The sequence below is a fragment of the Danio aesculapii genome, chromosome 25 (genome assembly GCF_903798145.1).
Source record: "Danio aesculapii chromosome 25, fDanAes4.1, whole genome shotgun sequence".
Taxonomy (NCBI): Eukaryota; Metazoa; Chordata; class Actinopteri; order Cypriniformes; family Danionidae; genus Danio; species Danio aesculapii.
The window spans coordinates 16,918,292-16,990,380 of NC_079459.1; the positions used below are offsets into that span (position 1 = coordinate 16,918,292).

General features: G+C 35.0%; 3 protein-coding genes and 2 pseudogenes across 4 annotated transcripts in view; 3 read left to right on the plus strand and 2 right to left on the minus strand.

The window, feature by feature from the left end:
- Positions 1-6,386, minus strand: part of LOC130219019 (monoacylglycerol lipase ABHD2-like) — a 13,520-nt pseudogene extending 7,134 nt beyond the window's left edge.
- A 666-nt stretch (positions 6,387-7,052) lies between these two features.
- Positions 7,053-13,817, plus strand: LOC130219020 (interferon-stimulated 20 kDa exonuclease-like 2; annotated as a pseudogene).
- Positions 13,818-23,571: 9,754 nt separating this feature from the next.
- LOC130219021 (retinaldehyde-binding protein 1-like) lies at positions 23,572-33,707 on the plus strand. Its single transcript, XM_056451292.1, is given in 7 exon segments — positions 23,572-23,748; positions 24,831-24,957; positions 24,960-25,034; positions 28,317-28,495; positions 28,569-28,727; positions 30,509-30,619; positions 33,579-33,707. Coding segments are annotated over 7 exon segments (957 nt in total).
- Positions 33,708-36,293: 2,586 nt separating this feature from the next.
- On the minus strand, positions 36,294-56,114 carry LOC130219566 (monoacylglycerol lipase ABHD2). Its single transcript, XM_056451998.1, has 11 exons — positions 56,058-56,114; positions 54,235-54,354; positions 52,512-52,749; positions 51,002-51,177; positions 50,070-50,237; positions 47,679-47,862; positions 47,319-47,411; positions 44,347-44,448; positions 44,153-44,222; positions 42,109-42,193; positions 36,294-37,139 (listed from the first exon to the last, which is right to left on the minus strand). Exons 3-11 carry the CDS (start codon positions 52,721-52,723, stop codon positions 36,967-36,969), a joined length of 1,263 nt encoding a protein of 420 aa, XP_056307973.1. The 5' UTR covers positions 52,724-52,749; positions 54,235-54,354; positions 56,058-56,114; the 3' UTR covers positions 36,294-36,966.
- Positions 56,115-62,060: 5,946 nt separating this feature from the next.
- The window catches only part of mfge8b (milk fat globule EGF and factor V/VIII domain containing b), a 48,351-nt gene continuing 38,322 nt past the window's right edge, over positions 62,061-72,089 (plus strand). For both annotated transcript variants that reach the window (XM_056451589.1, XM_056451590.1), the window contains exon 1: positions 62,061-62,256. In XM_056451589.1, coding sequence (XP_056307564.1) covers positions 62,175-62,256 — 82 coding nt within the window. In that variant the 5' untranslated portion in view covers positions 62,061-62,174. The remainder of the gene's footprint in view (positions 62,257-72,089) is intronic.

The following is a 72,089-nucleotide window of genomic DNA, read 5'->3' on the forward strand; positions in this document are numbered from 1 at the left end:
CATGAAATCATGTCGGACTTTTGAGCTGTTTTTCACTTACATTATGTATGTAATGCACGCAGCTTTCCTTCTCATAGTACTCCTTTAGAGAGTTGTGTCCATGAAACTTCCTAATAGAGACAAAATATGAACATGAGCTGTAGTCTATCACTGTCTTGGCCACTTATAGCAAATGAAAGCCAGAGCTAACTGACATCTAAAAGCAAAATAGTGTGATGAAGGTTTTTAAAGTACCTCATAATGTTGTCATCAATCTGCATGAGAGAGGTGGCTGTATAGAGACGGCTGAGGTCAGCAAATTCCATTCTGCTGGAGTTCATACCAAATAAACTTCCCCTACAAGACACATTCAGGTCAGTCATTACAAAAGCACTGGAAAATTTTGTAAGTCCTGCTTGCTCAAAATGTTTGTGGACATGTATTTCTGCAAAACATTTGAGTAAACTAACATTTTCTTTTTAGGTTAGTAAAATTTATTTAAATTCACTTCGATTTTCTATCATTAAAACTCAGTTACTTTAGTTCTAGGTTAATTACAATTGAATTAAAATATTATATAAACTTATAATGTATCGATGTACATTCGCTTGATTATAGTCGTGGATATTGCAGTGTATATACAGTTTTAAAGTACACATGAAATCAAAACTAACCATACTGATTTTGTTAGCTCACATTGTTAGTTGTGTGGTGAACAATACATATCTGCATGTTATTAAGAAAATAATCATCTAAAATTGAAATCAGAATTGCACTTCATGTTTGTTTTCAGTTAAATTGTCTGTCTGGGGGTTTGGGTGTGGTCAAAGAGCTTAGAATGACCAAGAGGCGACACTCAATAGAACGTTCCACTGCAACAGCAGCGCCCAGCAACAGCTCCGCGATTCCGCCATTTTGGAGTGAAAGTGATCGGCCGTCCATTGGATCTTTTTGCTGTCGCGATGACAAGCAGCTGCTTTGTTTTTTATTTATTTATTTAAAAAGCGCATTGAAGCTGAGATACAACCTAAAAGACGACAAGACAATCACAATCATCAGCACTTTTAATAGTTTATTTTACAGACCTGATGTTTATATTTTAACTTACTGTCTTGGAACTGTCCATTTTCGGTAACATTACTTTAAACTACTTTAATTTTATAGTTTACGCTCTGACATAATAAATGAATACTTCACATGTACACTTTTTGTTGCAGTATTATATGTTGTAATTTTTTTTCCAGTGTTGTCAGTTAAAGAAAGACTGATAAAGCTTTAATGTCAAAAGCCACTTTGTCCACACACACACACACACACACACACCCACCCACACACACACACACACACACATATCTATGAATCCATTTAAACACATATGGGAGGTTTTGAAGAGACATTAAGTTGAGCATCTCTTTGAGGAACTCTAAAAGAGGGTCATTTTTGAAGAACAGAAAAGATGGATGTTGTGCAATGAATTCATTTGTTTATTTCTTGCATGTCTTGGTGAAGTCATTAAAAAGGCCATTAAAAGTAGATAAACACTATACAAACTAGATAAAGTAGTTTTTGATGCGGGGTAGGCTCATTTTTGCTTCACCTAATTTAAGTAAAACTAAAAAAAGTTATCTTGTTAACCTTATTTGCATGTTATAGTAAAACAGAAATTATATTAAACTTAGTCTTGTTAACATTTTAAAAATTGTTTAGTTTTCATTGAGATATTATTTTAAATGTTGCTTCTTAATGGGGGTGTATGAATATATAAGATTTTAACTCATATTTAACTCAATATTTTAATTAATTCTGTCTAACGTTTGTTATCCGTGCTGTTGTTCTATTGGAATTTTCATTCCAAAATGGCTGCCGCGTGACACTAGTGGCTGTTTCCCAAACAGCAACAGAGTGTCACCTCTTGGTGATTCTATGCTCTTTCCTACATTACTACATCTAATCGGCTTTGCAGCCACGCCTACCGTTTCTCATTTAATATTGAGATTCTTTAGGAAATGCGTCACAATACAACAAAAAAATGATCTCAGCTTCTGGTTTATGCAGACTTTTTAAACGTTTTTAAACGTTTTTAAGTACATCATCAACCATAGGCTTTACTAATCACTACAATGGTAACCGAATGCATGTATGTTCTAGTTTCAGTCAGCTGTCGTCCATTTGATATGTTTATTGCAGGTTTTTGTCCCAAAAGGAACTAGATGGTTTCATCCCTGCTAGTTTTTTGACATCGACTTGTGTCCTGGGCTTTAAGGCCTTGATATACCTCAGACGAAGTTCTTTTTTCGTCCTTTGTCTGAGAGCAAACTTTAAAAAAGACTGAGTGACGGTATAATTTTTCAAACACTTCGACACTCCCATGCTGCAGTGGGCTGGGTTGTAAATATGTCATGCTGCTTGCATGCACCTCTAAACACAATGACAGCAGCTGAGAGAACAACAGTTACATAAACATCTGCCAAACAAGATTCTCCTACAGGAGAAGTGGAGAGGTACTGACTCCCTCTTTAAAAATCTCCTTTAGAGTCCTTAATATATTCTCTCCATGGGCGATTGTACAAGTGCAGATACATCTGTATCAGCTCTGCTACTCAACTCTTCTTCTTTTTGTAGCCATAGTCTAGTGTTGTTGTTTTGGATGTTGTTCTCCTGTCTGACCTCCGTGGAATAAGATACAATTCAGGGGAAGAACACACCCACTGATTGTGTAACACCATGGACTCCCCTTAAGGTTTTAATTTGGTGAGCTGTTTTGAAATGCCCACATGAACGCAAAACAAATTGTGTTTGAATTATGTGTTTTCAGTTCGTTTCTTTATTTTTGTTTTCGTTATGCTCTAAGATTTTTCAGTTAATGTCTGAATACATTTTCGTTAGAATTTATATCACATCTCCTGTGGATTAATTGCAAAATGTGCTGTTTATTTGATAAGAAAGAAATTCTCACCTTTCAAATTCTATTGATTTCATAATGGGATTCAAACCATAAATGTGGTTAATTTCACTGCTTCCTCTTTACTACTAGTTATAGCACCAAATAAACATGAACATAAACATCTTCATGACATCTCAGAATACAATACAAAATATTACGATTAACAAAACATTCATTTCAAGTTAACATTAGACAAAAATTCTAAAATACATTCAGGTGATTCTTTTGAATGAGAATCAAATCATCTGTATAGTGTAATAAATCGAATGACACAAACCTGTGGGACAGAATGATTTTTTTCATGTTGTCCGCCATTAGGAAGTTGTAGAGTCTTCTGCACTGATCCCACTGTAGAAATGTCTCCTGAGCTCTGATCACAAGCATAAAGAATAATAAAAAAAAACTTCTTTACCAAATAAAACAACTGTCCAAATAACTTAACTGTTTAGAGTTTCTGGGGTTATTCATGAGCAGCTCAAAGTAATGTGTTAATTCTATTAAGTTGCCTTTGAATGTTTAAAACGTTTCGATTGTTGTTTAAAGTTTATGCAAGTGTCACGGGACATATGAAAAAAAGGTGACTTTTATATTAGATGTATTAATAATGTATTAGAGTATTATTAGTTTATTTCTGACCTGAGAGCACTGTAGCCCTGGCAAAACTGACGCAGCACAGCACTCGCTCCTGATTGGCTGGATTTTCCCCCAGGTATTTGCAGGCGATGTTTCCTCCCAGACTGAACCCCACTACGATCAGCTGAGTCTGTGGAAATGTGCGCTTTATGAAGCCCACCATGGCCGAAAACTCCCCGTACAACCTTTAATTAACACAGACACAAGAGAAATTAATTTAGTGTTAACATATTTATATTGTATATTATAACATTACATTTAATATAATATTGTATCATTTACATATATTATATCGCGATATGAGAAAAAAGAGATAACCTGATACAGTACACACGGTTACAAGTAACAAAACACAACTAAATACATCATTTGCAAGCTAGAGTAAACAAGGCAACAATTTTAATCGCACGTACTTACACTTGTGAAATGGGGGAAGAAACTGATTCATGATGCACTGATCCATGTTCTGACAGTCTATACTGATCCTTCCTTTAACAAACTGATGAAGTCTTCTTTGTAAGCATGTAGTTTCCAGAAGCACTCGAACTGCTCAAGGCTGGGCTCAAGGCTCTGTTTGCTCTGCTCATACCATTTATAATATTCATCTTTCATCTTTGGGTGAACTGTCAATAATATCCATCTGCACAGCGTGACTTCATTCGACCGGTGTCTGTATGTGTCTCTGTGTGTGTGTGTGTGTGTGTGTCTGTTGCTTTTTTCTGTTAGTGGGCGGGGCCGCAGGTTTCAAATCTCTCGGGTTTGCGCGGCAACTACTTGTGTTTCGTAGCCGCGTCATCACGAAACACCTAATGACTCGTTATCAAGACGACTCGTTTGAAGCATTATGAGTCGACTCTTTTATAGATGAATCAATAGTTTTAAACACTGTACACTTACAGATTTAAGCCTTAGCTGGACATTTCACTTCACTGTGTTACACACTATATGGAAGAGCATTTTCAAAAACCCATAATATGGGCTCTTTAAAATATAATACATAATAATATGCTTTTAATGTGGACTGGTAATTCAAGAGAGCAATTTCATTGTTGAATTGTTGCAGTTATATAAATCCCAAAAATCTAAAAGAAAATGTAGGGATTAGGGTCAAAACAAAAAGAAACATGTTATTAGCAATAAATCTTGTGTGATGAAATATGCTTGCTGTTTCGTGCTGAGCTGGACTTTTACACATAATGTGATAAAAACTAAATGTATGAGATAATGTGAATAATGTGGTACTGCTTGTGATATTCCAGGGTGCTCTGAGTCTGGCCTGTGTGACCATCTGTGAACTAGCTTGTGTCTGGCTAGCATCCAGAAGGTATTATTAATGGTATGAGCAGAGCAAACAGAGCGACTTCAAGCCAGGATATTAACCTACTATTCGACAATGTCTGTATATTAAAAAAAGAAATCCATGGTAAATCTAACATAGTTGTTAAGCTACTTTTACAATTTGTGCGGACACGGTTAAAGCTAAAAAGGCCAAAAGGAGGCTATTAGCTAATATTCATATTAATACAAAGTTTCAATAAAATAGCTGTAAATATATAAATCTGACCGAAGATCAGGTAAAAACTCTATACGTGTCCAATTGCGCTGTCGAGGTGCGCTCTTGATAAATCCACATGATGGTTCACAGAGAACATCATGAATTTTCGAAACGTTATGACGTAACAAAGCATCATTTACTGAAATCATGGGAACTTGGCATTCGAAGTAAAAAATTCGTAAAGATGTCGTGTTTTAAAATAAGCCATCCCTATTGTTAACTACTCGTGACACACATAGTATATATGCATATTATACTAATAAGACTATGATTTTCAAAAATCTGCAATTTCAGGGTCCTCGAAACACCAAAAAAAATCTTTAAAACAAAATCCCTTTTCACATTTATTTGCAAAATCAACTAAAACCCTTCACACATGCCTATAAAATGAATATGTAATAAGCATGTGTAGTGTATGATGTCATCAATTTCACAAAACCATGTTTTTTTTATTTAGAGAGGCGATAATGGTGTAATTTTCAAAAACTTTTGCATTTTCAGGGCCCCAAAATTGCTGATGTTGTGCAAAAAAACACATTTAAAGATTTCAGTTTATCTGGTAGAATTTACTGTCATGTGAACACACTGTAAATGGACAGTTCACCCAAATTTAATCTCATGTTGTTCCTAATGTGTAACATATTTTAAGGAATATCTCAGATTTTATTTGTCCTAATTTCTCTTCCAAGTCCAAAACCCTTTCTTTAATATTCCACAAAAGAAAAACGTTATTTCAGAAGATTCATTTTGGTTAATTAATTATTATATTTCTAGTTAATAATTATACATATATTTTTATGCTAGCAATTGCTCATGAAATAATTATGCATTCTGTCTATCACCAAATTATCTTGCATCTTTACCTTTAAATATCATTGCTGCTTATACTGTACTGTATGTTGAAGATTGTCTGCCATCTGCTATTCCACTGAACGACTTCCAAGCCTCGTGAGAACTGAATTTTACACCTCAACAAACTCAGGGAATCAGGGAATTACTAAAATGATCACACAACTCTCAGAGCAATTTCTCTTCCTGTCTCATTTGAAATGCTAATGCGTATGGAACTGAAGACAGCACAGTGCTAAATTAGACCTGAAATAGTCTGTCTGGTCTTACAAGCAGCTACTAAACAATTAACGGAATGAAACAAAACAGTAACAAACTGAACACAAAACAGTATTATAATATTATGAATACAACTTTTAACCTGCAAACCCATCAATTGAATGCTTGTTTTAGATGCAGAACTTACGTTTCAGGTGGAATCTTCATTTGGGCATGAGTAAACATGCACATCCAGCCTGTGTAGACCATCAGAAATGTGACCCAGGAAGACCTTCTGATTTGACACATGATGCTGGCACCTACTGTATCCTTAAAGGCCACAAAAGTATAATGAAGTCATGAGAAGAAGTCTGAGAATCTACTACTCCAGTGCCTCAAATAAACACCAATTTTCAATCCAATGGCTTCCATTCATGTTGACCTAGATGGTCTTAAACGTCTCTTAGGACCCTTCTGAACTCCTCATCAATCAAAAAGTTGATCCCCGTCATGCTCAGATCTTCCAGAAACTTCTCAAACTCCCAGTGAGCTGCCTGAAGTAACAAACGCTTCTCATATTCAGGATGATACCGATAATCCAAGTAATCCACTTAATGTCATCGTTAGCTTGTTCTTCCTACTGGTCAAAATCATGATATCAATGTTTTAAGTTGCGCTCCATCATCTCATCTTCAAAGAATGGCTTCTAAAAAGTGTCTTCCCAAATCCCATGGTGAAAAGCCTTGGCTGTAATGTATAAATCAGACCAACGGCAAGCAAAACTGCTGCAACTGAAATTCACTTGCAGAGCATCCAATCCTCCATCACCCAATTTACAGCGTAATCCACTTGGATTACAATCTCTCCACGCAGTGGGTTCGATAAGTGAGGGGGATGGAGAGAGAGAAAAGGGTGGGCGCAGTGGAGGCACGCAGAGGATTGGGCGAGTAAGAGTTTTGTTGTCTCTAAGAGGATTAGTAGTGATTTCGGGAGGTTGGCCCTTGTCCATCCAATCAGTGTAAGTGAACAGCTGTGGTTTGTAGAAGGACAAGGCCACCTAGCGGGGATGTGATGGCCATTTGTTTTGCATGATGATTTGCAGGCTCCTGCATGCAACATAAAAAGTTCTAACTCCTGTTCGCAGATATTGTATGGAAAAATATGTTCTTTTGAGTCCTACGAAAGAGAAAGATGAAATGGATAGTTCATCAAAAATGGAAAATTTTGTCATCATTTACTTATTATTTACTTATTTTTGAAAAATGTTGGAAATCTGTAACCACTGAAATAACTTATTTTGTGTTCAATCGAAAAAGGAAAAGATAAGTTTAAAGATGATTCCTTAGATTTACTAAATATTAATAGTTATTATTATTAAGTTAATAGGTTTTAAACAATTTATTTGGGCTGAATTTAATTAAATAAAGTTAAACAATACTAAATTTAATTCGACGCGGTGGCGCAGTAGGTAGTGCTGTTGCCTCATAGCAAGAAGGTCGCTGGTTCGAGCCTCGGCTGGGTCATTTGGCATTTCTGTGTGGAGTTTGCATGTTCTCCCCGCATTTGCGTGGATTTCCTCCGGGTGCTCCGTTTCCCCTACAAGTCTAAAGACATGCAATACAGGTGAATCGGGTAAGCTAAATTGTCTGTAGTGTATGTGTGTGAATGAGTGTGTATGGTTGTTTCCCAGTGATGAGTTGCAGCTGGAAGGGCAATCCGCTGAGTAAAACATAGCTGGATAAGTTTGCAGTTCATTCTGCTGTGGCGACCCAGATTAATAAAAGGACTAAGCCTACAAGAAAATTAATGAATGAATAAATTAAACCCATATAAACTGTTGCAAAAGTTTTGCAGAACCCATTTTGTCATTTTATTCTCTTCAAATATGGTTTGAAATTTAATCAGGTTTTGATACAGTTCTACAGTTTTTTGTGAACAACTATAGTTTCAATCAAAACTGAAGAGTTTGCAAATCTTGAGACAGTGATTCGTTCTTAATGATTCAGCATGTTTGAATCGGATATCAATAATTTACTAACAATGTTATTCATGCAATAGTTTGTTGTAGTGAAATTCATTCATTTCTTTCTGGATTAGTTCCTTTATTAATCCGGGGTCGCCACAGCTAAATAAACCGCCAATTTATCGACCATATGTTTTACGCAGCAGATGCCCTTCCAGCTGCAAACCAACTCCTGGGAAACCACCATACACTCTCTTTCACACACATACACTTTGGCCAATTAGCTTATTCAACTCACCTGTACCACATGTTGTCTTAAAAAGGCTTAAAAGTCAAGTATCCTGGTTCTCCACCAGCTCCCGCTCCAAACTTTTCGTCTCCATCCCTTTTTTGTCTCTCCGGCGTCTCTTCAGGCAGCACAACAGCGCTGACGAGGCTCCCGTCGGTTGTTCCTGTTTCCTCCGCCGGATGTCACAGATGCAATAAAATAATAACGTTAAGCTTGTAATATAACAAATAAAAAAAAAAAAACAGAAAACTAGTCCTTGCACTTCAATGCCCTGAATTGATCCTGGGGTATTTATTACATTAAAAAAACTTAGACAACTTGTTCATGTCAAAGCAAGAAAAAATAACCACAATTACTTGGTATATATAATTAATAGAGCTCTATTTGAAAGAATATTTATAGCTTAAGTATATTATATAATATATATTAGGCCTTTACGTTTTAAATCTGAAATGTATCAATTTGTATTTATTTGTTTTAATCAACATGTTTTTTTTCGAAATCTTTTGTTTTATAATTATTATTATTAATAGATCAATCTAATTGTTTCTATATTTTCAAGATACGAAGAAGTGACTCGTCGTTGGTATTTGGTTTGTCCAATCAGATCTCAGAGCTGGCCAAGCGAGCCGGCCAATCAAATGGTGAGATTTGGGTCTTGTCTCGGCATGTTCCCAGAGCTCTGTCATTCAGCGGGTCCACGTGTACATTGAGGTACGTGAAATTGAGTAAAACGAATAAAGTACTACTTTCTTAACAACTGCTTTTCTGTCGGAAAGGTTTATAACGTAATCATAATTGGGTCAAGTATCGTTATCAAACGTAAAAAGAGGTAAAAACGTGTTGTTTATTTGCTAAATGGTAAGCTATGCTAGCTAATGCTAATGCAGAATCATTGTTCACGACATTATTGTTGAAAAATACATAACGATCTATTTTAGATCATTTTGATCGTGGATTTTCATATCGTCCAATGTATTAATACTGTATGTGTATAAGGTAATATCGGTATAGATGTTGTTAATGTATTTTAGCTTAGGACTTGGCAGCTGTATTATTTCCATACTGTTAAAAAATATGATATATTTTTATATAACGTTGTATGTATGTATTTATTTATGTGTATTTTCAAATACATTTGGACGTTTTAAGAATCGTTTTAAGAAAGTATTTGTCTAGTTATTTTCTAAAAAAAACATTACGTGTCATTGGAATAATAACTATACTATTACTGTAGAATTGCTTTCAATAAGGGATAACGTACTTTGACTTCGCTTTACAGTCTATTTTATGTTTGGAAGTGTGTTTTCCTGATTCTAAAAATGAAACCCCTTAAAATATATGAATTACAAATTAAATATTTTTCAGTTTCAAATTTATATAATAAAATATATTCAGGCTTTATTTAGCATGTATATTGTTAATTGCATTACTTTTACTGAATATTGTCTTCTATGACTCAAAACCAGAGCTGCTCAAAGTAGGGCCCGCGGGCCAAAGTTGGCCCATGGTAACTGTTGATTTGGCCCACCATCCATCTGAGAAGAGAGGGAGAACGATGAGCTGATTGACAACTTTTAGTTGTTCAAAAATGCCTTTGACAGAGATTGTCTTTTCAAATTTAACGTAATCTTTTGTTTCTTTGTTTTATTGCTGAGATATAAAAAAAGCCAACTGAAAATTAAATGTTTCAATTAAATGTTATAAATGAATCAGACTTCTAAAATGTAAATACTGTCACCTGACAGATAGAGGTAAATAAAGGTAAAGGAACTTCATTGTGTTATAATTGGATTATCTTTTTACTGTAATAAGTCACTGCAATAGTTAATATGATCTAGTTATTGGTTTAAACATTACAAAATAAATTAGGAAAACTTCCCATGTCAAAGTTAATATATACACTTTGGTATACCTTCTGCCCTCAGCCCTCAATTAAGTTTGCTTTTGGCCCTTTATAGGAAAAGTTTGTGCACCCCTGCTCAAAACAGATATTTTTTACAGCATCAACAACTGCCAGTTGACGACATTTGCTTTATTTTCTTTTGTCAACAGATGTAAACCTACTTGCCGACAACAGTCTAATTTACTCTGGAAACACCAAAATATCCACACACCAGCCCTGTCAAAGAAACATCCACTATTTCCCATCAGATAAAAGATGTAAACGAAAGAAAAAAAACAAAAAGAGAAATCATGCTATGGAAATCCAAGAGACATCCTGTGATCAGAAAAGAGGACAGAAACGAAAGCTTCTGGACAACAAGACGGAGTGTATTAAAAATTGGAAGTACTTCATGTTTGTATCTGAAGAGTCAAATAATATACAGTTCAAAAGGCCTAGAATAGCCCATCACGCACTGCCTGGAGAATCATGGGAGGTGGATAGTGGTTTTTCTTCTGAAAGTAGTCCGCCCACTAGTGGCAGGAGTTCACCGTGTTTGAGAATAGATCACTCCAAGATCGTAGCAATGGACTGGTGAGATGGTCGGCACTGGGCCCTGGAGGTCGGCATAGTGAAGTGGCACGCTGTAGTATTGTTGATTATTATGGCAGTGTGTTGTATGAATAGTTATATTTTACCTCAGAATCCAGTCACTGACTATCGCACAAGATGGGAGCGGCATTAGGAGCATCATTTAAGACAAGGCAGTGCCTTTTGAGCATGCTCAGAATGAGGTGAGGCCACTTCACTTTATTGCATTAAGTATTATTTTGGTTTCAGGTGATTCATGTAGTAGATTGAACATGTTTTAAGAAATACATTTGGTATAACACTGGATCCATTTATTTAACCTTGCTATTCCAATGTTTTTAGTGGTCCAACTATCAAATAATTGATGATTATTAGTGTAATTATTTAATAATTATAATTATCAATTATTTTATATATATTTATTTTTAATTGTACAAATAAAAGAAATATATATATTTTTTTATGTATATGTGTGTAGTTTTTAATATTTATTATTTATAATAACTCATTTTAATGGCTCTTCTTTTTGCCTGCTAGTTAGTGTTATGATTTATATAAATTTATTATTCACAGTAAATTAGTCAATTACTATTGTATTTATTTTGTGTATAATATATAATGTTTGTTTTTTATAAATGAAATGATACAATTGAAAAAAAAAAATTCCCAAAAGTAGTTTCTGTAAATTCAGAGGTGTTATTAGCTTATCTGTGTTATTTACTCTAGAGTTAATTTTAGAGTTGGATTTTATTAAAATTTTTGACAGTCTACTACAACAAGAACAAGCTTAGGAATATGGGAAGTATCATGGTCTAAACACAACTCAGGAAACACTCCTCTACCTGATTTAAACATACCCCCCCCCCCTTTTTTTTCCCCTCTTTTTTATTATATTTATTTATTTGTTTATTTATTTTATTTATTTATTATTATTATTAATTATTTTTAAGGGAATGGGTTGTTGGGAGGGAGAATGGGGGGTAAAAAGTTGCTGTGCCTTCAGATTATTATTCTGTAATTGTGTATAATCTGTTGTGATATGCAAATTGAAAAAAAGTAATAAATATATGTACAAAAAAGAATATTCACAATAAAAGTATTTTGTCTTTGAAAAAAAAAAGCTTTTGGGAATTCTGCTTTAAAAAATACAATTAGCATTATTTTTGTAATTATGCTTATGCCAAAGTATGTTTGATAAACTAATTAGTTGTCATTTAAAGTTTTAAAATGTAGTTGTTAATAAATTTAATCTGCTATTGTTCATTATACACATTTCTGAAATAACACCTTTTTTTTTTCACCGCCAGATTCTCAAGATCCTCAAAGGGAAGATTATTATTGGCCATGCCTTGTATCATGACTTAAATGTTCTCTACATCTCCATCCAGCCACATATGATCAGAGAATACCTGCTCTTGTGTCTTACTGCGACAGCTGTATGATGCTAACCAGAATTGTAACATCTCTCTGAAGAAGCTGGCACAGAAGCTTCTCAATAGGACCATACAGTATTATTGTCTGGCAGAACATCTAAGAAGCACATTCTGCTGACCAAGGCTCCATTTATTTGATCAAATACAGTAAAATTGTGAAATATTATTACATTAATTGGACTTAATTATAGAACTATTCGGTAAAGTCTGCTAGAAAAAACGTTTTAGAATTTCTATCATCTTATAATGTCAGAAGTCGAATGTAAATTAGTTGTTTGTTTATTGTGAGTGGTTCTGATTGTATTTATTCTATTAGTGTAATATATATTGATTAGTTTCAGTGTTATTTATTTTAAAGCTGAAAGATTCAGCATTGTGACTCAAGTCGTAGCGTCACATTATTTTATTTATTCAATATTAAAGTTATTTCTATTATAAGATTTATTTATTATAAAATGTATTTCTATATTATCAGTGTTGATGGGATGTTTCATATTTGTGTGGAAACTGATATGGTATCATTCAAAATGTTATTTACTTATTCATCAAGGTCATTCAAGTGTCATTTATTCAAATAAATGCTTTTTTAAACTTTCTTTTAAAATAGTAGTATGTATCACACATTCGAAAAAAAAACTGGGAAAAATAAAATGTTTTAATATAAAGCATTAATAACTGATCATAGTACACTAAAAAATATTTGGGAAATTTGTATTTTTTATGTTTTTATTTTTCTCTGCTTTATTTATGCTTTTGAACTGCATTGTGGGATCTTTATCTTCCAACGTCTTTTTAACCTTAAAAAAGGTTTGAAAAGTGACTTTTATCAACATTTTTAATAGTTTAAAGTAGATAATCTTCTGGTTGGTTTTATATATTACACTACAAAAACCTCGTAATAAGCTGCCAGAACATTTTCTGTAATTTTACAGACTAAGTTCTCTATATATTTCTTAACTTTTTCATTATTTCAAACTACTATATTAGTGGAATAGTGTTGCGGAAATTCAACCTTTCAATCCAAAGATAACAGTTTAATCTAAAACCGTTATTTAGATTGTAATTATTTACAATTTTAAAACAATTAAATTTTTGAATCAAGTAAATTCATTCTTTGTGAGCAAATAGGCTCTTCTCTTTTGTATGGTTTTAAAGAAGTCAAGCTCTTTTATCATTAATTTGATAATTCATGTGGACTATATGTTTTCTTCAGGTTGACAGACAGGGGCATTGTTCTGTTGAAGACGCTCTTTCTGCTCTAGACCTGTACAAACTGGTGGAGGACCAGTGGGAGAACAACATCCTGTGCCAGGATTCGAAAACGCTGATCAATCCCAACAGTTTCCCAACAACTCCCTCAAACACTATTTACAGGACCAGTACTGGCCAGAAAATATGATGGACTGCAGCCTGTAAAATCAAGGGTGAAAAGAGAATACTGCCAACCTCAATACCAGCAACCAACTTTATTATTTATACCTCAGATTTGACTGTAATGTTGCACTTGAAAAAACTTAGGTAACCCAAACTTAACATAATCATTAAGGATTTAAATATTAAAGTTAATAATAACTTAAATGAATTTACACATTGTAATTTTAGAGAATAGCTCAACTTTTTTTCACTTGTAAGATCAGTGTTGTCAAGGTGTAATGTTAATATGTCGTATGCTGCTTTCTGACAGTTTGTGAATGCCACTAAACATTCATATTGTTGGTCACTTGAAAGATTTAAATACAAAGCTATTTAATAAAGGTTATTGATACAGAATTATTCCTCAACTTGTATTAATTGAGAATTGTTTTCATGATGTGGGAAAAAATGTTGCCAAAAAGTTTAGTCCAATTTTATATATGCATTATCTAACTTAATATTTGGTTTATGTGATGTTCATATTAACTCGGTAACGATCGTACTTGTACTTGATTAGCAGCTTTTGGCCAGTCCATACCAAATTTGTCTGCCACCTTGGTCAAGATTATAGTAAAATTTTGTCAATTTAGCATCCGAGGTCGTATTTAACGCTTAGGAATCTTGTCACAGTTCGCAGTGTTTGTTCAGGTGATTTTAAATAAGGCGGCATGTGCCTTTTTCTATGTAAAATGCATTACAATTATTTAACTTCTATTACATTAATTTATTGGAATATGCATTGGTTAAAATTACAATAATGTATGAAACAATGGTATTTAGTGCCCTTAGTTTTATTGTAAATCCTAATTGAAGTAATTTTGTTAATTTAATTACACTTATTATTAATAAGGAACTCAAGAATATTGAAAAAAATGTAAGGCTTCTAAATGCACTTGGTTTGAGCACCAAATCTTTTTGAGTTTCTTCCTTTGAACTCAAAGGAAATTATAATATAGATTGTTGGAAAAAACAATCATTGACTTCAATAGAGTTTTTTTATGTTTCCTACTATTGATGTCAATGGCAGCTCTTCTCCAGCATTCTTCAAAATATCTTGTTTATGTTTAACAGAAGAAAGACATTCATAGAAGTTTAGAACCACTTGAATGTGTGTAGGATGTTTTAATTTTGGGTGAGCTATCTCTTAATGATTTGATAAAATCCAAAAAACCGCCAATCAGTATTTGATTTCGCTTAAAAGATTCTTGTTCTAAAGATGCGTAACAATATTATTGGGTGTGTAAAGTCATTCATCCTTTGCTCAGAGGGAAATATTCTAATGAACAAAATATTAAAGCTGTCTTTTATTGTTCTGCTTGAAAGCCCCCTTTTTCTTTGACCCGTGCAGCAGGTTTGTTGGTGAACATTGTGTTTTTGAGATCTTTATGACTTACACATTCAACATGAATAGCATAAACATTCCAGCTTAAGTTGAACTGTAAATCTATAATATCGCTGGCTCGTGATGTCAGCTCCAGTAGGATTATTATTTAATCAGCTGTGTTCAGAAGCTGCTGTTCATATTTGTCTCAAGAAGTTGATTAGAAGCTATAAGTTTAAGCAAGAGTTCACCCCCAATTTTTTATTCTGTCATTATTCACCTTTTAGTTGTTCCAAACCTGTTAAGGATTTTAAAGTCTTCTGTTAAAAAAAAAAACATGTTTTGAAGAAATGTTGGAAACCGGTTTCCATTTGATTTTAAAGAGGTTGTTTTTCCAATGGAGTCAATGGTTACCTTAGTTTCCAAACATATTTCAAAATATTTTTGTGTGCAAAACAGAATAAAGAAAAACATAAAGGTTTAGAACCACTTAAGTGAGAGTAAATAGACGAAAAATCATATTTGGATGAACTATCCCTTTAACCTTAACAAAAATACCTAATGTCAAGCAAAATACAGATTGCCAATTGAGATTCCCATATTTTCCTGCCTTTGTGGATGATCAGCTATTGGGGGCACTTTAATGAGTTTTTTGCAGAAATCAAAGATTTGGAGCTTTTCTTGCTGATGCTGAAGCCTCAACCTTTGCTCTTCATCTAGTCAACCTGCTGTCCGAATATTTCAGGCACAGGTTGAACATATCATTTAAGAAATTGTCTACAGATTAACAATAGTAATTATTTAAGAGTGATCTCTGATTTTGATGTGTTTGTTTTCAAATTTCAAATCTTGTTAATAGTTTTATACGTTTAAAATATATGCAACCCATGGGATGGGTTTGTTAAAGGGACAGTTCACGCCAAAAATGTTTTTGGGGACAATAAGGCTCTAAATGGAATTATGCAAATAACCTTTAAAGAACCATCTTTTTTAGATTGCAGGTTTGTGACAAGTGAAGGATGTCCAGTTAACCTAACAGGCCACCTAGAAGAGCCATTTTAAAGTGATTGTTTACACAAAAGTGAACATTCTGTCATCTCATTTTCAACACATCCCTTATTAGTTTCAAATCTTTGTCTGTAAACACAATAAATTAAGAAAAATGATGGAAACAAGTAAAACCATGTCCTAACTACATGTGACACCATGCTACGACGCAATATAACGTTCCATATTAAAAGTAGTCTTTGTTGTAACTGTCCGCGGCATGCAAAAATTGGCTGAACAACTGCACAAACTATGACAATGATCCCCTCAGGTGCTGATTATATGCTTGATACAGTGGTAAATGCTATTATATTAGTTTGTTTTAATACCATATGTGATATATGAAATATGTGACATTATATATGTGATTATGTGATATTTTATAGCCAAAGTGAAATGGCAGCAGATAGTTCACCTCAGGTCTTAAAATAAATAACATATATGGCAATATACTTTGAAAAAGAAAGTTGGAAGCGTTACTTCAATACAAACCAACAACAGTCACTCAGCAAATACTTTTAATAATGTTAAGAGTTCAATATATTAATTAGATTATAAACCATATTGTTGGTGTGCAATTCTTATCTGCACTTCTGAATTTCTGGTATTTAATGTTTGTCTTGACACATCTAGTGTGGAAACCGAATTGTTATTGCTGGGAATCCTGTTGCGTTGCATGTTGTTTGGACTTGGTGTAACCATTACTATAGTATTTGTTTTTCTACTATGGTAGTCAATATTTACAGGTTTTTCAGCCTTTTTCAGTGCATCTTTTGTTTCTACAGAAGAAGGAAACTGTTGAAACAAGCAAAGGTTTCACAAGCAAAAGTTTTGGTTGAGCTATCCCTTCAACAACAAACAGGACTAATCAGTGACAATCAAAATGTTAGAAATTGAACTGTAATTTTCACCTCAGATTAAACATTTTCCCCCTATGTTGACCATACTGTCTTGACCCAATGACCCATGAAACTCCTTTCTTTGCTCTAACAATAGCTGTATTGTCATGATTGCATTTCAAAACAGTGAATCTGGTATTTTGGTATTAATAGTGTAAAGTCTACAGTGTGACATCAATTTGAACTAGGCGGCACATGACCGAGGCAGGATAAAAACTGATGTAATGGTGGAATGTCTCCAAAACATAAGTTTTTTGGTCTAGAAATTCCCTTTGGTTGAAATAGTTCTAACTTGTCGAATGGATCATTTCTGTTTGCAGTGAATTGTGTCTTTGCTCAAGAGCACAGAGATGGCCATTGTGCTGCAATCCCACTGCTTTAGTAACACAGACCCTCACATTCAAAGGCTAAATCCTACTTTACAGGATTAAAGCGCCCCATCCATCCGTGTATGAGTGGGAAACAGTGTAGTGATGGGAAGCTGCATGATGAGAAACCACTGTTTACTTAAAAAACAAAGCTGATTTCAGTGTTTTATATGCAGGAAAAAAGGTTATGCAAGTGACATTTGGCCGTAAAAACTTGATGCGTAAATTCAATAGAATGTATATGTTAAGTGTATATTGAAAACATTGGTTTATATTTTCCAAAACAGCTAACCAGAGTTAAGGGATCAGAAAACCTAATAATCTGTAAATGTGTTTAGATTCAATCCAACTCGCTCTTTAAGGTCTCAAAACTCAGGGCTTCTGGTAGTACCTAGAATAGCAAAGTCGAGTAAAGGAGGTCGAGCCTTCTCATTTATAGCTCCTAAACTCTGGAATAGCCTTCCTGATAACGTCCGAGGCTCAGACACACTCTCCCAATTCAAAACTAGATTAAAGACCTATCTGTTCAGTAAAGCATACACTTAGTGCACCACTTGGGGGCTTCCACACAGGTTATGCATCTTGTTGATATACACTGTGAACATCAGCTACGCTAATTATTTTCTTTATTCTCCATTCCACCTGGGGATACTCTTCCCGAGGCCCTCAGACTATGCAGAGTCACTGATTCGATCCAGACCAACGACGAGATGATCCCAAGGTTTTTTATATCCTGGACCTGGGCCGAATCCTGAGCAGCTACTGTGATGGTCATGGAGGAGTGGAGAACATGAGACTGTTTCCTGTGACGCTCCAGAGACAGACGAGTCTTCGCTGAGGCCAGCTTCCAGCCTCCGCCACTGAGACTGCAGCTCTGCACAAAAGTTTGGCCAGCGGAGAAATTAAAATGGTCGTGCCCAACTGAGCCTGGTTTCTCTCAAGGTTTTTTTTCTTCACTTCCGCCTTAGTGAAGTTTTTTTCCCTCTCCGCTGTCGCCACTAGCGTGCATGTTTCGGGATCTATAGAGCTGCGCATCGTTGGATTTGCCTCTTCAGTATTTGGACTCTCAGTAGTGATTATTAAACCACACTGATCTGAGCTAAACTGCACTGAACTCAACACTATAAACTGAACTACACTGTTCCTATTACTGTGACCTTTTATGTGAAGCTGCTTTGACACAATCTACATTGTATAAGCGCTATACAAATAAAGGTGAATTGAATGAATTGAATTGAATAGATTTATTTATATTTGTTATGGATGTGAGCAAAAAAAATCGAGTTTTACAGTACTTGTACAAAATTAAGTGATCCCTAAAGAAATAATACTTAACAAAGGAAGAAGAGTTGGCTCTTTATAAAACAAAAAACATTTATAATATTATAATTTATTCAACTTTTTGCATTTATGAGATAAAAAAAAAACGTTATGAATGTGACAGATGTGAAATTGGCACTTGTGTGACTTTGGTAAATCAAATCAAATTGTTTTCAAAAGGTTGACAGACCATGTGCAACTCTCTCATGGTCGCCCACTGAAGCTAAGCAGGGCAGTACCCTGGATGAGAGACCACATGGGAAAGGTTGCTGCCGGAAGTGGTGTTAGTGAAGCCAGCTCAACCTGCCGTCTGTGTGGCTCCTAACGCCCCAGTATATTGATGGGGACTTTATATGCTCAGTGAGCACAGTCTTTCAAATAAGACATTAAACCGAGGTCCTGACACTCTGTGGTCATTGAAAAATCCCAGAATGTCCTTCAAAAAAAGAGTAGGAGTTTAACCACGGCATCCTGACTACATTTGCCCACTGGCCTCCTAACCGTCTATAGGCTTCATCACTCTCTCCTCTTCACTACTCAGCTGGTGTGTGGTGTGCGGTCTGGCGCAATATGGCTGCCATCGCGTCAGTGGGCGGATTTAGGCATGGGCAATATGGCCGATGTGTGCACGGGGGGACGGTGACAGGAGAAGAAAAAAAATGAGCCCAGAAAAAGCTTTGAGATACAATTTTACTTTATGCAGGTATATTGATTCAGAGTGTTAATCCCAGAATACTTTTAGGCAGAAGAACGTTAGGGGCCATTCACATTTCACATGCATGCGCAAGCTTGTACTCTCTGTGTGCAACTGAAACAACTTTGGTAAATCAAATGGGCAGGAAAAGGATTCCTCATGCGCTTGCTCTGCTCACGGTGTGAATCCTGGTTGTTTACAGTCACACTGATAAAATCTATGTGCTGTGAAACTAGAGTAACTGGTGTAACTTTTCTGCAGCGGTGTCGGCACGCAGCGAGTTTTGCAAGTCAACAAAACTAAAGTTTATATCATGATGATCTTATTTTGGCTATGCATGGCTATGAATCTGAAAGGAGGGTAATGAATGAGGGAGGTAAGACTTTCTCGGCCATAAGTCGGGTCAAAGACAACAGATAATTCCATTAAACATATGTTATTTTTTGTATTCTATAGAATTGTCATAATATTCATGCAAAAGATTTCTTAAATGATCTTTGCATATCACTCCAGTTGTGTCTTTCATTACATTGTTTCCCAGTTACATTTAGGATTATTTCTGTTATTTATTTAGAATAATAAGTGTATATTAATAATAATATTGGGTGGTATATTGGCCAGTACTGGGTTGCGGCTGGATGGGCATCCCTATGGGGTGGTTCGCCCAGAGTGCCATAAAACCGCCACTGATCCAGGTGGATGCTGCACACTGGTGGTGGATAAGGAGATTCCCACCAATGTGTAAAGCACGTTTTGAGTGCCAGAAAAGTGCTATATACATTTAAGGAATTATTATTATTATTATTAAGTTACACAACTTAAAAAGGTTTTTGTTATTTTGGTGATTTTTTTTTCATAGCAAGTTGACATTTACATGGAATTGCTCTAAAATAAGTTTATCCATCCATCCCACACAACAGGGCCCAGAATAAGATGTAAAAAAATGCTTTTAGCGATTTAGTTCTGTCAACTTACTGTTTAAGTACATATAACTGCATTTCTGAAAATTGTCCATACAACAATAATTTTAAGTTTTGGAGAAGAATAATTGTTATTTCAATTACAAAAAACAAGTTATGACAACTAAATTAAACTTAATGTATGTTTATTCAGTATCCTAGCACCTTTCAACACACTAGCAACCACCCTGATTATCCTAGCAACCACAACACAGAGGGTCTCTCCATACCATCACCAGTGTGCAGCATCCACTTGGATGATGCAACAGCAGCCACAGGACAATGGGGCCAGTGCGATCACCACACATCAGCTATTGGGGTAGTGGAAAGACAGTGATAGAGCCAAATCAGTGGATGGGGATGATTGGGAGATGGGTAAGGGCCGATGAAGAGAATTTGGTCAGGACACCGGGCTTACACCCCTACTCTTACGAGAAGTGCCATGGGATTTTTTTAATGACCACAGAGTGTCAGGACCTTGGTTTAAACGTCGAAAGATGGTGCTCACTGACAGTATAGTGTCCCCTTCACTGTACTGGGGCATTAGGACTCACACAGGCTACTGCTGGCCTCACTAACACCACTTCCAAACAGCAACCTAGTTTTCACATGCGGTCTCCCATCCAGTTACTGACATGCTCAGCCTTGCTTAGCTTCATTGAGTAACCGGGCTTCAGGGTGACGTATGGCTGTGACTAGTAATGTTTGAATATTTTTTCTTTTAATCTAATTGAAATATTTAAAAGGTAGATTTAAAATGTATTTGATAAAAATTTGAATAACTTTTGAATTATAAATTTTGATCTAGTTTTACTGCATGGAAAGTCTTTAGAAAGAAGCAGCAAAAATATAAATTCACTTTAAAGTTTTTAATAAGACATGTCAGTTCACTGAACCCATATGAATTTAGTAAAATATGATCTGGGAAAATGTAGTTGAATGAGTGCGTTATGTCATATAATTGTTTAATAATCTGCTTTGGAGTGTAATGCTTTCCTCTCCCTCTTGGCTTTGTGTTTCAGGTCTATTTCCAGCTCATTGTTTTCACTGCCGCTGGAATTCAGTTAAATCCTATTGGTCAATGAATTGACAAATCCTCCCTCACATTTAACCCATAATATTATTACGTTTGGCCCAGCCATATTTAATTCTTTTTTTTTTTTTGGTTGTTCGGGGTGAGGGAAGGTTACTGCTGATTAAATATGAGAGCAGTAATGCTATTGATCAATATTCACTTTGCTCTTTTTTTTCCCCCTCAATGTTTTTTGCTGATTACCATCAAATCTGCTCTCCATAATCTCATATGACGCTGTTAATCCATCAGAGGTCGCAGTACAAATGAGTGGCGTCTGCTGTTCCTCACCTCACTTCAGCAGCGCTGCAATCTTTCACAGGTACGGCTCCTTTTATTTATCTTTATGTGTTATTTATTATTTTATGATTTACATTTATATTTTTTTATTTAATATTAATATAATTTAAAATAGTTTTGATGATGGATAATTGTCTATTACTTTTCAATTTGATGTTTGCAATGAGGTAAAGTGAATTAGGAGACTTTATCTTTCAATTTTTGCAATTGAAAGTAATATTTGTCACAAACTATTTTTTTATTAATTAAATTTTATTATTTAATTATTTATTTTTTACACTAAACTTCTGAGCCTGCTTTTTTACTATATATAGATATTCCTTTAATAGTAGCTATAAAAAATGTACATTTTCAATTATTTATTTGGTTTTTTATTACTGTTTTGGTATTATTTTGTTTTGTGGTTTCGTTATTTTGGAAATTTATTATTCTAGTACATCAAAAATTGTTATTGTAATATACAGTTAGTATTACTTTTGTGCAGTTTTGATTCTGCTTCTTTCTAAACCTTTTGTTTTATTCTACTGATGGGATCATATTTACATTGTTTTAATTGTAAAACAAATGTTTCTATTAATTTTTAATTGGCTTTATAAGTAGTAAATTGTTTAAAATCATACAATTTTATCAGTTTCATTTGTATTGCTTTTTAATATTTGTGTTTTTACTCTAATAACGGGGAAAAAAGGTTAAAAATAATGTGTTAATTGTTATTTCATATTGCTTCTGGAAAACTTGTCAGAAATTATAATACGAATCATATATTCTAAGTAAAACATTTTATTGGTAGCGTTTTCTTTAATTGTTGTTATTATTGAGCATTTTATTACTCTAATAGCATGTAAATAAAATGACAATATAAACTAAAACCAAAGTGTACATTATAATAGTTTTCATTGTGCTTTATAAAGTCAGAAATCTGAACTAAACATTACTGAAACATTACTGACAACCTTTTTTAGCAATACAAAATGAGTATGTTTTTATTAGTAGTTTGTTTTTATCTTTAATATTTATTGGTGATATTATTGTATTATACCTTTTACCAGACCTTAACATTATTGTTTTGGTATTTTATTAGTCTATTAGTGAACAAAAATACTTATATATTCTCAGATTATTCACAATAATGATTTGTCTTCAGGACATTTAATTATTTTGTTTCTTAAACAGCTAAAATTAGTGTTTATAATTTGCGTAAAATGTGTAAGAATCCTGAGCATCAAATTATTTGCTATCTGTGATTATTTTGAATTAAATTTATATTTAACTGACACTTAACCAGCTTTAACTAATTTAAATTTAAAAATATATTGGATTCAACAAATTAATGAGTTTGACTTGAATGCTAAGTGTAAGATAATGAACATATGGTTTGATGCTATATCACTTCCCAAGCCTTTAACTTGCAAAGTTTTTCATGATTCAGAAAAAACTATGATTCCCTTGTTATAAAAAAAATTTGTGTGTGACTGCAGCATTTTCCCTGTGATAACTATCTTTTTTCCCACAGAACGTTGCACTGAGCGTCAGAAGCATGGCGGGTTGTTGTAAGTACACCATTTTTGTCTTTATAAGAATGAAACAGAACTGTTTACATTAGCAAAACTCAGTTTTCAAGTGAAGTCTTAAGACTCTGTTATATCACACAACATGTGATTTCACGCTGGTTCTTCCAAAATGCTGCTCATTTCGCTAACAACTGTTTTAGGAACAAGGCATTTCTTAGTATTTAGGGATAGAGCTACGAACATTAGCCGCTAATTCCTCAATCTCAAACCGGCTTTATGCAATTCATGTGAGTCAGCTTAGCATTGGCCCACACTAGCTTCCATTGATTAGCGCTACTGAATTCAAGCATGTGGATTAGGGTGTTTTCAAGCATCTTTCTCCATCTGTTTCCACAGAGTGGAACTTTTCGAATGGTGTCCGAGGAGGAGCAGGCCCTCAGGGCGAAACTGGAGCACCTCACGGTCAAAGACCATGGGCCCGTGTTTGAACCCTCTGCACAAGTACCAGACCACACCATGCAGAAGGTGTGAAGAGATCTTTCAGATGTCTGAGTGTAGAAAATAAACACAATTAGACAGAACCCGGCACATTTAGTGGTCAAAATATGAGTTTACTTGCTAATTCACTATTAGCGGCCATTTGCTAAGGTGATGCTAATAGTAAATTAAACTGCATGAACATACCCTAGTCACGACATGGTGAACATCCAGCATCATGGTGGCAGGTTTAGCTCAAGATTTCTTTTTAAAAAAATGTGAAAACCAAGTAAGCTAGCATCTAAGCGGTGTTTTGCTAAGTAAAATGAGACTATCATTAAATATAGGCTCAAGATTTTTAAAGAAAATGTAAAAATGTAGGTACCACTACACAAATGTAGCCTAGGATATCAGGTAACTTACTATTAGCAACATTTGCTAAATCTAGTGACACTAGTAAATTTGAATAGCTCAAATTTACTAGTGTCACTAGATTTAGCAAATGTTGTCAATCAAATGTTTAGCAAATAGTGTCAATCCAAATCAACCTAGTAACAACTTGGCAAACGTACAACATCAAGTTGACAGGTCTGGTAAAATATTTGTTGGATGTAAAAATGTAACAATCTAATTTCAGATACACATTAGTGAGCCAAAGCATTACCGCAACAACTTAGCAAACAAAAAATGGCCTTGGTTATAATAAACAAAACACTAAAAAACATGGTTTTGCTACAATACACAACTAGGTAATTAGTAAACCAAAGTCAAAGGTTTACTACAGTAAAACTATGGTTAATTTGCATATTATTACATTTTAACCATAATCATGTCCCAAATCACCCTAGTAACAATCTAGCATTAATCCAGCATCAGTTTTTTAGGAAAATAGAAAAATTCAACTACAGAAACTAGCATCTACTATCAGACTATTAGTGATGTTTGTGAAACTACAGATCATGCAACTCTATTGTCCAAAACAGTAACAGCCTAGCAACCATTCAGAATCTAGTTATCACTACAAAAACTAACATCTGCTGTTGAGTTAGCATGCTTCATTGAGCATTCTGGCTGATAAAACTTTCTAAGCATGTTTCTTTAAAAACAAATGTTGTGTGTTGTGATTTTAGGCTAAAGATGAGTTGAATGAGACGGATGAGAAGCGAACGTCAGCTGTGAAGGAGCTCAGAGGAATTATCAAGGAGAAGGCAGTTACTGGAGATGAGCTTGCTAAAGGTGTTCAGGATACTTTTGGGGACAACCCGACGGCGTGCTGGTGAGGTTCATCCGTGCCAGGAAATATGATGTAAACCGGGCCTATGAACTCATGAAGGGTGAGTGGATTGGCCAAAAGATGCATTTGTGTCAGGGTTGTGGCAATATTGTCTGAATTGATAGGATTGTGAATGCTGAAAGATACAGACAGGTTTTAATCCATGACGTCATTTCTTCTGGAAAGTACTCATTGGTAGTTTTTTCAGCATGGTAATGATCCCAAACATTGTGCTAATTCAGTGAAACCATGTATGGAGGAAAAAATAGTTGATGAAAACACTGGCAGTCATGAAATGGCCTCCACAGAGTCCAGACCTGAATATTATAGGGGCAGCATGGTGTTACATAGACAGAAAAAAGAACAAATTGACAGCTTAAATATAAAGAAAACTGAACTGCTGAAACTATTATTTAAGGGACAGTCTCTTCAAAACAGTTGAAGCTCTGTTTGGTCCTAAGGGAGATCACATTAAACCAACTTGTGTTTGTTTTTGTTCAAAGATTGTCCTCTTTTTCAGGTTTTGTGTGTATATTTCTAGTATTTTCTGTTTGTATTTTAAGAAAGAATTGAATATAGATATATACAGGGGTGTGAAAAAGTCTTTACTGATGTATTAATTTTTTTCCATCTTTAATTTTGCAAATCCTCAAACTAATTTAAATATTAGTCAAAGATAACACAAGTAAACACATCATGCTGTTTTTTAAACGTAACTTTTGTTTATCAGTTCAATTCTTTGTTTACTTGTGTTGTTTTTAACTAATATTTAAATTGGTTTAAGAATCTGAAACATAAATTCTGACAAACATGCAAAAAATAAGAAATCAGTAAGAGGGCAAAGACTTTTTCACAGCACTGTATAAAGTCTGAGTCTACCAAAGCTTTTTTCCATATATATATATCTATATAAGCCAGGAATCAAACTCTGGTCGCCCTGAGCACCTTGGTGCTATATGTCAGCGCACTTAACCATTAGACTATTGGCGCCGACTTATTTGGAAATAAGCTCAATTTACAAGTGCTCTAGATTTAAATAGCTGATTATACATTTTTTTTAATCCATTCAATCAAGCTCTCATTTAGACAGGAGCACTTTTAGCTTAGCTTAGCTTAGCATAATTCATTGAATCGGATTAGACCATTAGCATCTCACTCAGAAATGTCAAAAAAGTGTTCCAATAATTTTCCCACTTAGAGTTTGACTATTTTGTAGTTACATCAAGTTTTAAGATGGATGGAAAACTAAAAAGTTGCTACTTTCTAGGCTAATATGGCTGGGATCTGTGCTCTCATTCCGGCGTAATACGCCAGGGATTTTGTTGCCGAACCATGGCTGCAGCAGGTACAATGATACTACACAGCACCTGTAAATAGTCCCAAACTAGTTTACAGCACTCTGTATTAAAATTTAGTGTGCTGCAGCCATGGTAGCATTAAAGAGGAAAATTATCAAAAATGTTATTTTTGAGCGGGATGCTAATTCAATTATATATGCTAAGCTAAAGTAAAGTGTTACCTGGAGATCATCTGAATGGATTCAAAAATAGTTAAACTCTAGAGTACACTGTAAAAAAAAATAACGGTCATTAAATTCCAGCAATTTCCATAAATTTAAATTTTTGTAATTTGACGTCTGTTATTTTATGGCAAATGTGTGAAATTTAATGGCCGTTATTTTACAGTTTTTTTCTGGAACCCTAGCTGCCGGAAAAAACTGTAAGATAACGTGTTTTTTTACAGAGTACTTAAAAAATAAGCCTATTTTCTAAAAATTTAAGTGTTCCTTTAACCATAATGGGCTCTATTTTAACGATCTAGTCCCAAAGTTTAAAGCGCAGGGCGCAAAAGCATTAAGGGCGTGTCCGAATCCACTTTTGCTATTTTATGGACAAAAAATACGGTCTGTGCTGCAGCGCATGGTCTGACAGGGTTGAGCTTATTCTCTTTATGAGTTCTGGGTGTGTTTTTGAGCATGAACCAATCAGAGTCTCATCTCACATTCCCTTCAAGAGTCATTTGCTATTTACATGGTGAAATTTGCAGTGGAAAAACTGAACACTTCACTAGCGAGAAAACAGTTAAACCGACCGTCTGCAGTGCAAGGATAAATAATGAGCCTCCTCTAATCGACCTTTACTTTCACTTTGTCTTTCTATCTTTTGTGGATAAGGAAACAGTGTTGTAGGCCATGTACAGACATCCATTAGCCTACATAATTAATTTTGTTTGTGAAGCACAAAGATTTGTTTCAAAACTATTTCTAAATTCAGTTCTAACTTCCAGCAAACGAATGAATGAACAATAATAATGAAGCGTTGTCAAAAAAACCAAACCCACGTCCTATGTCCCATATGGTCCAAAACCTTGACAGGTGGACAAATCTAAGCTTGTTAACAAGCAAATAAAAATATTCATATAATAAATAATACTGCTAATAATGATAACATTATACAAAAGCAAGTTAATAAAGTAAAAAAGATGAAGAAGGCATGCTGGCAGTGGTTTTAAATTTATGTAGAAAATAATAATTTTAGTAATATTTTATTCCTTTAATTCTTTTTTCATTTGTAAAGATATTTGTGTATTGATGTACATCCTGCATGTTTTAAGCATGTGTAAGCGAGGCACAACTAACGCACTCTGTGCTGGACTTTAGACCTGCTTTCAGCTGGTCAATTTGCAGTCTATTTTAATACCTCAAAATAGCAACATGTCAACAATGTGCCTTAACACACCTCTTTTCTAGACCGAAACACTCATTTCATCCACAAAGTGACGCAAATGGATTTGCTATTTAAACAACATGGTGGAAAACAGGAAAATTAAGGTTTCGTTGGTCTGAAAATAGCAACACGTTGGGGCAAACTTGTCTTGCGCCTGGTGTGTGATAGGGCCCAGTGACTGGACTGTCTGAGATTAGACATGGGCTAATCACCAACTTTATGATCATGACTTTCAATACAAATACTATTACAGCACACTGTGAGCAGACACTATATTAGTATCATTTGTTGTTTGCTTTTGGCATCTGATAGAGCTTTTGGGCCCAGAAACTGTGATGTTGGATCCCATTTACATTGTCATTTAGCAGACGCTTTTATCCAAAGTGACTTACAAATGAGGACAAGGAAGCAATTTACACAACTATAAGAGCAACAGTGAGCAAGTGCTATAGGCAAGTTTCAGGTGTGTAAAGTCTAAGAAGCAAAGCATTAGTAATGTAATTTTTTTTGAGAGAGTACAGTTAGTGGTATAGCCAGAGAGGCAGTTAAGATTAGGAAGGAAAGTGGAGACTAAATAGTCTCAGATTAACATGCAGATTGGTTATATTTTCCTGAAGGTTATGTGCGCTTCAGACGGGATTATCCTGAACTTTTTGAAAACTTGACCCCGGAGGCTGTGCGCAGCACCATTGAGGCTGGATACCCAGGAATTCTATCCAGCAGAGACAAATACGGCCGTGTGGTGCTGCTCTTCAACATCGAGAATTGGGACTATGAGGAGATCACTTTTGATGAGGTATTTTTTTTATTAATCTCAGACTGAACTGGAACTTGGTTTGAAAACTGTACTGATGTTGTTTTTGCTCCAGATCCTCAGAGCTTATTGTGTGATCCTGGAGAAGCTTCTGGAAAACGAGGAGACTCAGATCAACGGGTTTTGCATCATCGAGAACTTTAAGGGTTTCACAATGCAGCAAGCGTCCGGCATCAAGCCCACAGAGCTGAAGAAAATGGTGGACATGTTGCAGGTGATGGTTTAGCTAAATGAATGTCTGTGTTATTATTATTTTACCTCAGAAAAGTTGCACAACAAGAAAAATATCAAGTCAGTAAATTAATGAAAGCATAGTATAACCAGCCTAATCTCACAAGGAAACGTAACTGTTTTAAGTTTTGTCAGTTTAGTGACTAATTTGTACGAATTCGTACAAGTTCAGTCATACGAAAATGTATGATTTAAAAGGAAGTGTGGCACCCAACCCACCTAAACCCAACCGTCATTGGGGGATGAGCAAATCGTACTAAATTCTACGAATGAGATCGTCCGATTTCATATGAATTAGCCACTGAACCAAAAAGTTACGATTTGCTGTGAGATTGTGTTGGTATAACACATATGGGGAGAACCTGGCCGGGCTTGTGACAATACTACATTTCACATAATTTTTTCTATGCTACAAAGCTTAGAGCAGCTTTAACAAATGAACATTTCTGTAAATATAACTTATAATAAAACTATTCAAGCACTTAGTTTTGCATAATCAAAACTATAAACTCAGACGCACCCAAAACTTTTTTTTTTTATAGTTTTACTACAGAGTGCAACATAAGTTAAACTCAAGAGTTATATACGACGACAGCTCCAGATATATACAAAGTTCTATACAAAAATTCACAAAAAGTTGATGACAAAATATGAATGTTTGTTTTGCAAAGAGATTTAACCATATAATAGGAATTTCTAAAAAAAATAATAATAATAAAATCAACTAAATAATGTTTGGTTTAACATGCTATAACCACACCACTAGGTGCCAGTATAAGTCTAAGATAAGTCCAGTGAGTGCACATTCTGATAATAAGGCCAAATCCCAATTCTAACCCTTAGCCCTTCCTCTTCCCTCTACCCCTCGTTTTGTGCATTCCCGTGAAGGGGTAGGGGTGTCCCAGTTCTCTTTAGCTTGAAGGCGTAGGGCTAAGGGGAAGGGGTATACACCCCTTCGAAAGGAGATTTTTCAGGACCGCACTCAAAACTGAGGGATAAGAAAATTTCCCAGAATGCACCTGGAAGTAAGGAGATCCACAAATGAGTATTTCTTTGGCATTATTACGTATTTTTACAACAAACAAGCACATGTTTTAATATATTCATAACCGCGTTCGTGTTTTACTGTCATGCTTTTAAAAAAATGCTAAAATAAAAACAGCTAAATTCACAATCTATAATCCATAGTAATATCTCCTGTACAGCAGTCCCACAACATTCTGACACTCGATGACACTTGAATACCCTGTCAGAAGAGTCTAGTGGCTGAGAATGAGCTTTTTACAGTGTCTGCTATGAAGTTAATGTTGTTTTTTGTGTGTTTACATAGATGAATATGGCCACTGTGTAAATACACAGTACAGTTACGGTCTTATTGCCACATTATATCGTTATGATAACATAATATATGCCTTTAGTGATTTCCTAAAGACGAATATCAAAAAATAACACAACTGGAATAACTACAGCAGTCGCAATCGTCTGATCTCATATGAAGCATGAGATCGTGATGACATATGATGATGTGTGCAGGTGCTGTAGTGGTGTCCCAATTCTTACGGATAAATTTTGAAGCCCTTCCCCTTCACACTCGGCTTTAAGGGCCAAGGGGAAGGGGTAGGGGTACAAAATAGAATTGGGATTGGGTCTAAGTCTCCAAACATTGATTTGCTGGTGAAGCATCCCAAAAAGTCTACAAATATATTTATGCTAATCTTTCCATATGCTCATTCATTAATGTGAATTTCTTTTTCTTAATGGCAGGACTCTTTCCCTGCCCGTTTCAAAGCAGTGCACTTTATCCACCAGCCCTGGTACTTCACCACCACATACAATGTGGTCAAACCCCTGATGAAGAGCAAACTGCTGGAAAGGGTGAGTTGTGTTTATCATTCCTTCATTCATTTTCCTTCAGCTTAGTCCCTTTATTCATTAGGGGTCCCACAGCGGAATGAACCGTCAACTTATCCAGCATATGTTTTACACAGCGGATGCCCTTCCAGCTGCAACCCAGTACTGGGAAACATCCATACACACTCATTCAGACACATACACTACGGCTAATTTAGCCTATTCAATTCACCTGTAGCGCATGTCTTTGGACTTGGGGGGGAAACCGGAGCACCCGGAGGAAACCCACGCCAACACTTCCGCTTAAAAAGATAGATGATTTTTTTGACATCGCCTCATACTTTAGTTTATCACCAAATCTTCTGAGCAATCAAATGCTCTCTATATCTGACATGTCCCCACCCTCTTTCAAGATGGTTATGCTATATGCGCTTAAGCTCAACCACTCTCACACTGGGTTCCATTCGAAGACCCTATGGTCTCGGAGGGTCCCTCTGAAGGGATCAGAGCATAAGGATGAGCCCTTTCAAACTGAGTGCAGTGTGTGACACCAAATAACTTGTTCAAGGGTGGCTTGTAGTGTTAATCAGTTGTATTTGTTATAATCCTTCACTCCAAGGGCCTTTCGAAGTGGCCAGTTTTGAACACTTTGGTTTGGAAAGACACTTTAATATGGTAACCATGATTTCTTCACTCTGAAGTGTCCTTCAGAAGGCGATATCCCTCATTAGTAAAGCACCGTAACTGACAGGACGGTGATTATTAAACAAAATGCAATTGGCTGTTTTTGAAAAAGGGAGAGTAGCTACTTTATATCCCATCATGTCTTCATATTTTAGTTCAAAATACATCACACACTGAATAACGATTGCACATCTCAAAGCACTTCACAGAACCTTGGAAAATATAGCTTGACAAGACAAAATTTGACCGCATTTGTCATTGCTAGAGTATTCTGTGTGGCTGTTGTATTCTGGGTAGTAGTTAAGGTGTTGTTTGGTTGTTGTGTAAGCATATTTGGCATGTTGTCACAATGTTTTTTTATAGTCTCAGCCTCAGATGTCACAACAATGGAACATCTGATGCACAAGGCACACAAACCTAGAAACACTTCAGGAGTTTTAGGGTGTTCATCTAAATAGTTAAATTCTAAATGATTTCCGCAAGGTGTCCAATGCTACATCTCAAAAGTAGCCTTTTTCCAACTTGGTTAATAATGTCTAAAGTCAGACAGCTGACCTGTGAATTCAGGGCAAATTAGGGATGCACCGATCCTGATACTTGGATCGGATATCGGTTCGATACAGCATATTTTGTTGGATCGGATATCGGCCAGCTGGTACCAATTCAAATCCGATTTTGCTTTTGTGCTATATTCTGTGTCATTTATAAGCCAACAAAAGCCACAAAGGTAGCCTATTGTAAGGTACTAGAAAGTTGTCATGTTTTTGAAACCAAAATAAGTTTCAATTTTGATCACCTGACATCACAACCTAAATCTAACCTAGTATTAACGTCTTATGATGTTGTGTGCCTGCTGGGTTATAAAATGACCTTATTTTACTCCTCAGCCCTTTGCAATGTGAAAGTTAGCATTTTCTGCTCCGGTTTTTGTCGTAATTGGTAATAGAGTCTGAAGGTTTGGCTGCACAAGACTAGCACATGTTTTAGAATATTTTGCTTCATCGCTAACATGTTTTAGAAAATGGCAAGCCTTTTTTAACACGTTGCTAGCATTTTAGCATTTCACTAACATGTCCCAGCCTAAATTTTAGGCGTTACTAGTAAAATAGTACCCTTCACTCATTTGTACATTAAACAAATGTAATTCTATGAAAATCTTTTGAGATTTAATTGTACTTTTTACCAAAACACCAAATTTTTTAAGTTATAAAAGATAAAGCGGAAACAAGTCATACCAGAAGTTCTGAGCAGACCCTGCAGGCACAGGACGTCAACATGATGTCATATTGACATTGTACATCATCGCCATGGGGACGTTGGATTATGTTTGGAAATGAAAAGTGGGTTGGCGTCAGAACCCAATGTCAGGCCGACAATGTCCAACATCCAACCTAAAATCGACCAAATATCAACATCTAATGATGTTACAGCTTGACATTGTGTGGACGTTACCACTATGACGTCTGTCAGACGTTGGATGTTGCTTGCCATACCTGATGAATAAATGTCAGTATTTGACATCAATATGATGTTGGTTTAAGATGTTGGTTCGACATTGGATCATTGGACAACCTAAAATCAACCAAATATCAACATTTGACGTCACTATTGGACATCAAAATAACGTTGTCCTTAGATGCTGGCTCGACATAAAATTTTGGTCACCTGACATCACAACCTATATCTAATATTAACATCTTATGATGTTGTGTGTCTGCTGGGTCATAATATGACCTTATTTTACTCCTCAGCTCTTTACATCGTGAAAGCTAGCATTTTCTGTTCCGGTTTTTGACGTAATTGCCAATTGGTAATTGAGTCTGAAGGTTTGGCTGATGAACACTAGCATAAGTTGAATGTTTTGGCACATTGCTAGCATGTTTATAAAATAGCAAGCCTTTTATAATGCATTGCTAGCATTTTAGCATATGGCTAACATGCCCCAGCCTACATTTTAGGTGTGACAAGTAAAAATATACCCTTCACTCAATTGAACATTAAATCAATGTAGGTTCTATGAAAATCTTTTGAGATTTGGTTGCCGTTTTTTTTATAAGAACAGCAAGTTTTCTAAGTTATAAAAGATAAAGCATATAAAAAATCCTACCAGAAGTTCTGAGCAGAGTTTGATGGTGGTTGTGACAATAGGATAAATCATTAGAGTCTTACATTTTAGTTTCAGAACAAGGAGAATCATTTTTAAACAACAGTCCAATGGTCAAAAGTATTTTATCAAAATCAACACAATAATTAAATATGGTTGAAGAGAAAGTGATTTAGACTTTCTGTGTCTTTAAAGGTGTTTGTCCACGGCGATGAGCTGGAAAACTACTTCAAGGAGTTCGATGCTGAAATCCTGCCGTCAGACTTTGATGGTAAGGGCTCCAAATATGACGGCAAGATCACAGCAGCACATCTGTTTGACTAGGCACTTTTCAGTCTGTCGCTGTACGAGAACACGACTGTTGTTTTAGTTGCATTGTATTACAGGGCGTTCGAATGTGTTTATTTTCCTGAGGGTGAACCCAGAAGTATAGAAATTTTTCCAAGCGAATCTGGAAAAGTCTCCAGACGCCATCAAAGAGGAATGAAAACCGATATGATCAGTTAGTTCTCTATGAGGGCCGTGTATTTAGATTTTCCCTGAAATAAAGATATTCTTCAGCAACAGATAGCAGATGACAAAGTCCAGACATTCCTGTTGTTTGTCTTGTTAACTGAGAACGGAAAAACACTCAGCCTGGTCTAAGTGTTACAAGCAAACTATACATGATGTTCAGAATGTGTAGAAAGTTTCTGTTTCTCTAAATAAAGTGCACACTTAAAATGACATTACTATGTATTTCCTGTGTAATAAAACCCTTTTAAAATGTCAAATATTGTGCTTGAGTGATTTGTAAAAAATATCTTTATGTATTTTTCATAATGCGCTTATATCATGCGGCGGCCATTTTAAAAAACGAAAGCATGGCTGCGGTGGGAAAAACCCGGGAGTTTAGTATCAGCACTGTAAACATGTTGCTGCTGCCGTGATTTCAAAATGCAGTAAACATCACTTTAATATCATTCAGTTAAGTTTAATTTAAACAATTAAATGTATATTAGGCATCAAACTAAATCACAATCTCTTAGTAATAAGCTTAAGTGTCCTCATAGGCTTTAGTTCATGGCACAAGGTAAACACCGTGTGGGCTTCCCTGCTTCAGCCTATGTAACCCAGTGAGCGATAAAACAATGCAGTCCTTTGTAGCACACCCTCGTGTTGTCTGTAAAAGTGATGTCACGGTACTGAAGTTTTAACTACGTCCATTTCCCACTAACATTTAAGTGCCGCTGAGCGCGCTCTCTCTATTTTAAAGTCATGTAGTGTGAAACCTCCTGTCGCTGATCCATCCTATAGTGTAAACAGCACCGACAGAACGCTAACCCAGATAGTCATGCAGTGTGAAAACATCCGTGACACGACTACTTTGAAAATCATGCAGTCTGAACTTGGCATTGGCTGACAATGAGATCTGACATCCCTTTTTACTTTCACTTTCCATTTAGAACGGCCCTTCGGGTCACTCGGAAGGCTGAAAGAAATTATAAATTTGTGTCACTTTCTTTTCACTGATAAGATATACAGCCAGGTACACAATAGCCGCATTTCCACTATCGGGCCAGTGCGAGCCAGGGCTTTAATCGGGCCAGGCCGGGCCAATAGCCCGGGAGGTTGAGAAATGAGGCCGAAATCATGTCGCGTTTCCACTGTCGGGCTAGTTGCTCGCAGCGCGTCACGCAAACACCGCCCCCAGAACGTCCCCCGAATCAAACGTCACACAACCCGCCCACTTCAGCGGGAACAAAAAACTCAAATTATAACCACAAACACAACCTGGCATCACTACGAGAGCTGGAAGACGGAGAACACCGAAGCGATTGCTTTTTTACTGTTTGTGGTCTGTTGGTGTAAGGCCAGACAGCGTTCCCTGGATAAGGACATTCGAGTTCAGCGGCATTTACTTCAAACACAGATTTTGGCTGTCGGCACCTCTCTGTATGGCCGGAAGTTACACGTGTTGGATTTCGCGCTAAATGTTTTAAAAGGGAACACTCAAAAATAGCCCCTTCGTAGGGCATGTGTGCGCCACATGGCTGACGTCACATGTATTGTTTTAGGATCAGCTTTTTAGTTAAAAAGGTAACGTTAGTGAACACTTAGAGAAGTGTTTACTTTGTGGTGCAGTTTGATAAAACGTTAGTTAGTTGGTGACTTTACCATATGATTTTTCATGTCGTGTTTTGTTTAATATTGTTTATAAGAACACCTTTAGAGGAAGTCATAAAGTTGGTCAAGTCTCTGAAGCACAAAAGTATCAACACTTTTTGTGAGGGAAAACATCATATGCATGTGTGCTTTTAAGCAAAATGTCTAAATGCCTCAAATAAATAAATCACATGCCAGTACTGTCTGCTATCCATTTTTTCTTCTTCTGAGTGAGTTGATCAAGCGCGATAGCAAAACAAATGTAAGGGAAGAAAGCATCTTGTCTCCACTTTACCTGACAGGAAAACTCCGCCTTTGTACGTAACCCCGCCCCGAAGCCCCAGTTGGCCCTCCTTGGCCCAAGGTATTCGGCAGGCCGAAAAAAGCCGGACGCTGGCCCCAAGGAAGCCCCGCTTTGGCTCGATTACGCCCCGGAAGTGATAGTGGAAACGCGACTGGCCTTGGCTCGCCCTGGCTCGCTCGCTTTAGGCGCGATAGTGGAAACGCGGCTATTGTTCCTGTGTGACTACAAGCGATACTTCTGGGTTTCTTCTCACCGCAGCCTTGCTTTCGCTTTTAAAATGGCTGGCGCATGAAATCAGTCTGTATGATACAGAAAAGCAAACAAGCTAATCTAATTTTTCATAGTGCAATACAAACATTTTCTCAATGTTTTAACCTTGGTTTAATGTTACATATAAAACAAATAACTCCTAAAGAGGTCTAATATTACACAACATAGAACAATAGTAAGAATGACAGACATTGAAAAGAATGTTCACTTGAAACATTTTATATACGCGAACTCATCCACGAAATATTCAAATGTACTTCTAAAAGTTGCCAATAGAGGGAGACATTATCAGACAAAAAGATTATTGCTACAATTTTTACACTCCCATCTACAGCAATTTACTAAATACACTTTGTAAAATGTATTGTACCACTGAACCAAGGAGGAATTGATATATATAAAAGTGCAATGGAATAAAGTGTCGATAAAAAATAAGGCAACCTGAAACACTCGTAAACAATCAATGTGCAGATTTTCAACTTCTACTAAAATCACAACACCAAATATAAACCATTTTAAACCAGACGTTTTGATTTAACAACCGTTAGTATTTAATATCCTCTGACAACATAGTATCGAAAAATCAATGTAAATAACAGCTCAGCGTTAGCTACTATAGTTATTCATCTTTACTACTTAACATCTCCTCTCGCCAAGTATGCTTTTTAAAAAAAACATGAATCCTTCTGCACATTTTCATCCTGCGTAGCGATACACCATTGACCTCTGACCCACTGGTGTCAGTGTGGAATATTGCTGTGAGTGACTTCTATCAGTTTCCCCCAGTGAAAGTCAGAAACCATCGTCTAAGCTCAACACGGAGCGAGTATGTGGTGTTTATTGTGCTTTGTTTCGCACTCATTCTTATTGCTGGTGGCACTGCGGCTTGTGTTTCTCCCACTGACATACGGCATTAGCGTAACTGACGATGACTTTGTCCATCCAGGAAAGAGGTTGAGGAAAGAGAACAGCGCCTTCAAAGAAGCCCAGGTGACCTCCGTGTAGAGTCAGAGCGAAGATCACGTTCTGCTTCTTCTCTGAGAGCAAACACATCAAACCAGTTATTAGTCTTTTATTTATTATTTAATAATTATTTTTTCAGGGTTTTTCACCTTTATTGGTCAGGACAGTAGAGAGTATTGACAGGAAAGCATGGAGAGCAGAGAGAGGGTAAGGATCAGCATAGGATCTTTAGGCGGAATTGAACTCAGGTTGCCGTGAGCTCCGGAGTGTATGTGTTGACGCACTAACCACTACACCACTGGCGCCAACCAGTTATTAGTCTTTAGAAGAAGCTTTCATGTGATACAAACCAGTGTTTATTTCATCAATGAAAGGGCAAAAAAAGTTTGTTGACAACTGTTTTTCCAACACTAAGATGGGATAAAACCAAGCTCCTGCGGAAGTAACTGAAACTGCAATTCATCGATTGGCCTTTGGGGGCTGGCTCCAGGAACTCCAGATGTTCACTGACTGCAGTGGTAAATTGGCCAATTTTACAGCTGATAAAAACATGTTTACAGCCTGGAACAAAAGATGGTTTTGGTTCATATAGACGAATTACCAACCCACGTCAAACTTGACATCACACGGGTTCCCAGTTGCAAAAAGTGACTTAATTGCAATAGCAAACATGTCGTGTTGTGCAATAGGATGCCAAATTTGAAAGTCCAAAAATAGAACACTTTTACCGTACACCATACTGCTTTTAATGCCAACCGCAGATGTCTTTGGCTAAAAGGGAGCTGAATGGAGTGAGGACCTAATTAAAAATGCTCGACTCTGCAGTTCTCAATATCAGGTAAGTTCACGCTATGCTGAATCATAAACATCACTCATTTTTGATTGCAGCAATGATTTCAGCAAAAACTGTTACATATGGTTAATTAAACTGCGCAAACTGAATGCTAAGAATGAAAGGTGAAAGTGTAAGTTATTAAGGTAAAGTTGGGTTCTATTTACACATTCATTCAGTGACAACTTGTGACACACTCCCTATATTGTTTACCACGGCACTTTCAATATTCGGTCTGAAATAATCTGCAAGTGAGACTTGGAAACAACATTAACACTGTTTATTTGACTGTAAACAATGTTGTTCTTTGATAGTCATTGGCTGCTAATATGATTTCCCTATTTAGAGTTTGCAAATAATACTTTTCTGTCAGAATTTTGAAAGAAAATAGTTTTGCTTGATGATTACCCAGGCCTTGTATAGCTTCATCTTCTTTCCTTGTCTTTGGCTAGGCAGAACCTCGGTTTTTAGCACAACAATGTTTTGAATCTGGTCATCCTGGAGCATTATTTTTTGCACATGACCACACAAAACAAAATTGTTGGCATCCAAAGCCGTGTAGGCCTTTAACTTCTCTCTTGTTAAAACACTTGGACCTTCAATGAGTTTGTATATTTCGGGCTGGATGATTGGCTATTTCATCTTATCCAATATCCATTGGGAGTGTGCTATCGCAAATGGACCTGTCAGACGAACGGCGCTCACGTTAACGTTTATTTTGCCTGTTATCACTGTGCTTATAATACTGTTATAATACGCTGAAAGCATTATGTAAATAATATATATAATATGTAATCAATATAAATTATTTCTAAGACGACAACAAACTCTGAACCGCATCAGATGTCATTCCCTCTCTGTAAATGCTAGCGCTCCTGTTTTTTTTTTTTCTGCCACCTCGCTGCGCGCGCATCATGAATGTTTACAAACATGGTAATATGTCTATAGCTGATATTACCCTTCATGACAACTGTGAGGGGGGTGATTTTTTTTATAACTCATCCGTTTCGTTTATATCAAGTTTTATTAAGTCGGCATAATTAAGGGCGTGGCCACTTGAGTGACAGCTAGGTCTCGCTGCTCAGTGTCTCGTCACCTCAGCTGATTCCGGCTGAATAGCCACTGAACTCGGCAAATACATCATATTTTTGTTTTGTTTCATGTGGCTTTACACAGTCAATTGCCTTTTGGGGTTACTTCTTAGAATTAACAGTTAATATTGCATGCTGTGGACTTAATTGTGCTCACAAACCATTCACATGATCTCTTTTTCCCAGGTGAGTGAAATTTTTATTGGTGAAAATTCTAGAACAGTCACCTGAAACGTCATACAGTGTTGGATTTCATAAATAGCCTTGCATTTACTAACACAGACTATATTTGAAGTATTTGGAAGTATTACAACAGTGTTTTTTGAAAGACCAAAGCTAATTTTTTAATATAGTGTAGAACAACGCACATGTGGTCAGAACACTAACGAGTCACAGGTAATGAAGTATTAAGTGTTTCCCCCCCAAAAAAAAACATCTAAGCAAAATGCTAGCAGGCATCTGTAGCTCCGCTCATGCTCCGCCTCTTTGCCCTTGTTTGATTACCCACAGTCGGTGCGATGACACAAAATGGTGACGGTTGGCCACGCCCACTTGTAGCTTCATTTGCGCTCTTAAGAAACGTATGGGTGATGTCACAGATACTACGTCCATATATTTTACAGTCTATGAATAAAATCGGGACTAGGTGGATATAATTAGATACTACATTAGCATACAATATTGTTGTTGAAAATAGACAACACTATAATGTTAAAAACTAATCTAAACTTATCAAAAAATGAACCAGTTAACGTTAATTTCTGATGGACCCTTTTAACAGATATTTAAATTTTTTTTTTATCGTATGAACTTTTATGTGCGTTTATGTATGTATTAAATCATCTTTGCATCAAATTACAAAAAACGAATTACCGCTTATGCAATGTGTTTCTAATGCAGCGTCTTTGGGGCTGAGAGTAAATTTTATTTTATCTCTCCTCTGGCTGTCGTCACCAGTATCACACCATTTTTTTATTTTTCCTAAAGTCTTGATAACACTGTCATGGCATTTTTCTTTTATTATTTCAGGAAATAGGATTGTAAGAAAATTATTTGCTGTAATTCGATTCACTGCGCTCTAAGTTTACCCAACTATGATGACTTCCACTGCTGGAAAACCCAGAAATGTGAAAAGGGTCTATTAAGTGGATGTTAATGATAAGAACTAATTAAAGATAACTAATTAGCATTAATTTCTGATTAAATATCAAATTAATGATAAGTGTATCTGAGCACTTTCTGCCATAGCAGACCTGTTTTTATTCAATGAACATTCAATCTGCCCTATTTTCACTGATGAAATGAACACTGATACAAACTAAACACATTTAATTCATTAATTTATGACATTACACCAGTGTATGTATGATTCCGTTTTAAAAAGTCATTCGTTTTCATTGGAATTATGAACTTTTTAACATGCAGGTAACAAAGGGTCAGGGCAAATGAGGCCTTATCCGGACGTCATTAATATATCTACAGCAGGGGTGTCAAAGTCAGTTTAACTACACTTAAAGCACTCTCTGCTCTTGATTCAGTAAAAAGAACCAACTCATAAGAATCATTACTTCGGGAATTGAACTACACTTAAAGCAATCTATGTTTTTGATTCACTAAAAAGAACCAACTCGTAGGAATCTTTACTTCAGGTATTGAACTACACATAAAGCACTCTATGTTTTTGATTCTCTGATAAGAACCAATTCATAAGAATCATTACTTTAGGAACTGAACTGCACTGAAGGCACTCTGTGTTTTTGATTCAATAAAAAGAACCAATTCATAAGAATTATTACTTCGGGAATTGAACTACACTTGAAGCACTCTATGTTTTTGATTCACTAAAAAGAATCAAGTCATAAACAATAAGTTCAGAAATCAGATTACTCTAGTCGGACTGTATGTTTGCAACTCGTTCAAATGAATCCTCTAGTTAGAGTCATTAGTTGAGGAATCTGATTACACTTGCTGCAGCTTGGTTTTGATTCACTGAGAAGAGTATTTCATAAAAGTAATTCTTTTAAAGTATTATTGACTGATTTTGCAATATGATTTTGAATCAGTAAAAAGAATTGATTCATTTAGAATCAAAACGGAATCAGACCAGGTTTTTAATCCTATTATAAATGTTCCTTGGTATTACTTGTTATTCCTTAAATGTGATACATCCCTTTAACCGTATTAAACATTAATTAGACATCCTAAAGGTTAATCAAACCCATTCAATGCTCTTTGTAAGGCAGCAAAGAATTTGGTTGTGGCCTCTTTAAAAATGCATGAGCTTTAACGTTCTTCCGAAGCTCAAAGGATGGAGCTGAAGATTAGGTGACCCATGTTTCCTTTGTGTGAGTCGGTTAGACTTGTTAATAGCGGCTCGCCGTTGGATCTTTCACCTGAGGCTGAAGGAAGAAGCCAGTAATCTGATAAATAATCACAGAGGGAAGGATCAGATGGCCTTGAAAAATTCAGCACAGGTGTCCAGTGCTGGATCTTAGAGACACTGCAGTGCTGAGAGTCTTAATAGGCCTTAAAGCATTATTACGACATGCATCGGGGAAAACACGTGATGTTGACTGTATTTCAGGCAGCTTCATATTCAACCAGTGGTAACACTTTACAGTCGCCTGAAATTTTAATTTACAGTGTTTATTTGCTAGCTCACACTGTTATAAGGTGAATTATTAATCAGTTCATACTGAAAAATGTAGTTTGTTTTGATAATCTTCAACACTGTAAATGCGATTACTTTAAAAAAGTCAGTAAACCCATTGACTTAACTTTTATAATTATGCACATAGTTTGTTTACTTAATAATTATAAGGCAGAGAGTTTACTCTCTTTTTTAAGTAAAGTCTACTAGTCGCTTTTTACAGTGACCATTTGCTTCTGTTGAGCTATTGATCTGTTGACGTCAACCTGAGGGTTTCTATAGCAATTGTATAAAACCCTCTTTTACCATTAGCTTGCTAAGAGTGCATTTACATTTGTACAAGTTCTTTTTTAAAATAGACCAACCTTTTTGTCAAGGCGGTCAGGAATTACAAAGATCTGAGTTTGCATAGTGCATTTCCATATCTACTGTACTGTGCGTCCAGTTGATTTAGTTTAGTTAATAAATACCTGCTAGAGTTCGAGGTATCGTCAGCAGAGACTGGTGGACTAATGGATCATCTGAAGAGTTCACCAAGAGGAGAGGAACGCTGATCTAAAATTAATGACAAATATAATGGTTACCATCAAAAATATCAATTATACTAAACTGACTTGTGAAATGTAACTATATTAGGTTGTAGTAAATTAGTGGCTAATTCATATATATAAGAATTAATTCATATGAAAATGTACAAAATTTACCCAAACCTACACTGTAAAAAATATATATAAATTAGCATAAATTTTATTGTTTTTTATGTTATTTATGCTTTAGAATTGCAAACCTCAATCTTTCTTCCAACATCCTTTAACCTTTAAAAGTTTGATTATTATTATTAAACATTTTTAATAGTTTAAAGTGACATATAGTGTGGGTTGGTGTTGTATATTACGGTACAAACGCCTTGTCATAAACTGCCAGTACATTTTCTGCTACTTTACAGACTTATAGACCATTTCAATGTGTTGATGTCATTGGCCCTAAAATATTTCCTGCTTGTTATCAAACTATTTCATCAGTGTAACAAGAGCCAATTCAATCATAACTTCATGTTAAAACAGCTATCATAGCATTATGTATCAATATTTGGCTCTTTTTGAATTCTCAGAAGCTGTAGAAATTAAAAATGTAAAACAGGAAATACATGGGGACCATTGTTTTTGTTTACATCCCTCAAAATGGTCTATTTCTTTCTTTATTATTTCTTTTACATTATATTATTTCAAACTACTAAAATATGAATAAAAGTTCAACTGTAGAGTTGAATTTTCAACATCAAAAGTTGACAGAGCAAAGATCATGGTCCCATAATGCAATTCATTACCATAAATAAATACAAAACACTTGTGAATCACAAATTATGGAAACTAATTTACGGTGTAGAACTAGCAAATGTTATTAAAAATTACATAGATTAAAGGGCACCTATGGTGAAAATCATCTTTTGTATGCTACTTGGACAGAACTCTGTGTAGGTATAGTGTGTCCAAAGTCATATTGGGGTGATCTTAAGACAATAAGTCTTTGTTTTTATTTCCTGATGTTAAAATAGGATCCAAATCCCTCCCATTTTGAGGCCCACCCAACGTGATGTAGGAGTGCGGTTTCCCCGCCCACCAAATTGATTGACAGCGTGTATTAACATGTCTCCGTAGTAACGTGTATAATCATATCAACAAGACAGGACGCGCGCAAAGCAACTGGGATTAAAAGATCTGTTCAGCTCGCTGTGATCATCAGTCATCATCAAATGTGATCAAGAATGAGCTTCTCAAGTTCTCAACATTTTTAAAACTGCATGTTTGTAGTGAATTACAGCGACTTTACCGTCTTTATCACCACAGCCACATGTCAGTACAATTATAAAAGAAGATGCTTCAATCTCGGTTTGTTGACATTAAATCAGGTTTATTTTGTAACATAACGGATCATAATCAGCAGTGGAATATAACGTGAATCCTGTCACATTTGCATGCAAAAACTGTGCAAAGTTAAACGCGTGCGCTCTGTGTGTGTGTGAACTTTTTAACGACATATTGTTGCAGTATTAACTCCACAAAAAATACATCAAATAATCATTGGCAAAGTACTTTCTCACAAACGTTACGTGAGATCTGCTTCCTTCATGTCTGTCACTGTGCTGTTTATCTGACACAGCCGAGGCAGAGATTAAGGCACACTCTGACAGGCACATGGGAACGGTGGGTGGGGAGAACTAGCATTAAAGCCACAGGCAACAAAAACAGCTACAATGTGTTCAGAGGAGAAAATTCCAACATTCTGAAAGGTGTAATAATTAATCTGATGGGTGTTTTGAGCTGAAAGTTTGATGACACATTCTGGAGACACAAAAGACTTATCTTAAATCTGGAAAAGGGGGTAAAATAGGTGCCCTTTAATAGATTATACAAAATAATATGAGCATTAAAAAGCATTGGATGCAGCTCAGACTGCATCTGCACCAAGTCTCTCATGAAATCATGTCGGACTTTTGAGCTGTTTTTCACTTACATTATGTATGTAATGCACGCAGCTTTCCTTCTCATAGTACTCCTTTAGAGAGTTGTGTCCATGAAACTTCCTAATAGAGACAAAATATGAACATGAGCTGTAGTCTATCACTGTCTTGGCCACTTATAGCAAATGAAAGCCAGAGCTAACTGACATCTAAAAGCAAAATAGTGTGATGAAGGTTTTTAAAGTACCTCATAATGTTGTCATCAATCTGCATGAGAGAGGTGGCTGTATAGAGACGGCTGAGGTCAGCAAATTCCATTCTGCTGGAGTTCATACCAAATAAACTTCCCCTACAAGACACATTCAGGTCAGTCATTACAAAAGCACTGGAAAATTTTGTAAGTCCTGCTTGCTCAAAATGTTTGTGGACATGTATTTCTGCAAAACATTTGAGTAAACTAACATTTTCTTTTTAGGTTAGTAAAAATTTATTTAAATTCACTTCGATTTTCTATCATTAAAACTCAGTTACTTTAGTTCTAGGTTAATTACAATTGAATTAAAATATTATATAAACTTATAATGTATCGATGTACATTCGCTTGATTATAGTCGTGGATATTGCAGTGTATATACAGTTTTAAAGTACACATGAAATCAAAACTAACCATACTGATTTTGTTAGCTCACATTGTTAGTTGTGTGGTGAACAATACATATCTGCATGTTATTAAGAAAATAATCATCTAAAATTGAAATCAGAATTGCACTTCATGTTTGTTTTCAGTTAAATTGTCTGTCTGGGGGTTTGGGTGTGGTCAAAGAGCTTAGAATGACCAAGAGGCGACACTCAATAGAACGTTCCACTGCAACAGCAGCGCCCAGCAACAGCTCCGCGATTCCGCCATTTTGGAGTGAAAGTGATCGGCCGTCCATTGGATCTTTTTGCTGTCGCGATGACAAGCAGCTGCTTTGTTTTTTATTTATTTATTTAAAAAGCGCATTGAAGCTGAGATACAACCTAAAAGACGACAAGACAATCACAATCATCAGCACTTTTAATAGTTTATTTTACAGACCTGATGTTTATATTTTAACTTACTGTCTTGGAACTGTCCATTTTCGGTAACATTACTTTAAACTACTTTAATTTTATAGTTTACGCTCTGACATAATAAATGAATACTTCACATGTACACTTTTTGTTGCAGTATTATATGTTGTAATTTTTTTTCCAGTGTTGTCAGTTAAAGAAAGACTGATAAAGCTTTAATGTCAAAAGCCACTTTGTCCACACACACACACACACACACACACCCACCCACACACACACACACACACACACATATCTATGAATCCATTTAAACACATATGGGAGGTTTTGAAGAGACATTAAGTTGAGCATCTCTTTGAGGAACTCTAAAAGAGGGTCATTTTTGAAGAACAGAAAAGATGGATGTTGTGCAATGAATTCATTTGTTTATTTCTTGCATGTCTTGGTGAAGTCATTAAAAAGGCCATTAAAAGTAGATAAACACTATACAAACTAGATAAAGTAGTTTTTGATGCGGGGTAGGCTCATTTTTGCTTCACCTAATTTAAGTAAAACTAAAAAAAGTTATCTTGTTAACCTTATTTGCATGTTATAAGTAAAACAGAAATTATATTAAACTTAGTCTTGTTAACATTTTAAAAATTGTTTAGTTTTCATTGAGATATTATTTTAAATGTTGCTTCTTAATGGGGGTGTATGAATATATAAGATTTTAACTCATATTTAACTCAATATTTTAATTAATTCTGTCTAACGTTTGTTATCCGTGCTGTTGTTCTATTGGAATTTTCATTCCAAAATGGCTGCCGCGTGACACTAGTGGCTGTTTCCCAAACAGCAACAGAGTGTCACCTCTTGGTGATTCTATGCTCTTTCCTACATTACTACATCTAATCGGCTTTGCAGCCACGCCTACCGTTTCTCATTTAATATTGAGATTCTTTAGGAAATGCGTCACAATACAACAAAAAAATGATCTCAGCTTCTGGTTTATGCAGACTTTTTAAACGTTTTTAAACGTTTTTAAGTACATCATCAACCATAGGCTTTACTAATCACTACAATGGTAACCGAATGCATGTATGTTCTAGTTTCAGTCAGCTGTCGTCCATTTGATATGTTTATGTGCAGGTTTTTGTCCCAAAAGGAACTAGATGGTTTCATCCCTGCTAGTTTTTTGACATCGACTTGTGTCCTGGGCTTTAAGGCCTTGATATACCTCAGACGAAGTTCTTTTTTCGTCCTTTGTCTGAGAGCAAACTTTAAAAAAGACTGAGTGACGGTATAATTTTTCAAACACTTCGACACTCCCATGCTGCAGTGGGCTGGGTTGTAAATATGTCATGCTGCTTGCATGCACCTCTAAACACAATGACAGCAGCTGAGAGAACAACAGTTACATAAACATCTGCCAAACAAGATTCTCCTACAGGAGAAGTGGAGAGGTACTGACTCCCTCTTTAAAAATCTCCTTTAGAGTCCTTAATATATTCTCTCCATGGGCGATTGTACAAGTGCAGATACATCTGTATCAGCTCTGCTACTCAACTCTTCTTCTTTTTGTAGCCATAGTCTAGTGTTGTTGTTTTGGATGTTGTTCTCCTGTCTGACCTCCGTGGAATAAGATACAATTCAGGGGAAGAACACACCCACTGATTGTGTAACACCATGGACTCCCCTTAAGGTTTTAATTTGGTGAGCTGTTTTGAAATGCCCACATGAACGCAAAACAAATTGTGTTTGAATTATGTGTTTTCAGTTCGTTTCTTTATTTTTGTTTTCGTTATGCTCTAAGATTTTTCAGTTAATGTCTGAATACATTTTCGTTAGAATTTATATCACATCTCCTGTGGATTAATTGCAAAATGTGCTGTTTATTTTGATAAGAAAGAAATTCTCACCTTTCAAATTCTATTGATTTCATAATGGGATTCAAACCATAAATGTGGTTAATTTCACTGCTTCCTCTTTACTACTAGTTATAGCACCAAATAAACATGAACATAAACATCTTCATGACATCTCAGAATACAATACAAAATATTACGATTAACAAAACATTCATTTCAAGTTAACATTAGACAAAAATTCTAAAATACATTCAGGTGATTCTTTTGAATGAGAATCAAATCATCTGTATAGTGTAATAAATCGAATGACACAAACCTGTGGGACAGAATGATTTTTTTCATGTTGTCCGCCATTAGGAAGTTGTAGAGTCTTCTGCACTGATCCCACTGTAGAAATGTCTCCTGAGCTCTGATCACAAGCATAAAGAATAATAAAAAAAAACTTCTTTACCAAATAAAACAACTGTCCAAATAACTTAACTGTTTAGAGTTTCTGGGGTTATTCATGAGCAGCTCAAAGTAATGTGTTAATTCTATTAAGTTGCCTTTGAATGTTTAAAACGTTTCGATTGTTGTTTAAAGTTTATGCAAAGTGTCACGGGACATATGAAAAAAAGGTGACTTTTATATTAGATGTATTAATAATGTATTAGAGTATTATTAGTTTATTTCTGACCTGAGAGCACTGTAGCCCTGGCAAACACTGACGCAGCACAGCACTCGCTCCTGATTGGCTGGATTTTCCCCCAGGTATTTGCAGGCGATGTTTCCTCCCAGACTGAACCCCACTACGATCAGCTGAGTCTGTGGAAATGTGCGCTTTATGAAGCCCACCATGGCCGAAAACTCCCACGTACAACCTTTAATTAACACAGACACAAGAGAAATTAATTTAGTGTTAACATATTTTATATTGTATATTATAACATTACATTTAATATAATATTGTATCATATTACATATATTATAAAAGTAGCTTCAATTATTTAATGTATAAATAATACAAAATAACTATTTTACAAACATTAATATATAATTAAAAGCTAAATCATTAGCCCTACCGTAATTTTATTTTTCAACAAATTTAAGATTTTTAAACATAAATTTATTAACCAGGTTTTAAAAACTTTTGTCTCTTCCATTATCACAGTATATAACATGTAATTAGGCAAATCATTGGACAACAGTGGTTTGTTCTGTATCCAATTGAAAGAAAAAAAGTTTTAAGAGAACTAAAAATAATGACCTTTTTAAAATGACAAATTGCTTTTATTCCAGCCAACTAAAATAAATGTGTTTAAATTCACATTTTATTTCAAATTAAAATTTTATTTCAAATTAAAAGTCACATGCACACGGTACGATATGCAGTGAAATGCTTATATAGCATTGGCCCACACGGAATCTGCGCGCACAGAATTCCACAGATTTTCCAGCCTGATCTCACGAGAAAACGTAAGTATTTTACGTTTTGTCAGTTTAGTGGCTAATTCGTACGAATTTGTACAAGTTTATTCGTACGAAATTGTACGATTTTAAAAAGGAGGCGTGGCACCTAACCCCACCCCTAAACCCAACCGTCATAGGGGGATGAGCAAATCGTACTAAATCGTACGAATTAGATCGTACGAATTCATACGAATTACCCACTAAATCAAAAAGTTACGAATTGCCGTGAGATTGTGTTGGATTTTCCGCAGAATTCCGCAGATTTTTAGCCCATCATTAATTCTGTTTATTTACTTGAGTAAATGTGTGTAAATCTATATTTATTCAGTTTTTAAATTAATTACAGTAATATTATTGACTAATATAAAATGTTCATCTGATTTATGTACAATACAGTTTGTAAAGTAATATTTTCTGTCTTTTAGTAGATATATTATATGAGAGACTTGCTTTGTTTACCAAATAAAGTGGATCTAATTGTATTTGCATTTTAAACGCTAAATAAAAGTTAAAAAGATATTTTTTTTTATTTCAAATATTAAGGTTTTAATTATGATACTCTCAAAATAATTCCGCACAAATCCGCAGATTTTTACCAAAATTCTCCGCAGAAATAGAAAAAAAACGTCCGCAGATTCCGTCTGGCCCTACATATAGGCATATATAGGCATATACAGTGCTCAGTATTTATTGAGTACACCCCATTTTGAAGATTAATATTTTTATCCATGTATTTTGGTGCATTTAAACAAAGCAGATTTATTAAACAAATATATTTATTAAAATAATATTTTAGTGACCAAACATATTGTCACCTTGGAATTATAAGGTTATATCTGCGTTCTGAATGATTTTGAGATATTGAGCTTATTTATTATTATTATTGTTATTATTATTAATATTAAGAGTGATTTCTGAAGGATCATGTGACTGAAGACTGGAGTAATGAAGCTGAAAATTCATCTTTAAAATCACTGGAATAAATTGTTAAAATAAATGATAAACTGCTTTTGAACAGTTATTTTATAGTGCAATAACATTTCACAATATTACATATTGTACTGTATTTTCTGTATATTGGTGAGCAGGAGAAGCTTATTTTAAAACATTTAAAAATCCTACTGACCTCAAACTTTTAACTGGTATATATATATATATATATATATATATATATATATATATATATATATATATATATATATATATATATATATATATATATATATATATTCTAATAATATAAATCAGAATCTTAATTATGGAATATAATAAGTAAAAACAGACAATTTGAAATATAGAAATAGAAGTTATAGCTATAGAAAGTATGAACAAATATAAAAAATTTCAAACTTTATTTATGAAAAATATAGCTATAGAAAAAAAGAACACATACTATATAAAAAGTATAAAATATAAAAATAATCTTAGCTATACAAACACAAAAACATAGAAGTGTTTCTAATAAAGTGCCTGGTGCATAGAGAGGAATATGTTATTGTATATCCTATAGGTGGTTTCTAAAACGTTTGGCATGTATAACGTATAACATTTTTAATATGAAACAAGCCTGTCAGCTTATCTTAAAAAGGCGTTGTTTTCACAAACACACGTGGCTCACCGTAGGTGAACATCCTCGGGGACGTGAGCTCGATGTTTGGCAGAGCTCCGAGGTGGTTGAGAACAGCGCACCTGTAGCCCTGTTTCTGAGAGTAATCCACAAAGGTCCGTATATAATGCTTCTCACTATGGTTCCCGATCCCAGGACAGATCACCATAGTGATGTCATCTGTGATTAGACATGGGCAGATAAACATGAGCAACACCTTCAGCCCTCCTGAGGAATACTAGTCTCATAAGCAGCAGGCTCCAATAATCTTTATTTACAACATAATTAGTGACACTGGAGGAATAAACACTTCTTTTCATAAAGCCTAATGCAGGGGTAACCAATCTCGGTCCTAAAGGGCCGGTGTCCCTGCAGAGTTTAGCTCCAACTCTCCTCAATACAACTGCCTGGAAGTTTCTAGTATACCTAGTAAGATACTGATTAGCTTGTTCCAGGTGTGTTTGCGTAGGGTTGGGGCTAAACTCTGCAGGACACTGGCCCTCCAGAAATGAGTTTGATGACCCCTGGCCTAATGTAAAGAAAATATACAGTGTGATTAGTCCCACTTTATATAAACATGTGTCTGTAGATTTCAATAGCAATACATTAGTAGTTTGTTGATACATGAGTTGCCTGATATTTTGTTAATATATTAAAAAAACATTTTAAATGCAACTGCATCTAATGTTCAGATTTTTTGTGTCAAAATGTGTGCAAATTGGTTTATACTTAGTCCAATTGGCTCACTTGGATATTTAAATTTTTTTTTAAATCTTGTAATTAATAAAAGTTCATAATGTTAATGTTGCTGAAAAGATCTCAATTTTTAATGTACCCAATCAACAGGGGAGGCATGGTGAAAACTCTCAGTTCGTTATTTTACCCTATTTACATGCTGTGTCGTAAAAAATATATATATTTTCTTTCAGTAAAGTCAAGCTCACCTCCTGTGCTGTGGACCCCCTGAGGCTCAAACAGATCAAAGGTGGCTGTGGCTCCGTCTTGCATGGGCAGAAACTTACGAAGCCCACAAGGTTTAGGGGATTTCACCCGTCCAATCTTTCCATACAGCGCCGTCTGCAGATGACCACTCTTTCCCCATAACAAGGGGGGGATGTACCTGGAGACATGGGCACATGGTGCAAAGAGTAGTTAAAAAGTAATATATTCAAGTGCTGAAAACTAATATGGCAATAGCCAGAAGCACATTCGTATGAGTCAATATTATACGTTTTTATTTTATCCCAAAAATAATTAGAGGATTAAGTATAGATCATGTTCCATGAAGATATTTAGCCAATTTCTTCTTGTAAATATATCAAATCTCATTTTTTTAATTATAAATGTGCATTACTAAGAACATTTATTCAATAATAAATGTATACTTACACAAGCATTCTACAAGACAAATCTGTATGATTTTTTTCTTTTCTTTTTTGTGTGTCTTACATATACAGTACATTAATCTTTTGATTTGAAAGCTTTTTGTCTATAAAGATGAAATACAAAGTAGATGAATCCGTAAAGTCTTTGCATTTTTCTGAATAGAAGGCCACCAGGGCCAAATATCTCCTAAACAAGATTCACAAGCATTCAATGTATAAAAAACACATTTTTTCATAATACACATTTAAATCACCTCAGTAATCAAAGTCTCAAACAATTTGTGTGATTTTTTTTTTGAAGATTTGTTCTTTCTAAACCCTCCTTTCCACAAGTCTCCTCGTCCAATGACTAATTAAAGTTAAACAGTATTTATTGCTATTAACGGTCACACTGGGCTTTGTGTGTGCGAAATTCTGTCATACGGCACTGCGAAAAGGGGCGGGATTAAACAAGATAATTAGACATTTAAAAAAGCCAACGATTGCTTAATATTTTAAATTTCTGTCCAGAGAGGTCCTGTTTTAATCCTCAATTGGTCTCACGCAGTCAAGTGATGCGATTTCGCAGGTCAGAGTTCGCCAAGCTTGAACTTTGCACCGCACCAACTTGCGAAACTTAACGCATGACCCCGCGTTACCGGTCTGACGCATTCGCGTGCGTATGAATGGAAGTCTATGGGAAGAAAAGTCAAGTGTGACCGTAGCTTAAGTCCACCATCAAACACATCAGTTAAAATCAACTAATAATTGCTTGAGTAAATGTTTAAAGGATTTTACACACAAAAATGCTTTTAGTCGCTCTTCATTGGTTCCTAATCTTGTACTGTTTACCACAAAAAAAAGATGATAACCTTTGACTTCTTCAGTTGGGAAGAATAAAACATAGTCAATAGCCAGTTTCCAACATTCTTCAAAGTATCTTCTTTTGTGTTCAACAGAAAAAAGAAAGTCAAATGTGATTGGAAAAAGTGGAGGGGGAGTAAAGGATGAAAGACTTTTAGTTCTTCCTTTAACTTATTTTACCACCTAAAAAGATTTCAGCAGAAAGATGGTGGGAAACAGCACTCACTCTTTGGTAAGGACGGGGCAGGACTTGAGCAGGTAGTGATTGAGAGGAGTGTCCTGACAGGTGATGTCAGCGGCGGCTGTGGGACACTTGAGGTTGAGGCTGCGCACAATCACGTACAGCACCGCGGCTACTGCTGCCAGCTTCATGCCGTCAAACATGGCAGGCATTTCAGGAGACATGGTGCGCACGTCTGCCTCCAGCTGGGTACTCATGGTGGACTCCTTTACTTGTGGCCGATCTGCGGGGGGAAAAATTCTGTTAAGTATGAAACCAACAAATGGCTGAAAGATGACAGGAAGTTTTCAAGCATCAAAACAGTTTAAGTGTAATGTTGCTTAATTTTTTTTTGTACATTAGATTGTGTCCTGTTTGATTGTTTTGTTTTGTTTTCTGAGCAAATTATAATCACTATTTTCTGAAGATGCCACTTAAATTACTTTATGTACTTTAGAGACAATAGTCTCTTAAAAATTCTGGTTAGTCATATTTAAAACAGAAATCATCTAATGACATTAAAAAATGATTAAATTTATAATAATAATAATAGTAATAATAATAATAATAATATTATTATTATTATTATATAATTAATAATATATTATTATTTAAAGACTAAAGAGGACTTTCAAATTTTGAAACTATCACAATATATTTTGTTCAGATCAACTGGAAGCAACTAAAGAAGTTCCCTTGATATTCATAAAATGCTGTATATAAATGTAATTTTTTTGGAAAATATGTTGAATAACCTTTATTTTAATTATTTATTTATAATTATCTATTATTTAAAAGCATTTATCTTTAAAATAAAATTAGTTCTTTTCCAAAATAGAAAAATAGAAAACAGCTCTTAATGATATTTTTATATACAATATTACAAATGAACTTGCCAACTGCCTCTTAAAAATATTTCTCCTTTTATCACCTCAGACATAATTTTTCATTGGCATATTTGGGTCAAAGACGAGATGTCCCATTTTCACACACAAAAGTGATTTTATATTCATAGAAAGCATATTACATTCGAGCAAACTGTCTGCTTTAATCTTTCAAATACCTTTTGTTAAAATAAATTGTCAAGATAATATGCGTGAATAAATATTCCGTTGCCATTCAGCATAACAGATATATATTTATGTAAAAAATACTGCTACTTTTATTTTGACTGATATTTAGATTTTTTATAATACTGATGCTTTTATTATGAAGGTGTACTGTAAATATATATAATAAGATATGTGATTTTAAATTATTGGTGACAAATGAGTAAAACTGCTTTGAAGGATATCGGCAAAGTCTAATGATTTAAAATGAAATTATGGAAAAATTTAAGCATAAATAATCCTGACTAGATTGTTGGTAAATAAACTAAACTAGAAATAATGGTTAAATGTGAACATACATATCATATTCTACATTTAGCATTGTATAGACTTTTTATTGTTTTTAGTGAAAACAAAATAAAAAAGGAAAGAATGAATGATTTAAAGAATGAAGTGTTATTAAATTAAACAGGACACATTCTAATGCATGAAAAAAACAGGGTGTACTACAATTTAAAGCTTGAATCCCCATTTTTGTCTCTGACCTAAATACACACCTGTGCAGACATACATGCATTTCCAATCAGATACAAAAAAAAATTAAAAGGCACACAATAAATATACAAAAATACATGAAAACAATGGCAAAAGCAAAGACTGTTCCTATATTCATACCACACCTTGACTGTAAAAAATAGATTTGTGCAGGGTTTGAGAGCAGCTCCTGAATCTCACGGTTCAGTCCAACAGACAAACAGCAGCACTTCACTGACCCAGATGTGTCATCCAGTCAAAGTCTCCTGCATCATGCAAGAGTTACAGGAGGTTAAGCTGACTGCTCACACTGACAGACAAGAACTCTGCGACTCGAGCTTAGTACACTTTTGACTGACAGCTACATTTATGCCAGAAAGGTTAACAGCGCACTTTAATACCAACATTCTGCAACATCTGCCACTGGCCATGAAACTCGACCTGGATTGTTTTATTTAAAGCAAGCAGAATAAATTGGTGATTCACATATAATTGTAAGTATCATAATTTTATTTAATAACAATAATATTACAATGCTGACGTCTATTCATTTAATTTATTTGGGTTTTTTTTTCGATAGTTTTATATTAATAATAATAATAATAATAATAATAATAATTATTATTATTATTATTATTATTATTATTATTATTATTATTGACATTATCATCACCATCCTTGTTTTATTTTATAACAAGAAAATTATAATATTAATATTTTTACATTTTATTTATTTGTTTGTTTTTGTATTTATTATTATTATTATTATTATTATTATTATTATCATCATCATCATCATCATCATCATCACCATCCTCTTTTTTATAACAATAAAATTAGGATGTTAATGTTTATTATTTTATTTATTTGTTTGTTTTTGTATTTATTATTATTATTATTATTACTATTATTATCATTTTATTTAGCAACAATAATATTACATTGCTAATATTTATTCCTTTTATTAATTTGTTTTTTTGTTTTTACTTATTCATATTATTATTATTATTATTATTATTATTATTATTAATGTTTCTTAATTAATAGCTTTATGAGCTTTATTAGCTTTACTCTTAGCATAAATTGCAAGGCAACATGACATCTTTGTTATTTCCTTCTCATTAAATATTTTTATTTGCATTTGATGCTTGACTAGTGTTAATTTTATGCCTTCTTTGTAACATTACAGCCAGAAAATACCTATTCATTTTTACTTCCAGTATAGAAAAACCCTCTTAAAGACCGATTTGATAAATTTCTTTTATGATAATTAAATGCGAATTTGGAAAAGAATTTGGAAAGGTTGCAATGTTAGGGAATTTCAAGATAACTGAATAAAAATGATTAAAAAATGCCCAGATGAAAAGAAATACTATAGTAATTTAGAATAGATGCCATACTAAGTGTATTATGCTGTATATAATACATATTAGTATTTACAGCTCTTTGTCTTGAATGCTGCAGCATTAACTATAGTGAATTGATAAACTGTAATAAACACTGTAGTAGCCTATACTTTAGTCTTTGCTACAGTAAAGTGTGATGTAGTATAATATAGCCTATCCTAGTGTAGAAAACTACAATATTGGGTCATTTGTTCATATTACTATAGTCATTGGGTTACCATAGGCTATAGAATTACCACAACATAAAAAATTCCAATACTTTACTGTAGTACAGTTCCAAAACACAATGATATTTACTTTAAATATCTTTCTGGTCAATTTCTTGCTTTCCATTCAAGGTTTAATGTTATAATTTGATGGTTTGTAATGTTTTAACTGTATTTAAAACATCATAACTTCAGTCATGTTTTCTAGTGAAACTGCGTGTTTATAAACACATCCCGCTAAGAAAGGTATAACGCTTGGTCTTCACGTATCCTATCCTAACGATACAGGCTATGACAACTATAAAAGGAAATTGTAAACATGCGCAACGGTTTATACAAAAAGAAAACAATCCTGACCTTGTGTTGAAAGTTGTCCAGTGTCTGTCGTGCTCTCGACATCTACTCTGTACTCGCAGAGACACTACAAACATCAGCGCAGCATCACTCACTTTACACCCAGCAACTGGAGCGCGTTCTCATTCCTGCGCTCTGATTGGACGAGCGTCAGAGTGACGTCAGACTCGGCGCGCCCACTGTGCCATTGATATTCAGTAAAGAGCTAGAATTACTTTACTGTCATTCAAGAGGTGCTACAGGACGTGAACGAAAGGTACGAACACACACACAAACAAACAATCTGAGGTATGGAAATATGTGTGGGATAAGTCAAAATAGGTCACATTAAGGATTATTTTATAGTCTATTCATATTTGGAAAAGTTTCAACATGTATGTTAGGCTAACTGTTGCATACTTAAAGGGAAAGTTCACCCAAAAATTAAAATGTCCTCACCGTTTACTCACACTGCAGTGGTTTTAAACTTTGATGTTAATTTTTGTTCTGTTGACCTCTAAACAATATATCCAATATATTAAAAATAAGAAATACTCAGCCACTGATATCCATATATGTATATGGATGTATATATATGTATATTATATTATGTATATTATATATATCAATGCAAAGTTTCCCACCAACATTTTCAATATATTTGTCTTTGTGTTCAACTGAAGAAAGAAACTCAAACAGGTTGGAACAAGTGAAGGGACAGTAAATGATTTTTAAATGAACTATCCCTTTAAACAGTCTAAATTTAAATAAAATTTTTAGAAACATCAAGATAATCATCTTTCATCTCTGCGATGGTTGGCAACGCGGTGGCCCAGTGGTTAACACTGTCGTCTCACAGCAAGAAGGTTGCTGGTTCGAGCCCAGCTGGGGCAGTTGCCATTTCTGTGTGGAGTTTGCATGCTCTCCCCGTGTTCGCATGGGTTTCCTCTGGGTGCTCGGGTTTCCCCCACAGTCCAAAGACATGCGCTATAGGTGAATTGAATAAACTAAATTGACTGTAATGTATGAGTGTGTATGGGTGATTCCCAGTACTGGGTTGCAGCCAGAAGGGCATCAGCTGTGTAAAACATATGCTGGATAAGTTGGCGGTTCTTTCTGCCGTGGCAACCCCTGATGAATAAAGGGTCTAAGCCGAAAGAAAATTAATTAATTAATATTTAATCTTTTTTGGTTTTGCATTCCATAGAATAATTGCATACACTAAAAATATCTGTTAATTAACAGTTTCTGTATTTTGAAGTTTCCGTTAATTTACTGTTGTGAATTGCTTTGTCGTTGATTTCTGCTTTGTCGACTTGCAGTTTAACAAAGGGACTTTGTTGACATTTCAATAGTTTGAGACAAGATATTGTTTAAGAAATAATATATAAAGAAATAAATCTGTAAAATAACAGAAAATGTTCTGGCACTTATTATTAGGTTTTTGCAGCAATGTACAACACCAACCCAGACAACATATCACTTCAAACTATTAAAAATGTTCATAAAAGTCACTTTTTGCTAACTTTTCAAGGTTAAAAGTTGTTGGAAGAAAGATCAAGATCCAAAAATGCAATTCAAAACCCTTAATAAGTGGGGGGAAAAACATGAAACACAAAATACGGAAAGATTGTCAATTTACAGATATATATATTTTTTCTTTTTTTTTTTTTTTTTACAGTGGATGCATAAACAGAAGAAAAACTGAATGAATGAATGATGGTTTGTCTTTAAACAACTTTGTGGCACATTTTGGTTGCAAATAAATTAATTTTTCTAAAATAGTTCACACAGAAGAAAATGCAGATAGAATGTACATTTAATTTAATTAAATTCCTCTAAATGTCTTTATGTGTTGGTTACGAATAATTTTATATAAATCCTAAATAAGCAAACCAATACACTACCTGACAAAAGTCTTGTCGCCTAACCATGTTTTAGGAACAACAAATAAGAACTTGACTTAGTTTATCATTTGGTATCAGAAGGGGTTTATATAAAAGGCAAAAATAAAATATGATCATGCCTTGATTTTTTATTATTTTATTAGGACAGTAAGGTCTGACTTTGCTTAGACAAAAGTCTTGTCACTTAACAGAAATAATGTACAAGATAGAATATAAAGTCATGGTGCTGTGGAAAAAGAATTCATATTGTGTATGACTCCCATGAGCTTGGACGACTGCATCCATACATCTCTGCAATGACTCAAATAACATATTAATAAAGTCATCTGGAATGGCAAAGAAAGCGTTCTTGCAGGACTCCCAGAGCTCATCAAGATTTGTTGGATTCATCTTCAATGCCACCTCCTTCATCTTACCCCAGACATGCTCAATAATGTTCATGTCTGGTGACAGGGCTGGTCAATCCTGGAGCACCTTGACTTTCTTTGCTTTCAGAAACTTTGATGTGCAGGCTGAAGTATGAGAAGGAGTGCCATCCTGCTGAAGAATTTGCCATCTCCTGTGGTTTGTAATGTAATGAACGGCACAAATGTATTGATACCTCAAGCTGTTGATGTTGCCATCCACTCTGCAGATCTCTTGCATGCCCCCAAACTGAATGCAACCTCAAACCATGACTTTTCCTTCCCCAAACTTGACTGATTTGTCTGTGAGAATCTTGGGTCCATGCAGGTTATGTCCATGCGGGTCCATGCAGTGTTTGTGGTGATTGGGATGCAGTTCAACAGATGATTCATCAGAAAAAATCTACCTTCAGCCACTTTTCTAAATGATCAACTAGAAGTCAAGCTATTATTTGTTTCTCTTACAACTGGGATCTACGACAAGACTTTTGTCAGGTAGTGGATATTAGGTTAAATAAATAATATTTAGAAATTAAAGGAAAACATTTTTATCTTTATAAATGTCTTTATTGTATGATTTAGTTGTAAATATGTTATAAAAATTATGTTGTCAAATAATAAAATATATATTATATATTAATAATGTTTTATATTGAATTATATGCACACACACACATAAACACGCACATACACACATATTCATTCCATTTTAAGTCTTTACTGCATGAAGAAAATTGCTTAAAGGGGAAAAATAGAAAACATGTGCAAGTAAACAGACAAACAAATAAAAATTAAAGAAAATACAGATTTGCCTTAAACAGCTTTACTGTGTAGGCTATAGCAAGTTTAAAAAATAATATATTTAGCTATATATACAGCTTTCAGTATCAATTACGAACACTCTGCTAATTGATAGTTGCCACAAGATGGCAGAATAGACCTAGACACCCAGCAGGATGAGTCTAAAACCAGTTGTTTACAATTTCCATGTATTACAAGTGCTTTCGTCAGAGCGGTCTGTTCTCAGAAATTCACAAAATTGGAGAAACCAGATGCAAAAGTGAGAACAGCAGTGGATCAGCAGTCCAAGAACATCTCCAGGACTCAATACAGCAATTACACAGCTAAATGCACCCTGTAATGCACAACTGATTCAATCCAGCCTTATAATTGATTGCATTATTTCCCGTAAAGGCCACAAATGAAGCTCAGTAAGTGACGCTAAATAAGACGGATATTCTGTGAGGCCTGATGTTTGAAATCCAGCTCCATGATTTCTCCACAGCCGACATCCATTATGTTATTAAAGATTAGTGGCTGTGCTTGAGGAAAAAAATCAAACTCGCTTTATATTCAATCAAATCAAGTGAGTCTGACTAAAGTGACTGAGCATTTAGATCTTTAGACACACAAGCTCTTAAAGGCTCCTGCCACAGAGCCAAGAGAGACTTTTTTCATTATGCATCAAGTCGAATCTCGTGGTGCATGGACAATAGGTCTCCTTAAACATTTTGACTTTGTGAAGACCACTGAAGTCCTTTAATATAATAGCATTTCTATTATATACCGTGCTTTTTGGCATGCATCTTCTTGAAGCTTTGCTCACACAAAGGCAAAAGAAAAGTGTGTTTTCAGCATAAAACATCACCAATAATCAGCAGCTGACCAACACCCACACTTTGCATCGACCCGCATGCATAAATGCATTTCTGCCAGAGCAACACACCCACTATCTTAACCTTGCAAAGCTCAATTACTGCCTTTGCATGAATGCTGCATTGCTTTATATCTGAGTAATGGTTAGGCCCATTGTGTTTTCAACTTTTATAAAGCAAAACATTTTATTTTTAGTTGCAGAATTAACAACGCAGTGTCAGGCTGTTAAAATAACATGAAAAAACATAAAAATAAATGGCTATATCTTTAAAAGAAGCTCTGAAGATTCTGTTTTTATATAGTGTATTTTATGTCATTGTATACGATTATTGTATATGTCACTGATAACCATTGTATATATATATATATATATATATATATATATATATATATATATATATATATATATATATATATATATATATATATATATATGTCATTGTATAAGAACAATATATGACAAGACTGAAATGTGACTGACATTATTGTAATTTTCTGTAACATCTTAAAATGTTCTCATGATGTTAATGTGTGGTATTTTGGGAGAACTGGGAACGTTCTCTGTTGATCTTTGTAACATTCTCAGAACACTGCAGAAATGTTTTAGTACAACTAAAAGGAAGCCTTCATGGTTCCCTATACTGGTGCCTTATACTATATTTATGTTAAAAACAACAGCAACATCATCATCAACAACGATTATTTTTTATATTTTCGTATTGTTATTAGTCTTTTAATCACAGCAGAATGCTGGAAAGATGACTTCAGAGTTATACTGTATACAAGAAGCTGTAATAATTTACAAAGTAATAGTAAGTAATTTTCCATCACATTTTCTCAAAGAACATAAATGCTCCCACAATGTTTTTGGTTAACGTTTGGCTTTTTTTCAGTGGTGGAAAGAGTACTGAATAATCATACTCAAATAAAACTACCATTACTTGCTGAAAAATGTAGTGAAAGTAGAGTAAATGTATCTGTTGTAAATATTACTCAAAGTGTGAATAAAAAGTAGCCCTTTTAAAAAGTACTCAAGAGTAGTGGTTATTACGATGTGAACGGCTGATGCGTTTACATGCAATTTGTGCAGGCATGTGTAAGCGTAACATTCTGTAATGGATTTAGTTATTAAGCCACATTTTTAAGTCATCATATAACATCCTTTATCTTCGCATCAGTGTCTAAACAGTCTCTCTGAGTTAGTGCGTATAAAGAATCTGGACATTATTAATGTTTCTAAACACTGCTGCTTTTATAACGTGCCTATGCCTTGAGGTTGCTACTTTCTATGTATGATTTGATTGGACAGGATTCACAGGACTGATTTTTCCACTTAGCCAATCCCCATAAACAAGAATCAAATAAAGTAGTGACTGCAGGATGAAGGAAAATAATAGAGTGAAAGTACAAATACAACACTAAAAAGGTACTCAAGAGAAAGTAAACGTACACATGTTTAGTAAATTACAATTCCTAAGAAAAACTACTCAATTACAGTAATTTAAGTATTTTGTAATTTGTTACTTTTAACCACTGCCTATTATCTAGTTATTTTAAAGTTTCTTTCTTTCTTTCTTTCTTTCTTTCTTTCTTTCTTTCTTTCTTTCTTTCTTTCTTTCTTTCTTTCTTTCTTTCTTTCTTTCTTTCTTTCATACTTCTTTGTTATTTGCACACGCGCTTGTGTGTGTGTAAATAATCTTAATCGTTATTTGTCCTGATTTGGGCGTGTCTTATTTCAATAACCATTAGTTACCACATTTCTAACAAGTTAATAAGTTATTTCCACAATAATGGAGTTCACAGGTTTTCAATGACATATGGTTAAGTACGTATTTGCCACTATTCGCTTGACTCCCCCTTTAAACATGGGAAAATGCCTGAACCTACCAAATGTTTTCCCGTTCTGTAAACCAGCCGAGCTGTTTTGTTTACACTATCAAGTCAATCCAACAGCACACCGTTATTCACGGTAACAACCCGAGATAGGCGTGGCCAGAGGCGGGGCTGTATGTAAAAACAGCACGTAATTGGCTGAGAGCAGAGATACACGTGGGAGCGCACATATTGTCCCTCTCGCCTCTAATCTTGCCTGTAGTCATAACGGCGCAACGGATTCACACCGAACGACTCTTGAGACCGACGAGAAGTTCATTGAAGAACTACATTTCGACACAATGAGAACTTTATCACGCTTGTTTGCTAGTTTCCCACTTCTTGCTGCGTGTTTTCTGGCTGTTTCTGTCTCCACAGCGAGCGGTGAGTGTTTTTGTTTTCGTCTGCGCTTTGAGCGCTGTAGACACAGCATGGCAAACTACAATTATAAACAAAGCGAGTTTAAGACGCTTATTGTTTAATTTAAGGTTATTTTTTTTGAATGATCAAAATACACAACATTGTATTTCATTAATATATTTATCTGATTTATGCAGAGTATTAATTTAATACATTTGGCAATGAATGAATGGTTTCTAGTGTACATTCCTACGCTATCGTTTTGTAAACAAGTCTTGGCGTCTTCACATTATGTAAAGTCCTTGAAGACATCTTGTTGATGTCTCTCAAAATGTATATTATTCATGTCTGCACTTGCGTTTATTGCTTTGGGCTGTATTTCTTTGTCCTTTTGTTACACTTTTGTATACAAAACATCATGTCCTGATTTTAATCCATTACCAGTGACCCACAGGCTTGATACTTTTATAGCTGCGTGGTCAGATGTGGAAGAGCATAGAGCACCAATTACATGCCTTGCCAACTTTTGTGTTAAAGGGAAAATTCAGAAAAATAAAATAAATCTAACTTATTTCTTTAACTAAAACATTAGAGAAGATATTTAGCTGTAATATTTAGCCGTGGTCCTCATAAAATGTAAGTAAATGACACTGAAAGTCAAAAAATCATATACAGGGAACACTAAAATAGGCCCCACTTTATATGAAGCTGTATTAACTACTATGTGCTCACATATAAACTAATAATTTGTTACAATGCACATATTATGTACGTTCATGTTTTTGCATTGTATTCCATATTTAAAGAAGTGTCTGCATGTTATTACATCTGTAATTAATTTGTTATTACATATATAAAAACACTTAACCTACTAACTGTACTTATACCATCAAAACACGTCCCTAACCTCCATTTTCCACCTCAATAGCACAATAAGTATCATAATATTCAATAGGACCACAATAGTGGTAAATAAATGGTAAGTAAATAGACATAAGTAAATAAGTAAAGTAAATGCCACTTATAAATATAAATTGGGACCAATACCAGTAGATCCTGATGACATTGATTGCATGCAATTAAAAATCTTTTACTTTTAATTCACATCAAATGCTCCTGAGCACATTCACTACAATCTGGTACATATTCTTAATGTATATAATGTATCTTTTATTGCACAAGCTGATTGTTTTGCTTCAAAATACTGCAATGTCATTAAGATCCACATGTATTCATTTTGTTTTGCCTGTATGTGTTCATTATGACTCTCAAAACTGCTGATTTTCATTTTACGAATCACCAAAGACTACCTACAGCTTCAGTAAAAACATTCTTTAATGTACTACTGATAATGAGCCTTTTTCATCTCAGATGACCAAAGAGAGGGTTAACATTACAAATGACCTATTATATATTATTTGGTAATGTCTAGAGTTGAATAGTTATAATTTGTGCTAAGGAATTGGCACTGTTGCTCATCTTTGGTGCATCCTGATGTTATTGTGAGTTCAGAACACATTTCCCTATCAGTTGTTGAGCTTCAGGCCATGATCTGGCTCCAGCCTGTAGGTGTGGCTCTAGTGACCAAATCACTGAGTCACTTCCCTTGAATGTGACAACTTTAATATGCTGGTAGGCCAGGACACTTCCTGCCACTAATAACCAGTGCTGCACGACAGGTTTGAGCAAACTTTGGCAAATTCATCCTGTTTCCCGTAGCGTTGACTGCTTTTTGGTTTGGTTTGTGGTTGTGCTCCAGAGCGTTTTCCATGTCAGAGCATTTTCCGTGGAGTTTCCACCTCCTTCATCTTCCTTGTTCACACATTAAGTGATGAAATTGGCGCTTAGGGGTGTTTAGATGGAGTTAAACAAACAGTTCACACAGGGATTTTGTTCATCGTTTACTCATTTTGATGTATTTTCAAAGCCTGTGATTTTTCTTCATCCAAGTCAAAAGGAGATGTTCAGCAGAATGTTCATGCTACTCTTTTCTGTTTATTTAAAGTGAATGGTGGTGGCTGGAATAATAAAACAGTCTTTTCTCTTATAATCTGATATTATAATAGAAAATACTTTCGTAATCTTATATTAAACATTAAAGAATGACTACATTTTGTGATTTATTACTTGAAAATTATCCAGATGCATGTCTGAAATCATATTTACTTTTGCATATTCAAATATGCCATCATGCCAAGTTTGATGTCAAAGATGCCAATCATTATTTGTTCTAACTGATCCATAACAAATCACAAAATTTGAATATTTGCATATCGAAATAATACTTGCGTACTCCCAGGGCTATTTATATCGAAGTTGATATTTAACCGCACCATTGGTGTTTCGTAACCAAAAGTTGTTTGCCCAACACTCAACCCCTAACCTGAAGGACCAGGGCATACACTATGGACAATTTAGCTTACCCTACAGCACATGTCTTTGGACTGTGGGAGAAACCCACACGAACATGAGGAGAACATGCAAACTCCACACAGAAACTCTGACCCAGCTGTGGTTCGAACCAGCGACCTTCTTGCTGTGAGGCGACAGTGCTACCCACTGCTCCACCATGTCGCCTTATTCAAATAATACACTGTCCTAATATGCAATGTTTTTTTAAATTGTAAATGAAACACAACCTTTAATAGTGTTTTCTAAAATGATTCCATTTCAGTTTTTCTACTTCAAATTCAGTTGAATTCAGTTTCGTTCAGATTTCATTGCAGTAATTTTCTTTAGCAATTTCTAAGCAAAAAAGTCTCTGCCTGTTTTTATCAGTGCTTTAATAAGGTTTGACATCCGCAAAGAAATGCTAAATAACAGCCTGCCTAATTTCATGCCGACGTTAAACAACATGAGAGTAGACCTGGGCTGGTTTAAGATTCGGTATGATAACCTTGAATAAAAATTTCACACGTTTGCGTTTTCACGCTATTGTGATACTGCTCTAAATAAGTTCCTTTTAAGTGTCTGGGTAAAAACCAACAACTGTTTTCCCAATTGAACACAATACATTTTATTTTAGGAAACATTTGCAATATTTCGGAACAGTAAACATGTCAAATCATTGACTTCTGCTATCTTCATTAGTTTCAAAAACACAGATTTCTTTACAACATAATTAAAAAGACCTTACATATACCTTAGACACGATATAACAAAATTATAGCGGTTTTAAAATCTTGACTTTTTCAAACCACGGTAAATCTTAAAACTGGTTATCGTTTCATGCCTATGTGAAAGTGAGTAAATGAAAACAATGTAATTCTTTAAAAGTTGACTGAACTACTTGTCTCAATTATTGAACTGAGAAATGAAACCACTTTAGATGGCAGCTGCATTCTCAAGCATTCAATCAGATCTACCTTCATTAGCAAAAACTGCTTAAAATTAGCAAATACTGATTCCTTTCAATAGAAAAAAAGCACAACACAGGCCTCTCAGGTCAGCTGACGAAGAGTACGCTAATTATAGCGACCACACAGCCTCCTGCTTTTCACTCGCTCTCTTTTGCGAGAATGTGTTTGCGAGCCGTTGAAAAGCTGTCGCGTGGCCCGTGCCATCTGGCAGCAGGGTCTTCCCCTCCAGCGATGGGCTCATTTGTCCTGACGACGCCACTTCTAATGGCAGTCCAATGAGGGCTGCTTCTCCTGTGATTAAATTTCAATAAGCCCTAATCAATGTTTCATTCATAGGCAGCTCAACATGGCATTTCTCATGATTTCGCTCCATCTTAGTTTCATGCTCCATTTTCCAATCTGCTGCGTTGAATTTTTAAAAGCACATATCCGTCATTTTTCGAGCGTTTTTTGGTTGCTAGATTTTACACAAATACGCTTCGCTGCTTGCACGATTAATGTCGATTTCGTATCTGTGGCTTAAGCATGTCAAAATATTATGGCGTTGCATTATAGCATTTCCAAGTAGGATTAATATAAGCCTATTTGCGTTGCCTTAGAGAAAGGCTGTTTTCTCTGTACGTCAGAGTGTATTTTTAGTCTTTGTGGGTTATTTTTAAGAACAGATGGCTGTGTTGTTTTGTAGAAATGCCTGTAGATTATAGAAATCTCACCTGAAGATGCGGACTCACTGACCGTTTACTTACTTTCAGTTTAGTTTACTTCTGGTCAGAGTACAGTGTGTTTCTTGTGTGCTTTTGATTGGTCATTAAGAAGTTCATACTGTTTCCTTCAGTGAACCAAGCTGTTCTGTGAGTATTTTTATTTTTTTTATGTGGGATTTAGTGACATGGGTACATGAGGTTTGGAACACGGTGTTCCATAGTGCTCCTTGATGGCATCTTAAATGATGTGTGAATGGCCGCATAGCTGAGAAAGCACTGAATAGTAACACACACAAACAAAAGTGCATATTCACACCAGTAATCATGGAGGTACAGATCCAGGGCACCTTTAGTGTAAAGTGTGAAGTTCGAACGCTGTAATGACCACTTCTAAATATACATGATGGTTGTAACACGGATCAGTACTTGGACACAGTTCATCTATTTTTAACTAGTAAATAGTTTCTGTAACAAGATATGGATGTTCTATGCAGATTTTATCAGCATCAAGTCTTATAGGGGCATGGTATTATAAAAACACCCAATTATTATTTACGTGAATATTTTTATTATTGCTATTCAATTGGAATAATTATATATAAATAAATATATAAATAAATATATAAATATATATATATGAAAGTATATGTTAACATTATATTGAAACATCTTTTTATTTTCTAGAACAACTCACCACAGAGTTATGAGATCAGAAAAATATGAATCAGTAAACATGTTTTGTACTTTATATGAGGAAAATAAACATGCGTTATTGATGTGACCAAAAAAGTATCAGAGTTTACAGTATACTTTGTAGAAATTCTGTAAATTAAACTGCACAATCCAAAATAATAATAATCAAAAGATTAAGAGTTGGCTCTTTATAGAACAAACATTATTGATTTTATTTTATTTCATATTTTTGCATTTATGAAGAAATATCGTCGTTATGGATGTGACGTCTCTCCGTTATGGATGTGACGGATGTGAAATTGCCACTTGTGTGACTTTGGTAAATTAAGTATAGTAGTTTGAAAACATTGACAGAGACATTTTTGAGTATTTCTAAAGTACTGCAAAATACAAACCTACACAAAAAATCTTAGAAACGGTTTCCATATTTTGGTGAAAACTTAATTGTTTTTTTATGGCAAGGCTGACATTTGCATGGAATTGCTCATATATAATTATTTTGGTGGCACTTATCATGCTCAAAACTGGAAAATTAGCATACACCATGATTTCCTCTGCTGTTGGTGCTGGTCAGAAACTGGTAAAATCAACATAGGCTCATTCTGAAAACGTAGCCCTATATACATTTCTGGAGGTCGCGAATTATGTAGCCAGTTCCTTTTCTCGCTTACCAGCTGACTTCTTATCTCTGTATGGATAGCTTTCTCGCTGTTACTAGTTTGTCCGGTAGCTTGACATGTATGTTGGTGGACTTAAGACACAGAGCGGAGTTGACCGTGACAACAGGGTTCGAATTCGGTGAAGAACGGTTCAGGAAAGCAGGTAAGACAAAAACAAAAGCTAAGAAATAAAATAAACAAGGAAATAACAGGGTGAGAATGTGGTAAAATCTGAAAACGTGGTAAAAATAATGGGGCTTTTATTTTTCTGGCTTGCTTTTTAAAACCCTGCGATTGGGTTTAGGGAGGAGGGTAAGTGGGTCAATCGGTGCTTTTTAAAACACTGTTGGTTGGGTTTAGGGAAGGGGGAGTGTGGGGGCATCGGTCAGTTGGTCAGTCATTCAGTCAGTTGACAGCGGCCTCTGGTAGATATACAAGAGAACAGCAGGCACGAATTGCACTCGCAAGAGAAATGTGAACTCCGAAAAAGCATACACATTGACCTCTGGTGGATTGGCGAAAACAAAAACTGCAAAAAAAGTAGCTCCTCTGAGGTATTTTTGCTCTCTTCAGAAATGTATACAGGGGTACATAATCAAACTGAGCCTGGGTTGGGTACAGTGCAACTAAATCTACTCATTCTACTCTGATAGACTGGGGCTGCATGATATTGGAAAAATCTAACATTGCAATATTTTGTTATTGTGTGATATACATTGTGATATGGATACAATATCATCAGATACTTGAATATCTATGCAGTGTATCTGCATAAAATATAATAAACCATCTACAAGCATAGATAAATACAATTTAAAAAAAAGATACTATTGAAATAAACTTTTTTATATAGATTTTAAAGTCTAACAGTATTCAGATAAAATTATCAATTAATAAAAATAATTCATTAAAATTAATTGTTGTTAAAATTACAAACAATACAATTTCTTATACCTGAATGCTTTAAAAAATAATTATACAGTCACAGACCTCAAAAACACATGAAAATGATCAATTATAAACCATATTTACCATTGCATATCCTGCGATGTGACTACTGCCAATGATCATATTGAGATATCGATGTTGAAATGATATGTAGTGCAGCCCTATGATAGACTACAATGATGTTATAAAAATACAAACCTAATAACATAATTTGTAGGATAATTCAATTCCCTATATGACTGTTTATGTCTTTACTGTAAGCTACTAAAGTACCACTATCGATCAATACTAATAGAAAGATCTTCAGCATCATGTGAGCTGCTGTAAATGTTGTTAGTTAAATGAGTACGTCCTGTCATTACCATGTCCTAGATCAAACTATAGGATACAGCTTTTAGGTGTGTTCTTGCGTTTGCATGCAGTCACATGCACGTGTGTGGTGTTTTGGTTGTTCTCCAGTCTGTTGTTTTTGTTTTGCACCTGTTACTAATACGACAGTCAAGAGCTCTTTTGTTGGCCAAGTGTGTGTGTGTGTGTGATCCGCTCAGCAGATTGTAGCTGAATGACTCCTCAATCTGGTGATGACTCATTTCCAAAGCCCTTCCCAACTTTTAAACGTTAATACTTCTGATATAATTGTTACACACTTGAGATTTTTGATCAGGTTGGGTTTCTTTTTGAAATGAGTCACTCGAGTGACGTCTCAGATACTTGAAATGAGAGAGCGAGTGGTTTTATGGTTTTGAACCCTTCTGTTATTTTCAGTTTTGAACTGTTCATTTTGGTTCTCTTAGTTTAAATATGTAGGGATTTTTTGGCAGACCATAATCATAATAGTCGCACATCAAACGTGTTTGTAATTGGACTGTTTGTTTTAAAATGGTCTAAAATGTAATGCTGACGGGTGTCACTTCTACGCCTTCAAGCTAACGTGCAGAAAGATTGATCACCTAAGATCATAATAATTCACACACCCACAAAGTCTAATTAAATGACAATCAATCTTCTTTCTATTAAACCTTTGAGTAAGTAAAGTAAGATCACATTCATATTCTGTTCACTCTGAAATAGAGAGAGCAGTTGTCATTTAGTTAGGAAACAGCTTTGCTTCATATGAATATTCCTAGTTTCAAAACTGATGGCTGTGAAAGCGATCAAAAAAGAATTGTTAAACACCTTGTGAAAGTAACTTGATGCTTTATATGGAGATTTTATCAGTGACTATGTTTACATAGACATCAGTAATCGAATTACTAGCCTTAATCTGAATAAGACAATAATATGAATAAGGTGTTTACATGAGTTGCTTTTTAAATGTTCTTTTCATGATCCTGTTTTACATGCTATTGCACATAATTCGATTAACGTCGTTGCGTCATCAGACTATCCACATTTCCTCTGGAGTTTCATGTAATTTCAGGTGTTTCATTTTTAATTTTTCAGATTTAACTGCAGTTCTGCAGTTTCACTTTCATTCAAGAACATTTCAATTCTGTACCAGCATTTGTGGAAGAGTGTTGTTTTAATGTAATTTGGCACAGCACGCCGTAAGGAATAAAAATAAACCTCCGTTTATTGGGATGCAGGTGTCTATTGTCCTTCACTGACTCGGTAGGTGCAGAGAATAGTGTCAAATGGCTGTCTGTATGTGATCTATCCTGTGACAAAACGCGGCGAAACGTCCTACATGATGGTAATAGTTTGATTAAGGTGTTTACATGTCTGTACTGCACTTTAATAATGCAACTAAAATCGGCATACTCCACATCTGATTTCTGTTCAGTCCGATTATGACCTTAACCGTTTTAATCAAAAATCGCTGTTTACATGGTAGGCTCTTAATCAGAGTATTGTCTCAATCGTATTAGAATCAAATTATTGTTGTCCATGTAAATGTACTCAGTGACAATGTTATAAGTGGCAGCTATTAAACAGTTAAAATAAATATATAATTCAATCTATTGTGACTGCAGTGAGTATGTTTACATGGACACCAATAATCCTATTTTAATGCGATTAAGACAATACTCTGAATAAGATTCTACCATGTAAACAGAAATTTTTGATTAATTTAATCAGATTAAGGTCACAATTAAAATAAACAGAAATCGAATGAAGACATGTGGAGTAGGCCGATTTCTGTCGCATTAATAAAGTGCAGTACAGACATGTAAACACCTTAATCAAACTTTCGCCGCGTTTTGCATCAGAATAGTCTATACACACACGGCTGTTTGACACTATTCTCTGCACCTACCGAGTCAGTGAAGGACCACAGACACCTGCATCAAGAAATGCGGAAGTTTTTTCCAATATGACGTGCCGTATCAAATTCCATTAAAACAACACTCTTCCAGCAGTTCATACTCTCATCCAATATCTCATTTGTCATGGGGGCATGCATGAAATGTTCCTGAATGAAAGTGAAAGTGCCAAACTGCAGTTAAAAGTGACTAATTAAAAATTAAACTATAAAAACATGAAACTCCGGAAGAAATGTGAATAGCGTGGTGACATTACATTAATCGAATTATGTGCTATAACATGTAAATTGGGATCATGAAAGGAACATTTAAAAAGCAATTCATGTAAACACCTTAATCATATTATTGTCTTATTATTGTCAGATAAAAGCAAATAATTCCATTACTGATGTCTATGTAAACATAGTCATTGTGAGTTTTTTGTTTAGAACTGCAAATTTACAGCTTGAAATTGCATGGTCGCAATATGAAAAAAACACATAATTCCAGGATATATGTTTGGAATTGTGAAGGTCTATGAACTAAATTTTGCAAAAAAAAACAAACAAAAACAAAAAACCCTCAAAACGGCAAAATAGAAACTCAAAATTCAGTAATTGTATGTAAATGTTGCAGTTTCCATATTTAAACGATTCTTTCAAAAATGCTGATTCATCCAGTAATGAAACTAGTAAACTAATGAACTATTCATTCAACATGTTTTCTTTTAAAAAATGAAATCAAAGTATATTTAGATGTTAAATAGACTGCAAAAACTATATGATTACCTGTAAATAATAATAAAAAAGGGACCTTTTTTATCCAGAATCATGTATGTCTGCTCAAAAATGTTCCTTTTTAGATGTGGCATTATTTCAAGCTCACAACATCAGCGCAGTTGCAGTGATATGTTGTTTTTTAATATCCTTTTTCATCGTATTTTGGACTGGGTCAACAGCATATTGGTTATTATTACTCATATTCTGAGCTGAGCTTGTTTTTTTTCAGAGTCGCAGTTCAGTTTCTCTGTTGTCTGGCTGAGCTTCATGGCTTTGCTTTGTCCCCGTTTGCCTGTCTTTACACGTTTGACTCTGAGGAAAGCCATGTGATGATATACTGTACTATAGTGCCTAAAGCTATCTCTCCGAAAGCCTGTAGGGAATAATCCGCTCTGAGGTTTTGCTGATCAAAAGGCCAGCTCAGCTGATGAGGCGCTGATCAGATGTTTCAGCTCTGTGTTCAGCTGATGTG

Excerpts from the sequence above, each read along its gene's own strand:
- LOC130219566 (XM_056451998.1), bottom strand. The coding sequence starts at position 52,723 with ATGAGTACCCAGCTGGAGGCAGACGTGCGCACCATGTCTCCTGAAATG. Across the intron at positions 47,863-50,069 it reads CCCGAGGATGTTCACCTACG|GTTGTACGTGGGAGTTTTCG; the intron begins GTGAGCCACGTG and ends TGTTAATTAAAG. Across the intron at positions 47,412-47,678 it reads CAGGGCTACAGTGCTCTCAG|AGCTCAGGAGACATTTCTAC; the intron begins GTCAGAAATAAA and ends GCTTGTGATCAG.